The 55,124-nt window shown below is 43.2% G+C and overlaps 3 protein-coding genes across 5 annotated transcripts; 1 reads left to right on the top strand and 2 right to left on the bottom strand.

Annotated features, from left to right (window-relative positions):
• Positions 1–4,649: 4,649 nt before the first annotated feature.
• On the bottom strand, positions 4,650–18,022 carry DERL2 (derlin 2). 3 transcript variants are annotated; one of them, XM_003416862.4, is made up of 7 exons: positions 17,880–18,012; positions 16,946–17,011; positions 14,344–14,417; positions 12,803–12,896; positions 11,874–12,069; positions 11,522–11,612; positions 4,650–5,165 (listed from the first exon to the last, which is right to left on the bottom strand). In XM_003416862.4, exons 1-7 carry the CDS (start codon positions 17,970–17,972, stop codon positions 5,060–5,062), a joined length of 720 nt encoding a protein of 239 aa, XP_003416910.1. In that variant the 5' UTR covers positions 17,973–18,012; the 3' UTR covers positions 4,650–5,059. The 3 variants fall into 3 exon arrangements, with proteins under 3 accessions (XP_003416910.1, XP_023412099.1, XP_023412100.1); XM_023556331.2 differs by having other exon boundaries at positions 16,946–17,008; positions 17,880–18,000; XM_023556332.2 differs by lacking the exons at positions 4,650–5,165; positions 11,874–12,069; positions 12,803–12,896; positions 14,344–14,417 and having other exon boundaries at positions 17,880–18,022.
• A 247-nt stretch (positions 18,023–18,269) lies between these two features.
• Positions 18,270–28,401, top strand: MIS12 (MIS12 kinetochore complex component). The gene is made up of 2 exons (XM_010596524.3): positions 18,270–18,432; positions 23,487–28,401. Exon 2 carries the CDS (start codon positions 23,519–23,521, stop codon positions 24,137–24,139), a length of 621 nt encoding a protein of 206 aa, XP_010594826.1. The 5' UTR covers positions 18,270–18,432; positions 23,487–23,518; the 3' UTR covers positions 24,140–28,401.
• Positions 28,402–35,371: 6,970 nt separating this feature from the next.
• On the bottom strand, positions 35,372–35,737 carry LOC100676251 (uncharacterized). The gene has a single exon (XM_003416861.1). The coding sequence runs from the start codon at positions 35,735–35,737 to the stop codon at positions 35,372–35,374; it is 366 nt and encodes a 121-aa protein (XP_003416909.1).
• Between the last annotated feature and the right edge of the window lie 19,387 nt (positions 35,738–55,124).

Genomic DNA, 55,124 nt, shown 5'->3' with positions numbered 1-55,124 from the left:
TTGTTCTTGAATGTCAAGTAGCTAAAGCAAAAGGAAGAAATGATGAAGTAAAATAGCTGAAAAGAAGATTTCATTAAGGGCAGCTCGAGAAGAAAAGTAAAGTATTATGATGATGTGTACAAAGACCTGGAGACAGAAAAAAGGGAAGAACATCCTCAGCGTTTCTCAAGGTGAACAAACAGAAGAAAAAATTCAAGCCTCGAGTTACAATACTGACGGATTCTACGGGGAAAACGTTAAATGACGCAGGAAACGTCAAAGGAAGGTGGAAGGAATACACAGTCACTATACTAAAAAGAATTCGTCGACGTTCAACTATATCAGGAGGTAACATATGACCAGGAACTGATGGTATACCGAAGGAAGAAATCCAAGCTGCACTGAAGGCACTGGTGAAAAACAAGGCTCCGGGAACTGATGGAACACCAACTGAGATGTTTCAACAAACAGATGCAGCACTGGAAGTACTCACCTGTCTATGCCAAGAAGTTTGGAAGACAGTGACCTGGCCAACCAAATGGAAGAGATCCATATTTATGCCTATTCCAAAGAAAGGTGATTCAACTGAATGCAGAAATTATTGAACATCATTAATATTACATGCAAGCAAAATATTGCTGAAGATCATTCAAAAGTGCCTGCAGTAGTGTATTGACAGGGAACTGCCAGAAATTCAAGCCAGATTTAGAAGAGGACTTGGAACCAGGGATATCACTGATGTCAGATGGATCCTGGCTGAAAGCAGAGAATACCAGAAAGACATTCACCTGTTTTATTGACTATGTCAAGGCATTCCACTCTGTGGATCATAACAAATTATGGATAGCATTGCAGACAATGGGAATCCGGAACTCTTAATTGTGCTCATGAGAAATCTGTACAGGGATCAAAAGGCAGTCATTCAAACAGAACAAAGGGATACTGCATGGTTTAAAGTCAGGAAGGGTGTCAGGGTTGTATTCTTTCATCATCTGTAAGTTACGCCTCTGTAATCTTTGGCCTAATGACCCAGCTATTTTGCAAACTCAAAGCTAAGTGGTCCAAAGAGTTGAAAAATAAAGTCCTACGTAGGCATCAAGCATGTTGCCCACATTTCCCCCAAACTGGTAGTCAGAAAATCTTCCGTCCATCCAAAAGAATAGGTTCCTGAGGTTAAGTGGCATCCTATACAAATGCTGACAAATTATTCAAATAATATCCGGGCTATTCCTCCAAAAGGTGAATTGTCAGACACATTTCATTTTTCTCTTGTCTGGGATGGTCTTAACTAGCTGACCATGACTTCCAGCTGGTAGTCCCTGTCGTTGGCTGGCTTCTTGGGCCTCTAAACCGCTGCGCTTGAACATGTTATTTCGCTCTGTCCCACTTCCAGAGACCAATCACAAGCCTCAGCAACTAGGCACAAGCTTGCATGCATACACACTAAAACTCATTGCCGTTGATTCCAATTCATAGCTACCCTAAAGGACAGAGTAGAACTGCCCCACCATTTCCAAGGAGTGCCTGGTGGATTCAAACTGCTGACCTTTTGGTTAGCAGCTGTAGTACTCAACCACTATGCTACCAGGGTTTCTGCATACACGCTAATCCCCCTATAATTAAAAATACCAGATAGTAGTTTGCTGATCAATAAACGAAGTATTTATTCAGCACCGATGTGCCAAGCACTGTGCTAGGCACTGTGGTGGATACAAAAAGTTAAAACATGGCCCCTGCCCATAAGAGCTTACAATCTCATGAGACAAGACTAAAACACAAGAACCAGCTAGGAACAGTACAAGACAGTACGTTATTTGGTGTAAGAATATGTCATACAAACTTGAGGCTTTATGGGGATTCAAAGAGCAACAATGAAATGGGTCTTGAGATTTGAGCTGTCAAGATTTGAGGAGCCAGGAACCGGACTGTGCCTTGAAGGATTGACCAAACCCAAACCCACTGCCATCCAGTCAACTGTGACTCATAGCAATCCTATAGCACAGAGTAGAACTGCCCCATAGGGCATCCAAGGCTGTAAATGTTTTCAAGAGCAGACTGCTACATCTCTCCCATGGAGTGGCTGGTGGGTTCGAACTGTTGACTTTTCAGTTTGCAATTGAGCACTTTTAACCACTGCGCCACCAGTGCTCCATTTGAAGGACTGAAGAGATGTAAATGGGTCCCTCTTAGGTAGAAGTAGGAATAAGGTTCAGAGGAAGACAGAAGTTATGTATTTGATACGGGAGCTTACTAAGTCACTGTGGATAAGCAACTTGATCAAAGTTCAACAGTTTCGATGCAAACTCATAAAATCTGCAAGTAGTTTAGAGGGCATCCCGCAGAGCACTGAAAATAATGGCAGGATTGTGACTAACAACACAGATGGCACTCACCAAAGGAAAACAGCCACAATGTAAAATGCTGGCAGGAGAGGTGACAATTCTAGGAAGCCCCTTAGCCAACATGGCAACAGCTTCAGTATTTCCTAATTCTGGAAGCCCCTCCAGAGGTCTGTACAAGCGTCCACAGCAGAGTGAGCGTTGCATTCCCGAGATCCAGGACTTGGGGTGCTCTCTGCTTAGACTACACAGGAGGTATGAAAAATATGATGACATACAAGAGTGACACAGAAAAAGAACACATGGCAGAGAGAAACAAATAGAAATCCATAATGGGGAAAAAAAACACACACACACACACCAAAATGTATATAAAAGGTACCTCCTAGGGAGATGCAGTTTACACATCCATTTTTTATTTTAAATAAACATATACTGTATTTCTGTAACAAAAAAATTACGCCTTAGCCGGGTGTGCTTTTCAGCATTACCGAAGAATCCAACAATCCCTCAAATTGTATGGATGTCTGGTAAGTTGATAGCAAAGTAAAATTCCACATATCAAATCTCCTTTTTCAGCTGACTTGCATTACAAAAAGGAAGTGTGTTCTGGAAGGATCAAGATCGAGAGGTAAGTTGGGAAAGAACTGAGGACTTTTCCTTATGTCCAGGTAAGCACAGGTGTCCTGTCAAGTAACACAGGGCTAGGGATGGTGGTCGTGGGACTGGCCAAACTGCAAGAGGGCAGTGATTGGCGCTACCACGGTCTAGGGACACAGAGTGGCAGCACACCCTGACTTGCTGCCACTAGGAATTTTCACCCTATAAACTCAGGCAAATCAAAATCCCATAACTGCCTGCCCCTGCGTTATAAATTCAAATTTTGCTTCCTGTTTTATCCAGTCATTAATGTGTACAGGTAATACTCCTTAACTAAATGAACAGTTAGTAAGAAATTAGGATTAAAATTTTACCAAAAAATTCCATAAATCGGGTAACTCAAAGTTAACTCAGGGAATACAAATAAAACTAAAGAAACCTCTAACCTAGCCCTACAACAAACAATAATAGTAACAAAAACTTGTAATAAAAGTCACTGATTAAACTTTCTTGAACAAAGATATGACAAAGCCTAAGAATCCCCTAAGGATTACACATCCAAGGTTGGCATTTAAAGTATTAATAAGACTGTGGAACTGTTCAGGAAAACAGCATTCCCATTAGCCAAAGTTCCATAAAACTGCAATAATCATAGTCAAGGTCATGTACTAGAAACATTTAAAATACTAATGTTAAATCGATTACTTATGAATATTCCAATTAGATTTAGAGACAGTTATTTTTCACCTCAAAATCAATCGGAGAATTCCCATTTAGGATGTTTATGACGTTCAAGCTTCATGTCCATCTTTCTGAGGAAAATCTCACTATCGAAAGCTACCTACCACACAATCAAGCTGGAAATACCACTGACAATCAGGTTTGGGGAAGTGGTCCTGGGGCTACATGATGTTTATAAAAACCATCTGAAATCATCTCGTTTCTGGAGGTACCAGTCTTACTATTCTGGGTTCTCTGAATTACTTAAGCAGTGTGAAGGCAATCCTGCTGAGACCTGGGAAGAGCTCATATTTGGGACAAGAATTTATTGAACCACAGGCGTTAACTGCATACTTCCTTGGACCTTGTTTGAGTTCTACCTCACTGGGAAAATAAACCAAGTGCTTGGCTCTGAAAAGCGTCTCAGACTAACCTAACATGAAACAAATGATCAATGTTAACTAGCCAGAGACCTGGAGGAACTTGTGCCCGCCTAACTTGTACCTGTTCACCTGGCTCCAAGTCTATATTTTAACTGACTTTCCAGGTCAGAAGATCTTTCTGTAGTTTTCCTAACATGTAGCCATGACCCGTCTTTCCTTGGATATTTCTTAATATAGAAATGTAAGCAGAGTAAATAAGGCTCCACATTAGCTTTCTGCCTACAGCCAAATCCTGCTGCTACAAGAGCCACACCCCACCCCTCCTTTCCACATTGTCTGGCATCTGAGGCTTTGCAAAACCCAGACTGAGAACAAACTATCTGGACAACAGAAATAAATCCTCTTCCTGCTGAAACTAGCATCCTTAATTAGTAAGGTATGTATTCCACAGCAATAACAGTCCTGATTTGTGAATAGGCAGCGGGCCACGTACTTCCAATCTTCTTGAAATGAAGGCCAGTCGAAAGCTGAAGACACAGGTGAGCAGGCGTATCAACTGCTCTGAGCTCAGACCTAAGCAGGAGAGCTAGAATACACTGTCATAATTTAAAAGATCACACACAAAAGCTTTAATACAGTGAGAGAGAGATGGGATTCAGTTTTATTTTGTCCTCTCTGAAACTTCCATTTACACCACGGCCTCATCTATCAAAGAAGAGGAAGAAAAAACCCCGCCTTACGCCACAGAACTCAAGCATTCATGTACTTGTTAGTTAGAGGCAGCAGGGTACTTGTTTCTCCAGTTTTGTGGCTCGAAGAGATTACACTTTCTGTACGAGTGTAGTGAGGAACCACTGGCAAACCACTGGAAAGGTCTTCTGGATTAATCAGTGTACCATTTCATAAAGTGCTTCTTGAATTAAAATCTGTAAAGCTGTCAAAAGTGTCCACACTTTTGCAACACAGAGAGTAAAACAATCCCAGTGGGGTTTTCACTCGAGTCTTTCCCAGATGGGTCTCATTGCTGGCACTGCCGCCTTAGCCGCCAAGGCGCTGGCCCTCGCCCCAGGCAAAGCCTCCTGGCCGATCTTCAGGTAGTGGGTTGTAATTTGGATCTTCATCTGGTGTGTCAAAAATAGCCTTCCTAAAAGACAGGTTACAGATATGATTTAGTTGCAGTCATCTCGGGTCCCAAATATCGCAAGGTTAGTTTGGATGGCACGGGGTCTCCGCCAACGGACAAACGTTACATCTGCTTGTCAATCAGGCAGCTGTCCTATTTTGAAGGCATACATAACTAACATTTGCATCAACTTTTACCTCTTTTACTACAAAAGCAATACATTAATTGTAAAGATAGGAAATACATATAAACAAAACATCCCAAATCCCCAGAGACAGTCATTGTTGTTTTCTTTACTCTTTCAGAACTTTCATATACATAATTTTACAAAAGTTAGATCACACTACTTCTGCTTTGTAACCTGATTTTCATTTAATATATCATGACAATCTTGCCATAACCAATACCTTTTTTAATTTAAAAAATTAACAGGGTATACTATAGAGTATAAAACCAAAAACCAAACGAAACCCACTGCTGTCAAGTCGATTCCAACTCATAGTGACCCTACAGGACACAGCAGAACTGTCTCATAGGGTTTCCAAAGCTGTGAATCTTTACAAAAGCAGGCTGCCACACCTTTCTCCCACACAGCAGCTGGTGAGTTTGAACCGCCGATCTTTTGGTTAGCAGCCAAGTGCTTTAACCACTGTGCCACCAGGGCTCCTATAGAGTATAAAAAGGGATAGCAAATATCCAAATGACTTTTAAAATACTATTACATAGTAATTCAAAATTTCACTGAAGAAGCACAGCATCCTCTATCTGCCCTCAAAATAAAATACATCCATAGAAAAATGGGCAAAGGGCATTAGAGGCAATTTAAAAACCCAAAAAGCCAATATACGAACCATCCCCGAAGACAAATCATCAGGCATGAAAAGAACTGGTCAGTGAGGGGGAGAGAGATCCTGATGAAGAGTGAGCTAATTAAATCAGGTGGACACTGGAGAGTGTGTAAGCAACTCTTGACTGGAGGGGGGATGGGAAGATAGAGAGAGAGGGAAGATGGCAAAATTGGCACGAAACGAGAGACTGAAAGGGCTGACTCAATAGGGGGAGAGCAAGTGGGAGAAGGGAGTAAGATGTATGTAAACCTACATGTGACAGACTGATTGGAATGGTAAATGATCACTTGAAGCTTAATAAAAATTAATTAAAAAAAAAAAGCCAATATACATGAAAATGTTCGTTTTCATAATCAAAGGAAAGCATGTGTTATGGATTAAATCCTAACCCCTATGAAAAAAAAAACCCTATACCTGAGGTGTAATCTGACCTAATTAATTAATCACCTCCCAAAATGCAATCAATCCGTTGGGGTCCTACCCGTGTAGAGTGGATCCTAAACGTAACCACTTTTGAGCCCTATAAAGAGAGACACACAAGCACATTCAGGGGAAGACAGATGCCATTAAGTATCACCAAGGAACCAAGGAACACCCAAGGCTACCAACAAGGAAGGGATTAACACTGCTGAGACCCTAATTTGGACTTTAGCCTCCAGAGCTGTGAGAAAACAAATTTCTATTCTTTAAAGCCACCCACTGGTCGTATATCTGTTAAAGAAGCACCAGGAAACTAAGACGGCATATAAAACCCAAGACCCCTTCTGAAACACTTCACTTGTGAAGTCATTAGGTGGGGCAGTGTGCGTGCAGGGGAGGGAGGCAGAGGTGGCCCTGAGCAGAATGCCAGAGCCTGAGAAGGAAGGGACAGGGGGCCAGCCTGGCACAGGGAGTCAGAGTCCAATCGGGGCATCCATACGTGGAGGTGGCCTGGCCAGGGATGTGGTGTCAGAGCCGGAGGAAGGTGAGGAGAACCCCCAGAGAAGGGCAGCAGCTGAGGCTGAGCCAGGTGAGCAAGGCCTTCACATGGCGGAGGATTGGCAGAGATGGGACACTGGTTACATAAGGGGGGGGGGGGGGGTGGATAATTAAATAAATAAATATATTAAAGATAATAGGAGCCAGATTTCTTACTGTCAGTGAGAACACAGAAATATGGGAAAAGATACGTCAATATTCACACAATGCAATATTACTCAGTAATAAAAAGGAACAAACGGTGGATACATGCAACAATGTGGATGAATTTCGCAAACATTACACCGAGTGACAGAAACCTTTACAAGAGTACATACTGTATGACTCCACGCATGAAGTTATGGAACACGCAAAACACACCTACGGGGGAACAAAACTAGAATAGTGATTGCTTGTTGGGGCAAGGACTGACAGGGAAAGGAAATCTGGCAACTTTCTTGGGTGATGGTAATTTTATCTTGATAGGCATTCAGGTTACATAAAAAAAACTCGGAAAAAACAAAAAACACTGCTTTCAGTTCCGACTAATAGCAACACTATAGGACACAGTAGAACTACCCCATGTGGTTTCCAAGGAGCACCTGGTAGATTTGAACTGCTGACCTTCTGTTTAGCAGCCGTAGCTTTTACTAGCTTTTACTACCACGCTATCAGGGTCCCCTTGGGTTACACAGGTATATATGCATTTACTAAGACTCATTAAATCGCATGCCTCAGATTTGTGCATTTTGTTGTACATAAACACTGAATTATAGTTGATTATAAGCATGCTGAAATGTTTAATAGAGAATTAAATGTACTGCAATGGGAAGATGGAGAAACAGCCAATACCAAGACACAGTAAAAATGTTAGAATCTACATGGTAGGTAAACATGTTCATTGTACAATTTCTTCCACTTTTCTTGTAAGTGTGACATTTTTCATTAATCGCATACTGGAGGAAAAAATATAGAAAGAAAGAAAGAAAAAAAACTAGACTAAGTCATGGTGGGGTTGTCCTAGACCTGGGAGGATGTGTCTAGATTTGTGTTTTTAGGATATATAGATCTAAAATATGGACACACATTCACATAATTCCCGTTCTCTTTACTGAGAGAACCTGGGAACAGTGCAAGAGCAACCAGCAAATCTAGTACACAGATCTCGACTTCTAAATGTCACTCTCCACTAAAAGGAACCAGGTTTCCTCGGACAAATAGTGACTGGATCAAGGAAAACGCAAGACAAGCCTGAAACATATTATGTCAGAAAAGTAAGGAAACGCTCAAAAAAACAAACAAAAAAAACGACAGGGACATGTTGAAAAGGACTAGAGGACAGTTTGAAGGGGATTACAATCCATGAATAAATACGAAACCCTGAATCACTACAGATAAAAATGAGTTGAAATTTTATACAGAAAGGGGTACTTCCAAGTCTCAAAATACCTTCCCATGAAATTTAATTACGAAGGAAAAAGAGTAACTTTACAATGGAGAGCCCCAACAAACACCTCAGCCAAGCAATCCAAGTGATTCTCTCCACTCTGACAAATACGACAAATCAAAGTCCTGTGTCAATAGGGCTGTAATTAGAAGAACACAGCATCGCTTCTGTGACATTCTCATAGTGAAGACACAAGAAATATACCCAAATTGAGAGGCAAGTCTACAAATTGGGCCTATAATCTTAAAAAATCACAATGTCAGAAAAGCCAAGGAAAGGCCGTTCCAATGTAGGCTAAGGAGACATTATAGCCAAACGAAAAGCCTGGATATGAGCTAGATTCTTCAGCTGTAAAGAACATCAGGACGATGGCTAATACTGGAAGCCAGTCCGAGGACGAACGCTGATTTCCTGATTTTGATTACGGTCATGTAGAAGAATGTCCTTGTTTGTAGAAAATGTAAAGGGCATGATGGGGCATCAGGTTGAGAATTTACTTTCAAACAAATAAAGAAAACAAGTCTTTTGTGCTATACTTGCCATCTTTTGTAAGCCTGAAACTGTTCCCTCCCCCAAAAAAAAAAAAAAAAAAATTTTTTTTTTTTAATTTCACTGTGCTTTAGGTGGAAGTTTAAAGGCAAATTAGTTTCTCATTCAAAAATTTATACACAAATTGTTTTGTGGCCTTGGCTGCAATCCCTGCAATGCGTCAGCACTCTCCCCTTTTCCCCTTCCACCCCAGGTTCCCATGTCCATTTGCCCAGTTTTCCTGTCTCTTCCTGCCTTCTCACCTTTGCCCATTTGGTCTCGTATACTTGACTGAACACAGAAGCACGTTCCTCATGTGTGCTGCTGTTTGTTTTATAGGCCTGGCTAATTTTTGGCTGAAAGGTGGATTTCGGGACTGGCTTTAGTTCTGAGTTAGCAGGGTATCCAGGGGCCATAGTCTCAGGGGTTCCTCCAGTCTCTGTCAGACCAGTAAGTCTGCTCTATTTTTACGAATTTGAATTTTGTTCTAAATTTCTCTCCAGCTCTGTCTGGGACCCTCTATTGTGATCCCCGCGAGAACTTTTGGTGGTGGTAGCTGGGCACCATCTAGCTCTTCTGGGCTCAGACTGGTGGAGGTCTATTAGTCCTTTGGACAAATATTTTCCTTGTCTTTGGTTTTCTTCGTTCTCCTTTGCTTTGGACAGGACGGGGACTGATAGGTGTACTTTAGATGGCTGCTCAGAAGCTTTTAAGACCCCAGATGCTACTCACCAAAGTAGGATACAGAACATTTTCTTTATGAACTATGGTATGCCAGTTGACCTAGATGTCCCCTGAGACCATAGTCCCCACCCTCAGCCCCAGTAACTGAGTCCCTCAAAGTCTTTGGATGTGTCTAGGAAGCGTCTATGACTTTTCCTTGGTCAGGTTGTGCCGACTTCACCTGTATTTTGTGTTGTCTTTCTCTTCATCAAAGTTAACACTTGCTTACTGTCTAGTTAATGATTTCTCTTCCCCATACCTCTCCCCGCTCATAACCATTAAAGACTGTGTGTGTGTGTAAACCTTTTCATAAAAAACAATGAGATACCATCTAACAACTACTAAACTGGCAAAGGTTAAATAAAACACCTCCCCGATCTGATGAGGATGTGGGGAAATGGACACTTACACGTTGCTGAAGGAGATGTAAACTTGCATATTTGTGCAATCTCGCAATAAACAAAGTAACAACTCCACTTCTTAGAACTGATCCCTTGAAAATAATCATGGATGTGTGTATAGATTTAGCTACAAGGATGTTTGCCACTCCCATTATACAAGGGAAAAGCAGAAACTAACGTCAATGTCCACCAATAGGGGGTTAATAAAATTATGCTACATTCATACCACGGAATATCATGAGCTGGTACAATTCTATAGGAAATTTATGATGGAAAAATTACAACATATTAAGTTAAAAACGTTATGAAATAAGATTTTTTAAAAGTACATGGATAGTAAAAGACTGAACAATACATTTCAAAACTTTAACAATGATAACCGGTGTTAATATCTAAGAGGTGGGGTTGTGGATGATTTTATTTGTCTTTTTTTTTTTTTTTTAACTAACTTGTTATTTGTTGTTGTTAGGTGCTGTCAGGTCCGTTCCGATTCATAGCGACCTATGTACAACAGAACGAAACACTGCCCGGTCCTGGGCCATCCTCACAATCATTGCCATGTTTGAGGCCCCTGTTACAGAGGGGCTCATCTTCCTGCACTGTATCAGACGACGTCCCACTGCTATTCATAAGGTTTTCACTGGCCAATTTTTTTTTAGAAGTAGACCGCCAGGTCTTTCTTCCTAGTCTGTGTTAGTCTTGAAGGTCCGCTGAAACCTGTCCACCATGGGTGACCCTGCTGGTATCTGAAATACCGGTGGCATAGCTTCCAGCATCTCAGCAACATGCAAGCTGCCACTGTAGGACAAACTGACAGATGAGTGCTGGTAACTATTCTACAACATTTTATAATTACAAGCTCATTTTTTATTCATTAAATGAGCCCTTTTTGATGTATTATTTCCTAAGGACACAAAATTTCAGAGTAGAAAGAAGTCTGAGAAAGCAAAGCCCTACCTCACAAAACTGAGGTGCAATAAAGGAGAAGGGACTTGCTCAAAATCCCTTGGCTGGTGAGCGGAGGAGTTACACTTGGTTTCTAGTCCAAAGCTATTTCCACTCTACTTCATTGCTTATCTCTACCACTTGGTCGGAAGGCCAGAAATTCCACCATTAGGAATGTTCCGTTCATCACAGTTTTGCCATCTCACCTCTCTAAACTTGGACAGCAGCTCTCACAAAAGCATCGAGCTCCTCCTTGGGACAGAAGGTTCTAGTGGTCATCTGGGACAACAACTACCAGGTCACCCCTATAACATCCTAAGCCTGTTATCCCTCGCTTCTGCTACAACCCTCACACTGTCTGCTTTTCCCCAGACCAAGGGCTCCACAACTGCAGCCCATTGCTCAGTTCGCAAATACTCACTAAACTGGTTTCCATGTGCCAGGAGCTACGGGACTCCCAAGAAAACAGGCCACGGATGCTGTCCTGGTTTATTTGCAAGAACATGTAACCTAGTATTAAATACTCACAGAACAGATGGTGTTTTCAGAATTCTTATTCCACCAGGCTGATTGGGAAATACATCTTCCAAGAAAAAATATATGTGTCCAACTGCAATACCTAGAGTCAACCAGAAATAAAGGACAAGAGAGAAGGTTGAAATTTATATTAAGGGTGGACCTGCCAACCCAAGTTGCTTATATTTAAGATGAGTATCAGAATAATGACTAAGAGCTTAAAGTACTAATATCGTAGTCTTTCAGCACACGGCTGTCAAATAGTCCTACAGCAGTTATACATGAAGGTCAAACAGAATGAACATGAAAAATTGCTACCAAATAAATGTAAAAATAATAGAAAAAGTAGTGATAAGGCTCTTACCCAAGAGGTCCACGATGATGGAGTTCCCTAATAACAAGGAAAAGCCCATGAGCACCCAGGGCAGAAAGGGGGCCTGGAAGTTGAGCAGGCCGAAGAAGTTCATGCGGACGTAGGGGTTCCTTCGGCTCCACACGTAGACAAGCATTATTGTAAAGGCCTGACCCAGGAAAACTAAACTCACAAACAATCCAAAAAGCTAGCAGGTGGCATTAAGGAAAATATCAACATTACAAGTTTAACAGGGAATACTGGGAAAGAGAATTCGGGATTTTGTTCTACCGGAAGTTTAAACTGGCAAAGTTAAGCAGTAGTTACATCTTTAGAATCAAAGGCATAAAAATAACTACCTAGAGCCATCAGGCATAAACCTGCTCAGCCAAATCATCTGGACTGTAGCTATCTCAGACTAACCCTCCGCTCTGGCTGTGAAGCTCTGGCCTCTTTGCAGAATGTGTTCATTCTCTGGCCAAGGGTTACATCACAGCTCGCTTACCACCAGTACTTTATCAGAGGTGAGTAAAGCCAGCTGCGGCAAAGCCATCCTGTCAGGCAGGACTATGTCCAAGTCTATCACACAAATCAATTTTTTAAAAAACGATTTATTAGTTTCGATGGTGACCAAATAAATGTTTTACCAACTTAGTTTGAAAGTACATCCATCAACAATGCTATAACTAAGATGTTTAATGATAATCCATCTGAATTAAAGGTTCCTACGACTTGTTCACAGTGGAAAGACATTCTGTCCAACCTCTAGGCTTGGAAGAAGTTGTCACATAAAGTATGATGCAAAACTAACAGTAGTACCCTGAGGCTAACATCTGTGTTTGTTCAGAATATTTAGTGAATTGCAGGAGACAGATGAAAAACCTTAGGGAGAGGGTGTTCTTTAACATTTTCCTGTATTTGTTCTATTTGTTGAAGGATACAGTCATTAAGAATCCACCAAAAAGGAACATAAATACAAAGTCTGCTGTCCGACCTCGGAAAGAGCCTTCTTCTAGCATTCGACAGTAACGGTATCTTCGTTTCCAAGTTAAGAAAATGTTAAACACACAAATATGAAGAAAGTAAAACTTAATGCATCACTTAGGTACACTCGGACTCAACGTTAGAAGAAGTCGAACCTTCACTTCCATACGCATGTGTGAGTGGTGGTCTGATTACCCTTCTTTACCAGGCATTTGAGGCAAGGGCAAGAGCAGTACCATATTTTCCAAAACCGGTCCCAGATGCTGCATAAGCATGCTTCTGGTCACCTATCAAAGCTTTCCAAACTTGTATCCTCTTCCCCATGCTCAGCCACACCCTAATCCTCACCATCCTTGCTTTCTCCATAATCTAATTTCGAAGAAATCCCCATTAAGAAGCCTTGTGTGATAAGCTACTTCTCCAGGACAGGTAGGTTAAGCATTTCTACACCTTACTCAATAAAAATGCATTATGATTAAAAAAAAAACTTATTAGAAACATACCAGAATGAGATACCATATAGGAAACAAGAGAATCCATCCCAGGGCGGGAATCCCATCAGGCCTCCAGGGCTCTCTGTCCACTGCAGATGAGTTAAGCTGTAAGTCCCCAGCTCTCTGAACCCGGGGGGCGGGGGGGGGGGGGAGGGGGTGAAGAAGTGCCCTGCTCACTGGCCCCAATTCCCATGTGACCAGAGCTCTCCCTTTCGGCAAATCCAAACATGGTCAGCCCAGCAGATGATATGGTGGTACTGTCTTTTCAGCCAAGAGAACCAGCAACCAAGATCCAAGGAGACCCAAGTTCCCCATCCCTCAGGGACCCTCTCCCAGCCCCATGCCAGAGCCCTGCTAACTGAATTATCATGGTACAGGAAGTCCCCAGGTTACGAACATCCAACCCACTTCTGATTTATGGACAACTCACACTTGCCCTTTAATGTTATGTAAATTTGCCCTCACACTGAAACGACTGAACCCCTACTGCAACCAATTCTTCATCGCAACGACCTTCACTTGCAGCTTTTAAATCACTGAAAAGCCTTCAAGCTAAAAGGCTAAATAAGAACCATATGTACCTGTTCTGACTTACCTACAAATTCGACTTAAAAACACACTTAGGAGCTAACTAATCTCGTTCTAACCCAGGGACCGCCTGTAATCAGATTGTGTTTCATCGCTTTGTATCCACTGGTGTTATTTTGTTATTAAATAGCTTCTCCCTTCCCCTGACCAGATTTATAAGCTACCTAAGCGCAGAAATGATACCATTCTTTTTTTTTTTTTTTTCATTAAATACCTTTCATTTGAACAGTGACCTACAAATACCCTCAAAACATTCCCATCTGACCAACTAATCTGTATACTATTATGCAGGAGACATTACAGCTAAGATAGTAGCAAGATAAGTTAACAGGATTAATAGTTTTACCTTAATATTGTATTTCCCAAGTAAACCTAAAGTTTTAACACTGACTTCACTTAGTAAAAAAAAAGGATACAGAAAAATCATGTTAAATAAAAAATTGAATCCAACTGGCCCGAAAAATAAGAAATTGGTGATTAATCGCCATATCTGTTAAAAAAAAAAAAAAGAGAGATTAAATAAAATATGTTACCAGGAAACTTTCATATTAAGACAGAAGAGACATACTATGATTGCTCAAAAGCTATAAATATGGTAATACCATATTTTAAACTACTAGGAATTGAATTGTGTCCTCCAAAACGCTGGAAGTTCTAAACTCTATAAGCCTGTGAATGTAACCCCATGTAGGAATAGTGTTTTCCATGTTATGTTAATGAGGTCATCAGTGTAGGGTGTGTCTTAAACCATACTTCCGAGATATAAAAAGAGCAGATCAGGCACAGAGGCAAGGAAGACAGATGCTATATGAAGATCGCCAAGGAACGGAAGCTGAAGAGAGACAAGAAAGCCTTCCCCTACAGCCAGTGCCCTGAATTCAGACTTCTAGCCCCCTAAACTGACAAAATAAACTCTTGTTTGTTAAAGCCTTTCACTTCTGGCATTTTTGTTAGAGCCAAAAAAAAAAAAAAAAAAAAACAACCCCGTTGCAGTCGAGTTGATTCCAACTCATACTGACCCTGAAGAGCAATACTAAGAAACTAAGACATCAACCAAAAACTAAGACATACAATGAAAGATATAATTTGGACCTTGAAAGTAATAAGGAAAATGGGACAGATAATTTGAAATTGTGATGTGTCTTTAAAAAACAATATTTGATGAGAAACTAGTTTACTCTGTAAACCTTCATTTAAAGTACAATAAAGAAAAAATAAAAAATTCAAGACTAAAAAACAACAAAACAATAAAACCATATCGTATAGTCAGCCAAAACATGGAAAAAATCTGCTGGGAAGACCAGGTTTAATTTGCAGAATAGAAAACAATCCTTTTATATGGGTAGTATCGCAATCTAACGAGTAGCCTTGAAATACCAGAGAAAAACCCCAGGGATCTAATGTAAACTGCCACGAAATGTTTCTACTAGGCAGTCAGAAATGTCCAGAGAAAAGGGTAATTTTAAGGCAAATACTGAAGTTCTGGTCTGAACAAACAGCAAACTTCCTAAAACACTAATGCTCTAATAATGGGATACTCATTTTCATATAAACCCTGGTGGCACAGCAGTGAAGTGATTTGGCTGCTAACCAGAAGGTCAGCAGTTCAAATTCACCAGCTGTTCCTTGGAAACCCTATAGGGCAGTTCTACTCTTTCCTCTAGGGCCTGCTACAGGTCCCAACAGGATGGAAATCCTAACACACCTTCCCCACCCAACTCACCCACACCAGCGATAATAAAAAGTAAAACACTAAATATTTTTAAATGTTTTAACAGAGTCTACGATCTCATCTGATAATCTTAAGGATTCTGTGAGACAAACAGGCCAGTACTACCATTCCGATTTTACTGATGAGGAAACTCAGAGACTTGGGTAACTTTAAAAGAGCTTGTAGGTGCCAGACTCTGAACTCAAACCCAGAACTTCCAACCCCAAATACAGATACAAGGTGGGATCAAGGGTTTAACCCCAGGCAAAGCCAACCTAAGCAAGCTGTGAGGAAGCAATGTTTGGATGGAGTTACAGCTCCCAGAAAAAGCCTATGTGAGTATGGAAGGAAGAAGGTGGGTGACATGAGACCACATGACTGCTTCACACGTTAAGTCCTTGAGAATTATTAACTATCAGAGTTGGCACAGTTCAGTTCTACACAGTGACTGCAGCCAGGATTTGAGAGCCCTCATCACGGGGAGGAGATAAGCATATAAATAAGTGCAAGTAGAGGGTGAGAGCTGCTCTAAAAGGATTTAGACACCCTAGGGACACAGAGGAGGACGAATCAGAGACGGCTACACAGAAGCTGAGCCTTGAAATGCAAGTAAAAGGGGTCAAAAGTGAGTAACACACATCTGAAACAGGTGGAGCAGCTGTAAAGGCAGAAGCACTCCCTTTTTGGTCCTGTCCCTCCCTGCTGCACCGATAGCCTGTATAATCGCCCTAGAACAGGAAGATACTCTCCTCCACTGTAATCTGATAAACCGGGCGTGCTCTTTTAGAAGTTAGTCTTTTGGAGTTTCACTAGCATGATCCAATCCCTAAAAGATGGATTAATTCGAAAGCACTAACAGAACCGAATTCCTGAACTGGATGTGGTGATAACACCAAGGCGGTGAGTGTGCCTAGGTTACGTCGACAATCTGTGAGACCTCGTCTGGGTGGGTGGTCAGTCTCCTTTCAAACTACAACACTAACTCCAAATCAGTGATTCCCCAAAAAAGGAAACGGACACATCAAAACCGCACAGATTCTTAATTCCCACCCTTGGTGATTCTGATTTGTACACGATAAGGAGTTTAAGAATCTCTGAAAAGATCCCTAAGTGATTCCAAAGTCCAGTGAAGCTGCAGACTATTGTGTCATACCACCCCCCGCCCCAGACACACAATAAGATTTCTAATTCAAAGGTTCCCACTGGACTGTTTTTTGAGACAGTATATGGCAGGACTTGCTACTAAAAAGTAAGAAAAACAAATTAGGAAACTAAAACAATAATCATGATTGTGATGGACCACTTACTTGAAAATGCTTAAAGATTAATTCAGGATTGAAGTACAACTGAAAAGGTGTGATCAATTCCAACTGCTGAAATAGAAAAGGGGCTTCTTAAAGCAAGTCAGTAAAAAAGCAAAATCTTATCATTTACAAGGAAAGATCAGCAAGCCCAGCAATTTCCAACTCTCAGTCACTTAGACCGAATTCCTTTAAAATCTTCTTCTTAGGCTGGAGACAGAAACTGATAAAGAACCCTCTAGAATTGGTGCAATTCTTTCTATTCCCAATACCTAACACAAAATAAATGTTTTACGTTGCAATAGTTGAGGCTGACATAAAGGCATGGCAGGCAGGTGGTGACAAGCTTTGGTAGAGCTCAAGTTAGAGCAGCTGCAACGAATGTGCCTATCACATGAGTATCACCAGAAACAGCTGTGTAAAACAATATACCTCACTCTTATACGATGGCAGAACCGAGACTCAAGACCCCGCCGCCGTCATTGCTGGATGCCCCCAGCCAGCCCGTATATCCGCGGACCCTCCTATCTCAGGATCTTTCACTCTCGACAATCCCCAGCTTTCTATTGTCAATCTCTAAGCTGCTTCACAAAGTGGACCTTCTCCTCCCAATTACCATGGTACCGCCTGGCCATCGCCCAGCGCTCTCGGACGAATTTCCCGGGTGGGCGGCCCCAGCAGCCCGGGTCCGCTATCTATCTGGCCTCACCTCTCAGAAACTGGCGTGCAGTCCCGGCCCCACCCGTCAAGGAGTCACGCTCCCCACTCTACAATCACCACTCTCCAGACCACCCCCAAACACCAGAGACAGCCCTGTACGCTCCCACCCACCCCTGAGACCCAGCCCCTCTGGGCCTCCCCGAGGCCCAAACCCCAGCTTCCTCGGGACCCAGTCACACCCAGCTGGAAGTCACGAGAAGCTAGCGTTGCAACTGCTCACCACAGCGGCGGTGGTGAGGACGCAGGCGGTGGTGTAAGCGCGGCTGACCGGTGGGATCTGCAGGTACTCCAGCCGTAGACTCTGGTACGCCATCTTCCCCACCGCCGCCTGCCCCCACTTCCCCTTCCGCCAGTCTGCCCAAGCGGTGGGGCGGGATCAAAGCGGGGCGGGGGGAGACTATATTCTGTCCAATCCGCGCTGCGCAGCCCGCCAGCCACCAATCGCTAGATGCCTAAGGACATCAGACCTACCAATCACGAGCTGCATCTCCCCTGGCCCCAGCTTTGCTTCTCCACCCATCAACGTCCGGCTCCTTTCGCCAATCCCCGCCGGCCACAGCTAACTTTCCCGCCCGGCCCCTTTTCATCACAGCGTAGGGGCAGCCAATCAGGAGCGCGGTAGAATCCCGCCTTTGCTTTCGTTCGCTGAGGCAAATATCAGTCGGAGTTTTGTGGCGCCCGCGGCGCCACCTATCTTCGGCAGCTAACAGTGATTTGAAGGAGGTGGCGGGAAGCCGCTGTTTGGTGGAATTCATCGCTGCATGATCGCTTTGGTAAGGCCTCTTCTCTGAGGAGGAGCGGGAAAGGCTGGAGCTGGATTAGGCATCATGGCGGGGGCGATGGAGGGGACTATTGGACGAGCCTCGGCTGCCTCACGGAGGGACCTGAAGGTCCCGGCATGCAGCGGGGCCGCAGTGCCGGTCGGGAGCTTGCGGGTCTGCCGGAAATAACGCTTATTTGCGGTTTCTGATCTTGCCAAGTGTTTTCTGGTGCGTCTAGGGTCCCTGGTAACGCAGTGGTTAAGAGCTTCGGCTGTTAACCAGGAGGTCGGAGTCGGAATTACCAGCCGTTCCTTGGAAACCGTCTGGGGCACTTCTACTCTGCCCTCTAGGGTTGCTATGAGCCGGAATCGACTCGACGGCAATGAGTTTTTTTGCTTTAAACTCCCTGAGCTTTCCCGGAGTTCTCCCGCGTTTAATGCGCAGAAATCGGACTCATCCTGCCCTCAGGAACGCTAAACGTAGCAAGGAAGATAAGGCAGACCCGCGAATAGTAATAATATTCTAAACTAGTACTTGGTCTCTCAGTGCCCTAAGAGAGGTCCTGATGGTAATTCAGAGGAGGGACTGGGCATCAGGAGGTGTATTTAAACTTGCCCTTAGAGGATATTTGTCCAAGGCATCCCTCGAGGAAAGATACCACAGGAAAAGAAAATAGTTCTGTGTCTTTGTTTGATAGTGCTCCTGTAACAAATACCACAAGAGAGCGGCTTTAAGGAGCAGAAGTTGTCTTACAGTTTAGGAGGCTAGAGGTCTGAATTCGGGACACCGGCTTTAGGGGAAGGCTCGCACTCTATCCACTCTGGAGAAAAATCTATTTCAGCTGCTCTAGCTCAGGAATTCTGGTTCCTTGGCTAACCTCACACGTGCTGCTTTTCCTCAGTTTGTGCTTGCTTATCTCTGTATCCATGCTGCCCTTAATATCTGAAGCAATTAGTTTTAGGACACACCTACACTGATAGGGCGTTCTTAACATAACAAAACCCTATTTCCAAATGCATTACATGTGTGTTTTACATCTGTGAATGTAATTCATAGGTATAAAACATTTTAAAAAAAAAGAAACCATTGCCCTTGAGTCCATTGCAACTCATAGTGATGCTATAGGACAGAGCAGAACTGCCCCATAGCGTTTCCAACGCCATAAATCTTTACAGAAGGAGACTGCCACATATTTCCGTGGCTAGAGGGTTCCAACCGCCAACCTTTTGTTTAGCAGCTGAGTGCTTTTACCACTGTGCCACCAGGGCTCATTGTCCACAGGTATAGGTGTTAGGATTTCAGCATAAATTTGGGGGAAGGGGACAAAATTCAATCCATAACACTCTTTGATTGGAACAGAGTAGCCAGGTCATGGCCGGCAAGGTTAAGAACATCATACTTTAATTGGTAGATTGTAAGGATGCCATAACTAAAGAATTTTTTTGAACAGGGGACTGAGGTCAAGTCTGGTAGTATATAAGGAAGGAACCAAGTAAAAGGCTGGAAGAGTGGTTTAAAAAGTTACATAAATGGGTAATTCACAGAAATGGAAACAAAAGAGCTAATATATATATGAAGTGGTGCTCTACTGGTAATCAGAGAAGATGCATGTGAAAATGTCTCTGCCTGCTCCCCGCATATCACCTCACAACCTGTTGCTGAAAACACTGAGTTTATTGCTTACTGGTAAGGAGAGAACACCACCTTGACAGAGCTTTGGCAGTGTGTCAGAGGGGAGAAAGGCAAGATGGGAATTTACTATAAGGATTGGAATTTGGGCTTATGGCGGGTCTTTCAACTCAAGGTGTTGATTAGGATTGGGTGGGGAGGTCTTGGGTGATGCAAATGTTAAAGCACTCAACTGCTAATGGAAAGGTTGAAAGTTGGAGTCCATTCAGGTGCCTCAGAAGAAAGGCCTGGTGATCTAAAAATCAGCCATTGAAAACCCTATGGAGCACAGTTCTACTCTGACACCCATGGTCTTGAGTCAGCTTGATGGCAGCTGGTTTTAGAGGTCACATATAACAGTTCCGGATTGGTAGGAACAGTGAGGGGAGGATTTTTGAGTCGGGTTTCAGAGAATCCTACGGTGCAAATTGTTGATCCTTTTTATTGAAGAGTTGATCGTTCTTTGGGGAGTTCTCAATGAACAGTTAAGCCATTTGTCTGGTCAAAAGTTTCCTTGGATAGAGAAGTCATGCTAACGAAGATAATGCAATAGTTAAAGTCATGTTATTATAAATATAAGTTGTATATATGTTGGAGGGAGCGCAGGTAGTTTCAGTCATTGGTGTCCCAGCCACGTGGGGCTAGATGGTTTCGATTTTCGAGAAACAACAGTGGAAAACAGTTGGCAACCTTCCAGGTTGGCAGAAATTAATACCAAGTATTGGCTAAAATATAAGAAAGAAATTCTAATGTACTGCAAGTGGGAGTGTAAACCAGCCTAGACTTCTGGAGAGCATTTTGCAATGTTTAGTGGAATTATGAGTAAACTATGACCCAGCAGTTACTTGCCTGTGTAAATACCCTGCAGATCCATAAGGAAGCATAGAGTATTCACTGCAGCGTTATTTCTAGTAGCAGGGTGCTGGAAGCAATTCCGGTGTCTGTCTTAAGGAGAATGAATACGTTAACCGTAGTATATGCATGTGAACAAATTGATGGAATGCTTCAGGTACAGCCAATGACGGTGGCGTAACTAGGGTATTGCACTGGCCCTGGACGTATGGGGCCACTGAGCAGTTTCTATTAACCCGGTCTGCCTTCTTCAAGCCATGGCAGCGTGTTGATTAAATGATTAATAAACTTGTGTTTTTGAGCCGATATTATGGTGAAGTTATCTAGAAAAGGAGTGTCAGATGTTTGGACAGGGGTGCAATTTCCGTGCTTGCTATAGGTGCCATTTTCCGTAGATACACGGCTGGCCGTACTGGATTAATAGAAGCTGCTCAGTGGCAGGTCCGGGGCAAGCGCCACACCTGCCATACCCTAGTTAAACAACAACAACAAGAAGAAACCAAACCCTTTGCTGTCAAGTCTATTCTGACTCATAGCAACCCTATACGGCAGAGTAGAACTGCCCCATTGGGTTTCCAGGGAGCGGATGGTGGATTCCAACTGCTGGCCTTTTTTGGTTCACAGCTGTAGGTCTTAACCACTGTGCCACCAGGGCTCCATACCCAGTTATGCCTCTGTGAAGCAGACTTAAGCGTAATTACATGAAATGACCATGAACATAATATAAAGGAAAATATAAACATATGTATACAAAAATGTTTTTCAAGAATACATATGTAAAGATGAATTGAAAAGGCATACTTCAAAACTAGATTCCTATTGGAACGGTAGACGAAAGGTGGAATAAAATAGAAGGAATAGAGTGCCATGAAATAGGAAGTATCAGCAACTCAATATGAGGTCCTTAAAGAGGAGGGCAGGATGTGGTTAGTAAGGACCAGATCATGAGGGCCCTTGGAAGTCACATTGAAAGAATTTGAACTTGATCCTGAGGGCATTGGGGATTGCTGGGGAAATAAAAATCCTGCCAACCCGGGGAATCCTCTCCATAAAACGTGGAAAAGAAAGCAGTTTTATTATTGAATAAGCATGTTGTTGTGTGCCGTTGAGTCAGTTCTGACTCCTAGTGAACCTATTTGACAGTAGAACTGCCTGTAGGGTTTCCTAGGCTGTAATCTTTACAGGGAGCAGATCACCAGGTCTTTTCTCCCATGGAGCTGCTGGTGGATTTGAACTACAGACCTTTCTGTTAGCAGCTGAGCGCTTAACCATTATGCTACCGGGGCTTACTTGAATAAGTTTATCCAGTTAAAATGCATTGTGGGTAATCTGGATGAGCTTATAAAAGCAGGAAGAAATTCTACCTTGTTTATACAACCAAGTACTACAGCCTCTCTATACCATTCCATACATAATTTCTCAAAGCCAATGGCATTCCTTTTCCCATAAGAAGATTTGACTGTACCATTTCTACAAATCCTTATATAAAATTCCTCCTAAATTCACCTGGTAATTGAGGTAGATATTTGTTTTAGCTAATTGCCATTCGAAAGAATAACAAAGCTTCTCTTATTTCTATGACAGCTCAGAGAAAGATGCCTAGGTTAAATTCTACAAGGAGATAGTGCTGTTTTCCTAAATGTTTACATTTGAAAGTGACACGCCCAGACCCTTGAAAAAACATGTTGTGGTTGTAAAGCTGACAAGAGGCTTAAATCCAAACCAAACTTGTTGCCATCAAGTGACAGCGACTCTATAGAACAAAGTGGAACTGCCCATAGGGTTTCCAAGGAGTACCTGGTGCATTCAAACTGCCAACCTTATGGTTAGCAGCTGAGCTCTTAACTGCTGCGCCACCAGCTCTTAACCACTCTAACAAGGGGCTTACTCACCTTCTAATTGGGATTTTTTTCTAGATGGTTGGATTGGAAAGGCAAGGGAGTAGTTGAAGTGTGATGGATTGTGGGAGCTAAAATGGATAGGGAAGGAAGTGGGAGAGACTGAGATCAAGAAATAGAGGGTCAGAGGGCTGGAATGCTTGAAGATTAAGTAAAATGTGAGTATATGAATGAGAGTTGGAAGAATAGCATAGGAATTTGTCAGAAAAGTTAGAGGAGCATTTGGGGAGGGAAGTTAACAAATATCAAGAGCCCAATGGATAAGAAAGTAGAGATGAAGGTCATTGAAACTCAAGAAACTGAAAGACTCTAGGGCATTGGTTAGATCATCTGCTTAGACATCAAAGTTGTCTAGGATGATGACAGATTTCGGAGGACTGAGCCATGTGTCAGAGTCCTCAATGAATGAGATAAAAGGAAAATGAACAATAAGAAGAGAGAGAGGAAGATAAAGACAGATGAAATGCTTCAGAGAGCCAAGGGTTTGTATTATTGTGGATAAGTAAGGCTGGAAGTGGGTATCAAGAACCACAAACTCCTTATTTTTTATTTCCTTGCTTGTTTTTTTGCTATGTGTAATGTTGTGGTTTGTTTCTTTCCTCAGTTGATTTTTTAGTCTGACAATTATTTTTCTTTTCACATTTGCAGATTTTTCATGACCTTCTAGTAAAGAAGCCAAGATGTCTGTCGATCCAATGACATATGAGGCCCAGTTCTTTGGCTTCACACCACAAACTTGCATGCTTAGGATCTACATTGCATTTCAAGACTACCTATTTGAAGTGATGCAGGCTGTTGAACAGGTTATTCTGAAGAAGCTGGATGGCATCTCAGACTCTGACATTACCCCAGTCCAGATTCGTAAATGCACAGAGAAATTTCTCAGCTTCATGAAGGGACGTTTTGATAACCTCTTTGGCAGAATGGAGCAGCTGTTTTTGCAACTGATCTTGCGTATTCCTCCAAACATTTTGCTTCCTGAAGATAAATCCCAGGAGATGCATTCTTACAGTGAGGAAGAATTTCAGCTTCTTCAAAAAGAAATCGAAGAGTTACAGAAAAAATACAAGACTGAATTATGTGCTAAGCAGGCCCTTCTTGCAGAATTAGAAGAGCAAAAAATTGTTCAGGCCAAACTCAAACAGACATTGACTTTGTTTGATGAGCTTACAAATGTTGGCAGAGATCATGGGATTAGTGATTTTAGGGAGAGTTTGGTATCCCTGGTCCAGAACTCCAGGAAACTGCAAAACATTAGAGTTGTTATAGAAAAGGAAGGTGAGAGACTGAAAACATCCTAATTTCTAATGGTAAAAGAGAACCTGTCAGAAAGTAGAATGGTGAGGGGCTTACACCAATGAACATCCTTATCCTAGTGAACCATATATTTTATCAGATTTTCTTTGTTCTGTCTTGCCTGTGTTCTACATCTTCCTGTTTCTTGGTCCACTGTCCTGAAGCATCTATGTGCTACCCTAAACTAGTCCTTGAAGAATCTATTCCTTAGAGCCTTTAATAGGTGGGAAGAGATTCTTGATTTGATAATGGCTCATTTGGGAGTGTGATTAAAGAAATTATTCCGTGGCCAGCCTGAGATAATTTGTAGAATAGTGCCTTGATCATGAGTCCTTTGTGACCTTGATCTTTCTGGCTTATTGTTTGAATGAGACCGAATGAGAAAATGGTCTAGTGGGTGACTCCTTTATTAGCCAGCCATTACACTGTGGGACAGCCAATATAGTTAGAGTGCTCGCTCTTGTCCAGTAACTTTTCTTCCATGAGGAAGTTGTTACCTGTTGAAAAAAGCAAGTAGCAGAAGAGGCAACGTTGATCTTTGGTAAAGAAGAAAGAAGTTTTTGTTTCCAAAATGGGCCTTGGTGAGGTTAAGCAGTTTGCTATCTTGGACCCCAGGCATAAACTTTAGACAATAAAGAAGCAGATCCCACTGGAGGAGAAGAAGAAAAGCATGGAATATACCTAATAGCACAGTTTATACGACTGTTAGGTGTTTATACCAATTTTTTTTTTAATTCAGTTCATTTTAGAATTGCCTTGTAGCTAACATTTGACTAACTTATTTATTCAAATTCTAATCTTATTCACACTCTTATTCCCTGTCAGTGGGAAGTTTTAGCTGAGTCTTGTGCTTAAATTTCATTTTGTGATTATAATCCATGTAAAATGTTAGATCACCCCAAAAAGGGGGGAGGGGTGGAAGTGGCAATAGTTGCTCTTAAGCTATTGCTTGCCCTTCATGTCTCCCTTAAGGAACAGGATTTGGAATTTCTCCGTATGTAGAGAAAGGGGTAACTCAGGGTATTCATGTTTGTAAGTAAATACACTTAGAAAGCCTGTGTTTACCTGGATATGTATGTTATCAAGCAGTGTTTTTCCCAATCCTGTCCATTAAATACATGTATCTGAAAAGCTGTGGTTTTTGCTTTTCTTCCATCTGTAATGTCATGGTACATTTCTTTCCTTGGTGTGACTTTTTACCCAAATTAAATTTTTCTATTGTTTTTACACTTGTAGCTTATTCAAAATCTCCTAGCGTAGTGAATTGAATGATGTTGTTCTTGGGTGCCATGGAGTCACTTCTGACTCATAGCGACCCAGTGTGACAGGGTACAACTGTCCAATAGGGTTTTCTTGGCTGTAATCTTTATGGAAGCAGATTGCCAGGTCTTTCTTCCAGCCTTTTGGTTAGCAGCCAAGCACTTAGCCATTGCACCACCAGGGCTTATCGGTTGACTGGTGGTTCCCAAAAAGATACGTCCATGCCCTATTTCTCAGAACCTTTTAATGTTACCATATTTGGAAAAAGAGTCTGCAGATGTAAGTTAAGGACCTTGAGATAAGGAGATCATCCTGGATATCTGGGTGGGCCCTAAATCCAAAGACAAGTGTCTTTGTAAGAGAGATTTGAGAGAGAAGAGGCAGAGGCATGTGACCATGGAGGCAGAGGTGGGAGTGATACAGCCACAAGGCCAAAGAATGCGAACCACCACCAGAAGCTGAAGAGACAGAATGGATTCCTCCCTAGGGCTTCCAGAGGGAGTGTAGCCGTGCCAACACCTTGATTTCAGACGTTGGCCTCCAGAACGGTCAGAGCATACATTTATGCTGTTTTAAGCCACCTTGTTTGTGGTAGCAATAAGAAACTAATATACCTAGTGACATCAGCATATTAAATATCCTTAAGCATGTAGGCTGTTTATTGAGGAAACAGTTGGGGCCTGGCTGGCCTTATTATACATGCAGTAATACTTTTGTCCAAATACAGTTAAAATATGAACATGAACCTGGGTAAAACAAAAACCCATTGCAACCAAATCAATCCCGACTCTTAGCACAACACTATTGGACAGAGCAGAGGTGCCCCATAGGGTTTCCAAGGCTGTAATCTTTACTGAAGCAGACTGCCACATCCTTCTCCCCCAGAGCAAGTGGTGGGTTCAAACTACTGACTTTTCAGTTAGCAGATGAGCACTTAACTACTGTGTCACCACGGCTCCTTTGCCTCTGGATAGGAAATCCACAGTGTTTAGAACTCAGAGATCCTTCCATATAAGTGTTCAAAATAACTGTTGGATGTTAATATTACTGTTTGTCATGGTGGTGTCTGCAGCAACAAATTAATCTACTTAGCTCCATTGCCCTCTAATAAATTCGCAACTAAAAAATTCAGAAATAAAGATAATAACTGGTTATGTACTCTGCTTCCTTGCCCCATCTCCCATCCAGCATCTATATCGCCCAATTTCTTACTCCTAACTTCTCTACATTTGATTCTATTATTTTGTAATACCAACCTTCATCTTCCCCAGATGTCTGCCCCTAAACCTGCCCCAGTATTTATCTATTTCCTTTTGCCCTGTGCCTCTTCTCCACTCTACCCTCAGACTATTTTCCTGTTATCCTGCCGCTGCAGTGACAGCCAATCGGGGAGGCGGTTTGGTATGGTCTTAATAAAGATGAGGCATTACCAACCTTAGAAAAATAAGAATTAGAAGGAAATGTGATGAACAAATGTATACCCACAAATTAGATAACTTACATGAGATGGACAAATTCCTAGAAAAATACAAATTACTGTAACTGACTCAAGAAAAAATTGAAAAGGGCTATAACAAATAAGGAAACCCTGGTGGCGTAGTGGTTATACCCTGGTGGCGTAGTGGTTAATAAGAGTTATGGCTGCTAACCAAAAGGTCAGCAGTTTGAATCCACTAGCCGCTCCTTGGAAACCCTATGGGGCAGTTCCCACTCTGTCCCGTAGGATCCCTATGAGTCAGAATCGACTCGACGGTAGTGGGTTTTTGGTATAACAAATAAGGAGCCTTGGTGGTGCAGTGGTTAAGAGCTCAGCTGCTAATCAAAATGTCAGCAGTTCGAATCTACCAGCTGCTCCTTGGAAACCCCATGGGGCAGTTCTACTCTGTCCTACAGGGTCGTCATGAGTCAGAATTGACTCAACAGCAACAGGTTTGGTTTTGGGTTATAACAAGTAAGGGAGCCCTGGTGGTGCAGTGGGTAAGTGCTCAGCTGCTAACTGAAAGGTCGGCAGTTTGAGCCTACCAGCCACTCCACAGGAGAAAGATGCGGCAGTCTGCTTCCGTAAAGATTTATAGCCTTAGAAATCTATGGGGCAGCTCTACTCTGTTTTATGGGGTCGCTATGAGTTGGAATCAACTCGGCAATGGGTTTTTGGGTTTTAGAACAAAGAGATTGAATTAGTAATTTAAAAACAAAAAACTTCCACAAAGAAAAGCCTAGAACCAAATGGCATCACTGTCGAAGCCTACCTAGCATTTAAAAAAGAATTAATAATGCCAGTTCTTCACAAACACTTCCAGCCATTAGTTGAAAAGATTATTCATTCCACATTGTATTGTCCTGGTACCCTTGTTGCACATTTACTGTGAATATGAGAGTTTATTTCTGAACTCTGAATTCCATTGATTTATGTGTCAGTCCTTATGTCAGTACTACACTGTCTTGATTACTGTAGCTTTGTTGTAAGTTTTGAAACTGGGTAGAGGAGGGAACACTTACCAACTTGTTCTGTGAGACCAGTGTTACACTGATACCAGAACCAAACAAAGACATCACAGGAGAAGAGAACTACAGACCAATATCTCCTATGCATATAGGTGCAAATCGAATCTAGCAATATATAGAAAGGATTATACACCAGGAATGCAAGGTTTAACCTCTGAAAATCAATGTAACATACCATATCAATAGAATAAAGGAAAAAACCCCACAGGATGATCTTGATAGATGCAGAAAAAGCATTTGACAAAATCCAACACCTCTTCCTGATAAAGACATTTAATAAACTAGTAATAGAAGGGAACTTCCTCAATCTGATAAAGGTATCTGCAAAAAAACCACAGCTGTCATACATGGTGAAAGACTGGCTTTTCTCCCCTTGCCAAGATCAGGAATAAGACAAGGATGTCTGATCTTGTCACTTCTGTTCAACATTTTCCTGGAGGATCTAACCTGGGCAGTTTGGAAAGAAAATGAAATAAAAGGCCTCCAGATTGGTTAAGATTCACGAAGTCCATGGTTTTTTGTTTTGTTTTTTTTTTTTCCACCCTTGGTTAGATAGGATAGGAAGAAATAAAACTATCTTTGCATATATACTATGGTATATAGAAAATCCTAAGGAATCCATTAAAAAACTAGTAGAATTAACTAAGGAGTTCAGCAAATTCACAGGATACACAATATACAAAAATTCAACTATGTGTCTATGCACTAATAACACACAAATAAAAGATGAAAACAACTCCACTTATGAAAATGTGAAAAAGAACAAAATGCTTAGGCGTAATTTAAACAAAGTGAAAAACTTGTACTCTGAAAACTACAAAATATTGTTGGAAGAAATTAAAAACACCCTAATGGAAAGACATCTCATATTCATGGATTGGGAACACTTAATAACATCAAGGTGGTGTCTTGGTTATCTAGTGCTGGTATAACAGAAATACCACAAGTGGATGGTTTTAACAAAGAGAAATTTGTTCTCTCACAGACTACTAGTTTAGAAGTCCAAATTCAGGATGCCAGCTCCAGGGAAAGGCTTTCTCTGTCAGCTCAACAGGAAAGTCCTTGTCATCAATCTTCCCCTGGTCTAGGAGTTTCTCTGTGCAGGAACTTCAGGTCCAAAGGATGTGCTGTGGTCCCAATGCTGCTTTCTTGATTGTATGAGGTCCCTATATCTCTCTGCTCGCTTTTCTCTTTTTTATCTCAAAAAAGATTGGCTTAAAAAACAATCTAATCTTGTAGACCTCATCAACATAACTGCCAGGAATCCATCTCATTAACATCATAGTAACAGGATTTACAACACATAGGAAAATCACATCAGATGACAAAATGGTGGACAATCACACAATACTGGGAATCATGGACTAGCCAAATCAATACACATATTTTTGGGGGACCCAATTCAATCCATTACAGGTGGCAATAATCCCCAAATTGATCTATAGATTCAATGCAATCCCTTCAGAATTACAGCTGGCTTCTTTGCAGAAATTGACATATTGATCCTAAAATAAATATAGAAATTGAAGTGACCCAAAACAATTGTAAAAAAGACCAAAGTTGGAGGATTTATACTTTGTGATTTCAGAACTTACTACAAAGCTACGATCATTAAGACAGCACGGTACTGGCATAAAGATAGACATACAGATCAATGGAATAGAATTCAGAGTCCAGAAATAAACCTTCACATTCACAGTCAGTTGATGTCCAACAAGGGTGTCACGACAATTCAATATAGAAAGAATAGTCTTTTTCAAGAAATGATGCTGGGACAACTGTATATCCACATGCGAAAGAATGAAGTTGGACCCCTGTCTTAGTTATCCAGTGCTGCTGTAGCAGAAATACTACAGTTGGGTGGCTGTAACAAACCAAAAGTTTGGAAGTTCCAATCTACCAGGCATTCCTCGAAAACCCTATAGGGCAGTTCTGCTATGTCCTTTGGGGTTGCTATGAGTTGGAACTGACAGCAATGGGTTTGGTTTTGGGTTTTGGTAACAAACAGAAACTTGTTTTCTCTCAGTTTAGGAGGCTAGAAGTCTGCATTCAGGGTGCCAGCTCTAAGGTAAGGCTCTCTCCCTGTTGGCTCTGAGGGAAGTTTCTTGTCTCTTCAGCCTCTGGACCTTGGCAGTCAAGGTCATCTTCATGTGGTATGGCATCTATCTTCCCCCTCTCTGCTTGCTTGCTCCCTTGCTTGCTCAATCTGTTGTCTTTATATCTCAGAAGAGATTGATTTAAGACAAACCCTACATTAATCCTGCCTCATTAACATAACAGAAAACCCATTCTCAAATGGAATTATAACCACAGGTCTGGGGGTTAGGATTTATAACACATTTTGGGGGGACACAATTCAATCTATAACAACTCTAACTGAAATTGGAAGAAAGACTTAAATGTACGAACTAAAACTATAAAACTCTTAGAAGAAAACATAGACTTAAATCTTCATGACCTTGGATTAGGCAATAGTTTCTTTGATTATAACACCAAAAGTACAAGCAATAAAAGGAAAAATAGGTAAACTGTACACCATGGAAATTAAAAACCCTTGTGCCTCAAATGACACCATCATGAAAATGAAAAGACAACCCACAGGATGGGAGAACATTTTTGCAAATCATATCTCTGATCTAGGGTATTTAAAAAGAACTTCTGCAAGTCAATAAAAAGACAAGCCAATTAAAAATGGGCAAAGATTCTGAACAGACATTTTTCTGAATAGACATTATTCCAAATGACAATAAGCACATGAAAAGATGCTCAACTGGGCCATCAGGGTTACAAATCAAAACTACAATGAGATCCCACCTCACATTCACTAAAATGGCTATAATAATATAGATGTAATAGCAAGTCTTGGCAGGGAAGCTTGCCTCATGATAAACTCCATTATTAACAAAGTGAGCTCCAGGAAGGCAAGGATTATTTGATTTGCTGATCACTGTCTCCAGTGCTTGGTACCTAATAAGCAATAAAATATTTAAAGAAATTAATCCATTCTCCCAATTTCAGCTTCCACTGTTCCAAATAGCTAAATTCCAACCATCTCCTCAAACTTAAACCTCCTACTGTTCCATGATATTCAGAAGCCACTGTTTGCGTCTCTGTCTACAAATATCTGCCCACCCAAACCGAAAAACCCACTGCGCTCGATTTGATTCCAACTCACAGCAACCCTACAGGACAGAGTAGAACTGCCCCATAGAGTTTCCAAGGCTGCAAATCTTTATGGAAGCAGACTGCCATGTCTTTCTCCCACGGATCGGCTGGGGGTTTGAACCACCAACTTTTTTGGTTAGCCGAGCGCTTTAACCACTGTGCTATCAGGGCTCCTCTACCCACCACTGACCAGCAAATATGTAATAGGGCAATTGTCCAAAATAATTGGCTCTCATCATTTGTGATCCTCTCAAAGTCAGTTTAGTGGATGTCTGCTCTTTTCACTTGCCCAGCATCCATGCTTTTGATAACAGTACTTCAGTTTTCCTTTGAGAAATGATCTCTTTCCTATCACAAGCTGTTTTCATGAGGTTGCCTACTAAAGTATCTGTTTGGCCTTCTGGCCAAAGGTGAGCATATGACCCTAGCCAGACCAATAAGACTCTAAAATTTAATTTTAAATGTTGTCTTAGTTATCTAGTGCTGCTATGACAAATACCACGAGTGGATGGCTTTATCAAACAAATTCATTCTGTCCAAGTTTAGGAGGTCCAAATTCAGGGTACCAGCTCCTGGGGAAGGCTTTCTCTGTCTATTGGTTCTGGGGGAAGATCCTTGTCATTCATCTTCCCCTGGGTCTAGGAGTTTCTGAGTGCAAGGACTCCTGGTCCAAAGGATGCATGCAGTATGCTCCCAGCTCCACTTTCTTGGTGGCAGGAGGTCCCCCCTCTCCTCTGCTCACCTCTCTTTTATATTCAATAGAGATTAACTGAAGATACAACCTAATCCTATAGATTGAGTCCTGCCTCTTTTCCATAACTGCCTCTAATCCTGCCTCATTAACATCATAGATGTAGGATTTACAACAGGTAAGAAAATCAAATCAGATCACAAAATGGTGGACAACCACGCAATACTGGAAAACATGGCTTAGTCAAGGTGATACACATTTTGGGGGGGACACACTTCAATACATAACAAACAGTATGGCAGAAAATGGGGCCCATTTGTTTTTATGGTCTAACTCTGAAAAGTCTGTCCATTAGTACTGAGCGGACGAGGAAAGAGATTTGATATTTTGGGCAAACCCATTGCTATCCTGTCAATTCTGACTCATAGCAACCATATAGGACAGAGTAGAACTTCCAAGGAGTGGCTGGTGGATTCAAACTGCCAACTTTTTGGTTAGCAGCCGAGCTCTTAATCACTATGCCATTTGGGGCAAGGGAACCCCTTATTGGAAGCATAGAAATTGGGGGACAGTTGAAAGCTCAAGATAGGGAAGCAGTAACTGTGAAATTTAGGTGGACAGTGGATGAGGGGGAAAAAATGACCAAATATCCCGGAATATTTAAGCTATATAAAAGGAAAAATGGCCAGGTCAGTCACATGAGGATGCCAAAGCTTTGGATGAGGGAGCAGTGAAAATTTAATATTGGTTTGAAAACTGGGGGTGAAAATTTAATACTGGCTTGAAAACTGGGGCCAAAGATTGAAGCTCAATGAAACCAGGAATTTCAAGAAGAGCGGGTGGCAGGCGTGGGAAAAAGTAATGGGGCGATAGGGGAGAATGTGGGAGTATGGAGGAAAGGTGCTTGGAAATGGGGTATGGGTGAGCCTAATACTAAGGATGGCATCGCTCGGGTGAATGTTAGGGAAGATGGACACAATATTGGGGTGATAATAAGAATCTAAGTATTTAGGGAACAATACAATGACTTCTGAAATAAGGGGATATTTAGGGGAATATTGAGCCAATGTTAGGATCAGAGAGGCAGTAAGGTCGAATAATGGTATAGTTGTGGGAATTAGGTATTGGAATTTGGAGTAGAAAATGGAGGCCCAGATTTGACGGTACAGAAAGGGTCATGATATTGCAGAACAACATATCAAATTGAGAAAAAAGGAAATTTGGTTTTGGGACTAGAAGGAAGAGTCTACTATGAGGGGATTTGCTGAGGGAAGGATATTGGGGGATCCCAGTTATTGAAGGACTGTATTATAAGGGATAACGGGTATGTGTGAATTGGAAACAATGGAACCAAATATTTGGGGAGGCCCAGATCATATGTTGGGATTCAGTGGGTAGTTAATATTAAGGGACAGTAAAAAAAAAAAAAAAAACAAACCTGTTGCCGTCGGGTTGATTCCGAATCACAGCGACCGCACAGGGCAGAGTAGAACTGTCCCATAGAGTTTCCAGGGAGCACCTGGCAGATTCAACTGCTGACTTTTGGTTAGCAGCCGTAGCTCTTAACGACTATGCCACCAGGGACAGTAGAAGAGCCAATATCCACGAGTGAAAGCTGGAAAAATGGTGAGGGATATAGATTGTTGTACCTCGGAGACTTAATTTTGGAGAACAGTGTCACTGATTTTTTAGGGATTGTTGTAAACTGTGGCTTAAAATTATGAGCTGAACTGGGACATCATACTGCGTCACTGAAAGTAAAGAGGGCAAGATATTAAGGCACAGCAGTGATAAGGGATTATGGAAGTTGGAACAGGAAAACGACAGTGACTGATAGTGGAAAACACTGAGCTTAACCTCAAATTGTATTGTTTAGCAGGGAACGGTACCAAACCCAAATCAAACCCATTTCAAGTAGAATCAATTCCAACTCTTAGTGACACTATAGGACAGAGTAGAACTGCCCCCATAGAGTTTCCAAGACTGTAGTCTTAGAAGCAGACTGCCACATCTTTCTCCCATGGAGCAGAACTGCCGACCTTTCAGTTAGTAGCAGAGCACCTAGCCACTGCACCACAAAGACTCCTTGGCTTGGAGGACTGTACTGGGCCAGAAATATCCTGATAATAGAGGCATATGGGAACCATACACCGAGAGGCAACAGGATGGTGGCTGACTTGCTGTCAGGAGGGCAGTAGGGCAGGATACTGGCATGTTGAGGGGACCTGATATGGAGAAAGATGCCATTGAGGGGCCTGTACGCTATTTAGCGGAGATGCTGCGTCCTGGAATGCTGAATAATGGAATGAAGTCTGTTTTGGAGGGACCACAGGACTGTTGTGAAGATAATGAGGTGAAGCTTGGAACAAACATATTAGGAAGTTTTGGCAGGGCCCAATGCATGGTTGGAAATTAATGGAGAGTTGAAAAAAGAGGAGACTGAAACAAAGAATGATTTATTCCACCAACGGTACAATTACAGACATTCTGAATAAAGTATATGCAATGTTAGCGCATTGCGTGTTTACATTCAACATACGAGAGTAAACGCAAATGGCAAGTGGGTGAATAGCCTGCCAAGGTGGGTTCCGGTATTAGGTTTTTTGGGTCTGAGATGACAAACCCCTAGGGTCGGGTAGTTGCCCAACACGAACTCTTCAATGTCAGACCCAACTCGCTTGTCTTGGGACCCACCAGCTCCGGAAATGCTCCAGGCCAGGATGAAGCCGCAGCTGCAGCCCCCAAAGACGGCCCTCCCGCCGACCCCAGCCAGTGCCCCAGTCTCATTCCGCAAAGCGCGCACATTCTGGGCCTGCGTCCCGGGAGGTCTGCGGCCGCAGTTCCCACGTCGTCTAGGACACGTCCAGAGAGTGGTATCCTGGCAGGACAGTTCCCCTGGCTGTGGGTCTCGGCTCGGCTCCACAGAGACTGCAAAGCCTAAGGCATGAAAAACGCACAGTGTGGGTCAGCGGAAGCCCCTGAGGGTGCGGCGCGCGTTCCCGGCAAACGCCACTCACCGCGTGGGGCGCTCCAGCTGCGGTCGGTGCGCGCTGAGAACCGCCAGCTCCGCGCGCTTCGACTTGGGGCGGCGCCAGCTCCCACGCAGAGCAGGCTCTCCCAGGGGCAATGCAGCATCACAGGGCTCCGGCCCAACCCGGGCCAGGGCGCCGACCCACCCCGAGGGGCTTTCGGTAGAAGGCCGTGGGCCTGGGTCTGGCTCATCTCTTAAAGAAGGCTGGGGTCGCTGTGCGCGCCCCAGACTCACAATGATTATAGGCTCCCTGCGCGTGTCCCACCTCACAACGTGGTAGGAACCAGGGATATTATCCTAATCACAAACGAGGTTCAATCGCACCCCAAGATTCTAAGCATTAGGAATGACCGTGACCCCAGAAATATCCAGGTGCCAACAGCACTCTTACTTACTTCACGACCAACAGCTGCTTTGGACTTTCCTACAGATAGACACAGATGGTGACAGCAGAGAAGAAAAGAGGCAAACATCGAAAGCTGGATGAAGGAGGGAGTGCAGCAAGTCCCCAAAACAAAATGCGGAGCCCTTTTTCCCGTTCCCCTCCCCCTCGGCTCTGTGCCCAGCCCATCCCTCCCGGGCCACTTAGGCAAGCTGTAAATGGATATAGGTAAAGATGCAGGAGGTGATGGAGAAGGCGATGGCCGCGTAGATGAAGATGGAGAGGTGCGGAAAGTGGTCGAGATAGCAGCCCTCGTCCTGCAGAGGCCCCTCTTCCTTGGGCGGGGGGCGGGCAGCAGCCCTCGGGGGCTGCCCGGCGCGGCACCCTTGCGCCTTCCCGCCCACGCGCCGACCAGCCTTCTTGCCCCCGGAGGACGCGGGCTTGGGCGCGTGGGCTGCGGGCAGCTCCTCCGGGGGCGGCTTGTCAAACAGGCCTTCGGAGTCAGGGTCGTGGTCCAGGCTAATCTGCTCCGGGCCCCAGGGTTTGCGCTGAAAGGGTCCGTCAGCCATTGGCGGGGATCGCGGGGAGGTATGTCAGGTGGCCCCGGGTGTTGGCGTGCTGGCCGGGTGGGAGCACAGTGGGCGGCGGTCCGAGCTGCTGTGGTATTTCTACCAGCCGGAGCGAGCGACGGGGGCGGAGCCGGCGGGGCTCCGGGCCTCCGCAGGGTCCTCTGGGCCTCTTAGTTGCTGCGCCGCTTTTCCCCCGGCTCCTCCTTCCAACCCCAGCCTGTTGCAGAGGTTGGCTCGCCCTGTTCCAGCCCCGGGGCGGACGGCTCGGGATGTCTCTGCGCGTCCTGGTTCGTTTCCATGGTAGCCGGGTGAGGGGCGCACAGGGGAGGGAACACGAGCCGGAAGCCTTGAACCCAGAGGCGCAAAGGGGGGATTGGCTCGCCAGATGCTGGGAGCAAGGAGGCGCCTCCACTAGAGGCTGAAATACAGATGGCCAGGATCCCAGTTACGTACGGAGCATCCCCAGGGTTTTCCTTCTCCTTTTAAAATAAATTTTTGTGTGGAGTGATGTTTCTTAATTTAAAATTTAATACATGAAAAATATTTAATACACAATCTTTATAGAAAGCAGTTCAAACAAAAGCAGTAGCAAAATAAAGCCTCCCAGAATCCCAGTGAAGAGATACACGGTTAAGGTGTTGGTGCAGTTCTCCCTGTCCCCCTCCCCCCAACCCCCGGGCCCTCTTCCTCTCTCTGCCTACTCCTATAGGATCTCCTGGGTTTAGCGAGGTTTACTCTTCTTGCCCCTCACCCGTAAATTCAGGACCCCAGCCTTTAGGTCATCTCACCTATGATTAAGAACAAGTCTTTTCAAAGACCAGCCTGGCCTGAGCCCATTTCTTTCACCCAGGCTACACGGTCCCTTCTTTACATCCACCAGGCTTCTTCTCCAGCTTCCACTGGTATGCCGGAATGCTGGGTACTACCATCTCCTGGCATCTCTGTTGCATGTGAGGTTCCAGGACTGGTTGGTGTTCCCTCATGGAATGGGGGAGAAAAAGCGCTTGGACTTGTTTGGGTCCCCAGTGGGTTGGAGGGATCCATGGCCTGCCAGTTGAAGCCTACCCAACTTAAACTGCCGTCAGGAGATTCACCACCTGCTGCAACTGGAAACTCCAGGGGGTATCAGGGATCAGGAGGCAGCATCCTTCCGTCTTAGAGTGCTGTCAGAGCACAGCCTCTCTCTGTTTTGCAGTGTTAGTTACCAGAGCAGCGTCTTTCTCTATCTTAGAATGCTACCACTGTGTCATCTCTTTCCATCTTGCAGTGTTGCCAGGGCACCCATTTCTCTCCATTTTTTTCAGTATTTCCCGGGTGCTGTCTCTCTCCTCTCAACTGTGTTTGCATGGTGCTGTCTCTCTTTTTACACTGTTGCCAAGGTGCTATCTCTCTCCATCTTTTGGCTCTGGGTCCCTCTAAGTTGGTTGTATCCTCATAGAAGTTGAACCTCTTGGTGGAAATATAGACCCCCGCCCTCTCCTTCCCTTCTCTTTGCTTCCTTTTTCCTCAAAACATTACCCTATGTAATTATGATGGAATATTATGAACAACAGTAAGGGAACAAACTGGATAACTTAGATGAAATGGGCAAATTCTTAGAAGCACACAACTTAGCCAAATTGACTGAAGAGGAAATAGAAAGTCCCAACAGACTTGTAATAAGTGAAGAGATCTAATCAGTGATCAAAAACCTCCCCCCCCACACACACAAAAAAGTCCTGTATCCAATGGCTTCAGTGGGGAATTATACCAAACATTTAGAGAATTGACACCAATATTGGTTAAACTCTCCCAAAGGAGATAGAAGGAATACTTCCTAATTCTTTCTATGAAGCAAACATAACCGTGATACCAAAATCAGACTAAGACACAGCAAGAAAACTATAGGCCAATATCTTATGGATGTTGTTGTTGTTAGGTGCTGTCGAGTCAGTTCTGACTCATAGCGACCCTATATACAACAGAACAAAGCACTGCCTGATCCTGTGCCATCTTCACAATCATTGTTATGCTTGAGCCCATTGTTGCAGCCACTGTGTCAACTCATCTCCTTGAGGGTCTTCCTTTACCAAGTTTGATGTCCTTTTCCCAGGGACTGATCCTTCCTGATAAAATGTCCAAAGTAAAGTGGGATGAAGTCTCACCATCCTTGCTTCTAAGGAGCATTCTGGTTGTACTTCTTCCAGACAGATTTGTTCATTCTTTTGGCAGTCTATAGCATACTCAATATCCTTCGGCAACACCACAGTTCAAAGGCATCAATTCTTTGGTCTTCCTTATTCATTGTCCAGCTTTCTCATGCATATGAGGCGATTGAAAATACCAAGGCTCGGGTCAGGCACACCTTAGTCCTCAAGGTGACATCTTTGCTTTTCAACACTTTAAAGAAGTCTTTTGCAGCAGATTTGCCCAATGCAAAGTGTCTTTTGATTTCTTGACTGCTGCTTCCATGGCTGTTGATTGCACGTCCACATAAAATGAAATCCTTGACAACTTCAATCTTTTCTCCATTTATCATGATGTTGCTTATTGGTCTAGTTGTGAGGATTTTTGTTTTCATTAGGTTGAGGTGTAATCCATCTGAAGGTTGTGGTCTTTGATATTCATCAGTAAGTGCTTCAAGTTCTCTTCACTTTCAGCAAGAAGGTTATGTCATCTGCATATCGCAGATTGTTAATGAGTCTTTCTCCAATCCTGATTCCCCTTTCTTCTTCATATAGTCCACTTTCTTGGATTATTTACTCAGCACACAGATTGAATAAGTATGGTGAAAGGACACAACCCTGATGCACACCTTTCTTGACTTTAAACCATGCAGTATTCCCTTGTTCTGTTTGAATGACTGCCTCTTGATCTAGGTACAGGTTCCTCATGAGCACAATTAAGTCTGTCAGTTTGTCCTACTGTGGGGGCTTGTGTGTTGCTGCGATGCTGGAAGCTATGCCACCTATATTCAAATACCAGCAGGGTCACCCATGGTGGACAGGTTTCAGCTGAGCTTCCAGACTAAGACAGACTAGGAAGAAAGACCTGGTGATCTACTTCTGAAAAGAATTAGCCAGGGAAAACCTATTAATATAGATGCAAATATCCTCAGCAAAATATGAGTGAGCAAATGCTGACAGCATATTAAGAGTCATATGCCATGACCAAGTGGAATTTATTCCAGGAATAGAAATGGCTCAACATTAGAAGATCAGTGCAAGACACCACATCAATAGAACAAAGGAAAAGAACCACATGGTTATCTCTATGGATGCAGAAAAAACATTTGATGAAATCCAACAACTTTTCTTGATGGAAACCCTAAAGAAGATTGGAATAGAAGAGAAATTCCTCATTCTGATTTAGGACATAGATGAAAAGTCAACAGCCAACATTATACTTGCCGGAGAAAGGCTGACAGCTTTCCCCTTAAAATCAGGGACAAGACAAGAGTGTCTACTCTCACCAATTCTATTCAAAGCTGTATTAGAAGTCCTAGCCAGAGCAATAAGACAAGAAAAAGAAATAGAAGGTATCCAGATTGAAAAAGAGGAAGTAAAATTATCTCTATGTGGGGGTGATATGACCTTATATATAGAAAATCTCAGAGTCCATAATGAAACTTCTACAACTAATAGAGGAAGTTAGCACAGTTGCAGGGTACAAGGTCAACAAACAAAAATCAGTTGGGTTTCTATACACCAGCCGTGAGAAATTTGGAAAGAAAATTAGGAAAACAATTCCATTTACAACAGCATCTAAGAGAATAAAATAATAAAAAGAATAAAATACCTAGTAATAAATCTAACCAGGGAGGTGAAGGACTTATACAATGAAAACTATAAACACTGCTGAAAGATGTTCCATGTTTGTGGATTGGAAGATTTAATATTGCTGAGATGTCAATATTACCCAAAGTGATCTGTAGATTCAACGCAATCTCAGTAAAAACCCAATAGCCTCCTTTACAGAAATAGAAAAACCAATACTTAATGGCAAGAGGCTTTGAATAAAGCATGTTGAAAGAGAAGGACAAAGTAGGAGGACTCACAGTTCTTGATTAGAAACAACTTATACAACTACCGTAATCAAAGCAGCCTAGTACTCATATAATAAGAACCACATAGACCGACAGAATAGAACTGAGAGTCCAGAAATAAACCCACAAGTGTATGGTCAACTGATTTTTCACAAGTTGATTCAATGGGGGAAAGAAGAGTCTCTTCAACAAATGTTGCTGAGAAAATTAGATTTCCACATGTAGAAAAATGAAACGGAATCCGTGCCTCACACCATACACAGAAAAAATTCAAAATGGGTTAAGGACCTAAAGGTGCAAACTGAAACCACGAAATCCTTCGAAGAACAAGAACAGGCAACGCTGTCAGCTCTAGCTTTCAACAACGAATTATCTAAAATATTAAAAGCACAATCAGCAAAAGGCAAAATAAATAAATGGGATCTCATACAAATTAAAAACTTTTGTTCATCGAAAGACTACCAAAAAAAGTGAAAAGACAAGCTACCGACCAGCAGAATATCTTTGGAAACCATATATCCAACAAGAATCTAATAACTAATATATATACAAGACATGTAAAACTTTGACAACAAGAGAAAGACAAGTAATCATAAAATGGACAAAGAACTTGAATAAACATTTCACCAAAGACCACATTTGAATGGCCATGAAAAGCATGAAAAGATGCTCAACATCATTAGCCATCAGAAAGAAGCAAATTAAAACCACAATGAGATACAATTTCACTCCCACTAGGGTGGCTAAAGACCTCTTTTAAGTATTGAAAAGCAAAGATGTCACCTTGAGGACTAAGGTGTGCCTGACCCAAACCATGATATTTTCTCTTGCCTCATATGCACGGGAAAGCTGGTCAATGAATAAGGAAGACCAGAGAAGAATTAATGTCTTTGAATTATGGTGTTGGCAAAGAATATTGAATACACCACGGACTGCCAGAAGAATGAACAAGTCTGTCTTGGAAGATGTACAGCCAGAATACTACTTAGAAGCATGGATGGTGAGACTTTGTCTTGTTTACTTTGGGCATGTTATCAGGAGGGACCACCCCTTGGAGAAGAACATAATGCTTCGTAAGCAAAAAAGAGAGAGACCGTCGATGAGCTAGACTGACATGATGGCTGCAACAATGGGTTCAAATGTAGCAATGATTATAAGGATGGTGTAGGACCAGGCAGTGTTTTGTTCTTTTGTACAAAGCGTTGCTATGAGTCGGAAGCGACTGGACAGCATCTAACAACAACAGGTGGCTAAAAATATAAAACAAAAAAGCAAAACAAAACAAAAACCCAGAAAATAACAAATGTTGGTGAGGATGTGGGGAAATTGGAACATTTACGCACTGTTGGTGGGAATGCAAAATGGTACAATTGTTGTGGAAAACAGTGGGGCAATTCCTCAAAAAACTAAAAGAAGAACTACCATATGACCCAGCAATTTCACTCCTAGGTATACACCGAAAAGACTTGAGAGACTCAAAAAGAGACTTGTACACCCATGTTCATTGCAGCAGTATTCACAACAGACAAAAGGTGGAGACAACCTAAATGCCCAACAACACATGAATGGATAAACAAAATGTGGTACATACATACAAGGGAATACTACTCAGGCAGTGAGAGATCTTGATACAGTATGGATGGAGCTGGAAGATGTTATGCTGAGTGACATAAGTCAGTCACAAAAGGACAAACATTGTGTGACCTCGCTTACATAACAAGATAAGAAAAGGCAAATATATAGAGACCAAAGTTTACTAGTGGTTACCGGGAAGGTGAGGAAGGGGGAGATGAAGACTAATGGTGATAGAAAAATGGCATTGATTAAGGGTAGGATTGCACAGCCAATTATTGTAATTGCTGTCAGTAAGTTGTACACCTGTAAAAAGTTGAATAGGCACAAGTTGTATAGTAGATACGAACATTGGTTTGATAGTTTTCTCCACCACTAGACTCTGAGGCCAGGGACTTCTTGCAGGGCCAGAGCCTAGCATTTAGTGACAGTGCTCAGCTCAGATAATATTTGGTGAATGAGTGATTCAGTAAACGAATGGCTGTTATCAGCTCACATTCTCACAGCAACTCCTGGTATAAGAGGTTCTAGTGGGTGAGGACATGGGCAATACAGAACTCTTATACATTGTTGTTGGGAATGTCAAATGTTGCAGTCACTTTGGGAAAATAATTTGGTAGTTTCATAAAAAGTTAAACTCTCATCTGACCCAGCAATTCCACTCCTAGGTAGCTACTCAAGAGAAATAAAAACGTACACCCACAGAGACTAGTACATGAATGTTCATAAGCATCATTAGTAAGACCCTAAAACTGGAAACAATCCAAGTGCCCATCAACTCATGAATGAATTTTAAAAAATGTGGTTTATCCATACAGTGGAATATTATTCAGCAATAAGCGAACTACTGATACAATGCTGCAACATGGATGAACCTCAAAACCATCATATTGAGTGAATAAAGTCAGATGTAAAAGATCACATAGATGGTCTGATTCCACTTATATGAAATGTCCAGAGAAGTCAGCACTGCTTCTCTCAGGAAATTCCCCTTTGATGGTCTGTTAAATAATCTTGGCCAAATGGCCAGAGAACCAGGTATTTTGGCATTTTTTTTTTAATTTTTATTGTGCTTTAAGTGAAAACTTACAAATCAAGTCACTCTCTCACACAAAAATTCATATACACCTTGCAGTATACTCCCAGTTGCTCTCCCCCACGAGCATTTTGTATTTTTAAAAAATTATTTAAAGAAGTATAACAAATATAACCGGAAAGTGCAAAAATCCTAAGCATACAGTTTGATGAAATTTTACAAATTGAGCATACCCACTGTTTTAGTGTCCTGGTGTTGTCGTAATGGAAATACCACAAGTAGGTGGCTTTAAAGAACAGAAATTTGTTTTCTCACAGTTCAGGAGGGTAGAAATCCAAATTCAGGGCACTGGCTCTAAAGGAAGGCTCTCTCTCTGTTGTTGGTTCTGAGAGAAGATCCTTGTCTGTAGCCTTGGTGTTACTTGGTTCCTTGGTAGTCTTCACATGGCATCTATCTCTCCCTGCGCCCAGCCCCATTTGTGCTTGCATGTCTCTGGGTCTCTGCAGCTCCTTCTATAACTCAGAAGTGATTAGATTTAGCACACACCTACACTGATAGGGCCTCATTAACGTAAGAAAGCCCCATTCCCAGACAGGATTACATCCAAAGATATACCCTTTGCCACTGAGTTGATTCCAACTCATAGCGACCCTATAGGACAGAGTAGAACTGCTCTATAGGGTTTCCAAGGTTTTAAATCTTTAGAGAGCAGAGTGCCATATCTTTCTCCTGCGGAGTGGCTGTTAAGTTTGGACTGCTGACCTTTCAGTCAGCAACCGAGCACTTTAACCACTGTGTCACCAGGGCTCCCTTACAAAGGGTTAGGATTCCAACACATATTCTGTGGGGACAGCAATCCAACCTGTAACACCCACTAAAAGAAACATTATCACCACCTCAGCCAGTCCCTCATCCTCCCTCTTGTAACTGCATTCCTGTAAAGGGTAAGCGCTATCTTGACTTTTAAAATCATGAGTTTGTTTTGCCTGTTTTTGAACATAGTATGTACTCTTTTGTGTCTGGCTTCTTTAGCTCAATATTATTTCTGTGAGTTTCATCCATTGGGTTGCATGTCATTGCTAATCATCATTCTCATTGCTATGGAAACTTTCCTTATGTGACTATACCACATTGATCCGCTCTACTGTTGATGGGCATCTAGGTCTCTTTGTATTTAACCATGACCTTGCTCTTCAGAAAATGCTTCTATGTCAGGAGAAGGTCAGTATCTGGAACTTCTGTTTCTCCACCCAGCCTCAAGACCAAGGGTCAAGGAATTATTCAAGCTGCAGCCCAGAAGGAGAGTATGAGAGCATGGATGTGTAGAGTGGCCTGACACTGTCCCTTAAAGCCAGCCAAACCTCCACAGCATGGAAGAGCTGTGTGCAAGGCTGAAGCATAGAGAAACTACACCAACCTATGGGTGGGCTGGGGGGAGGTGTAGGCAGTGGGGAAGACTCAGGTACGAGAGGGAGTCTCCAGATGCTGGGGGCAGGGAGAGGTCTGGAGGTAAGTGAGCGTGAAGGTGTCAGATGTGCTTTAGTGAGTGCAGGAGCCCATTGCATATGAAGAAGATGAGAGGCTGAACTTGGAGCTTAGGCAACAGTGTCCCTAGGACACCTTGTTATTTCCCACCTCTTCCATCTGTACAGGAATGAATATAGTCCAAAACAGCTCTGGTCCTGACCCAGGTGATGTCTGGGGCTCTATCTGTCAGGGATTGAGGGAGCCTGGCAGAGCCCTGGGCTTGCCAAGACAGAAGCTTTGCCTGTGCCCAGCAATGACAGAACTCCATCTGCCCCAGGCCAGGTACCTCAGAGCCCCCAGGCAGCCCTGAAAATATAGATACCAGAGAGTCTCAAGACCTTTAGCATCATAGCTGCAAATTCTTCTTCTGCTCTGTTCCAGAGTATTCCAGGAAAATCCTCATGAGCCCAGGGCCAAAAGCCAGAATCCACAGGAAGACCATGAATGGACAGAGGCTGTCCTTAGCTCCTGCTTCTGGGACCTGCCCAGAGCACACACACACCCCTTCCAGAGGTGAATGAACCTACATTTTCCAAGAAGAGCTCTGCTCCCTGGCTGTGCCTGGGCAGGTCTCATTCATCCATCTCGGGAGATTTGCCCGTGAATGAAGATCACACAGTTCTAGTGAACATGATCAGGGACCTGAGGCTGCCAGGCCAAAGGCCAAACCTGGACAGTGGCCAATTCTCCCTGTTGCTGGTGCTCCCTAGAGGAATTCCAGGACACAGATAATGATAATAGTCGTAACCAATTACCTTGCACCAACTGTTTACTAGGAATTGTGCTCAACTCTTCTGCAGAGGTGGTCTCATTTAACTTTCATGACCCTGTGAGTCAAGCACTGGTATTTTTTCCAACGTACAGATGGGGAAACTGAGGCTGAGAGGTGAAGGAACTTGTCCAAGATCTGCCCTTAGTACTGATAGTGATGGGGTTCTAGCCCAGGTCCCTCTGATCCAAGGGTAAGAGCTCCATCTTCATCTCCACCATCACCACCACCATCACCCAACTCCTGCCTCCCTGCCCAACTTCAAAGTCCATGTCCTGCCAGCCATCTCCAGACCACATTCCAGACCTCGCCCTGTGGCTGAAAGGGCTTGTTCCCTTTAGAATCTGTACACTGAGTGAGGGAGGCTGGGTGCTCCAGGGCCCAGGGGAGTAGGCAACCAAGAGCCAGCCCTGAGGACTTGGGAAGGCAGTGGGAGGCAGGGCCACAATAAGCTGAGACTCAAGCCCCTGTGCTGGCTCCATGGTTCCATCAGACTTCAAAACACAAACTCAAAGATAAAATTATTCAGAATTTCAAGACAGTGACTGTTACCACAAATCGTGAATTTGAGCCGCCTGCCGCAAAGCCAATACTGAGACAGGAGGAAGTAAGCAGCAAGAGGGCTTTACTGAACAGCGGGTTCAAGAGACAGAGGGGGCTAGATTTCCCCCAAATTCTGTCTGCCCCAAAAAGGCTTACTGGAGGGTTTTAGAGGGAGAGGGTCAGGGTTCAGAGATTTCCAGGAATGTTGATTCTTCTTTGAGGTGGACGTAATGACGGAGTGACCTATTGCTGATGTCTTCCAGGCCTTTTCACACCATCCTGGTTTCGGTCACAAGATTGGTCCGGGTTTTGCTCAATTATCCCGGGTCCTGATGGTATCGCTCATTGTTTTTGCCCCCTGGGAGAGAAACATGGTTTAATCAACAACAACAACAACAAAATCTTGATTACCTTATTTTTCTACAACGGAATTTGTTTTTCTACAAAGGAACAATCGTGAGACAGGTTCCAGAGCAAGTAATGGACATTTTCAAAGACTGAAGATTTAATCGCAGCTGGTAAAAAATAAATAAATAAAATAAAAAATAATAAAATTTTATTTTTTTTGTACAGCTAAGCTAGAAAATATACTCTCTCTTATTTTAATACTAAAACACTACAGAAAATGTATTTTCTCTGCTTCATGACCACACAGCATTAAGTCCCCAGTGCTAGGCCCTTCTGAGCATGGGTCCTTAGGCAACTGCCCTGGCCTGTACCCCCTTGACACTGGCCCTGCTTACACCTTAGCCCAGGCCTAATTTAGTACCTGGGCTCTGACTGGTTCTTCGCCCTCATCAGCTGATGTCCTACCTTGAGTTACCAATGTTCCATGCTGGGCTTCTCCCATTGGGTAGACCTTAGAGCTTTCAGCATCTCAGCTTCACAACAGGGCATAGCAGATCTCCCTACTCTGGGGATTCTCACCCTGAGGGTGGGGGTCCTTCATCTCCCTCCCCACCTTCAGCACACACAGACCTCTGCTCTCTACACATGGTCTTCCTTGGTTGAAATATGTTTGTTCACTTCTGTTCTGTTCTCTTCTCCCTGTGCAGCCCACAGAGAACAAGGATCACCAAGCAACCACTTCAATAAGATCATTTTCCTTCCCCTTCCCTCCCACTACCCACCACTCTAGAAGTTCACCTAAACCGAATGGCTAAGAATAATAATGGTAGTATTTCATTCTCCCCAAAACTGTTAAGTGTCCTGGAATCAAGCCCTTCTGATACAAACAACAAACAATGACCAAAGAATCCTGAAACTCCTTTGGATTCGCAAGAACTGCCTTACATAGATATGAGTGCCTTTCCCTTCCTAGTCCCCATGGGCTTCATTGAAGGGTGAGCCATGAGGGTAGATGGTGAAACAGGTGTGACCACCAGGTTTGCTCAAATGTATTAAGGGGGCATTAAGTAATCAAATTTCTTGGCATGGAAATTTGGAAGACAGCTACTTGGCCGACCAAAAGGAAGAGATCCACATTTATGCCTATTCCAAAGAAAGGTGATCCAACAGAATGTGGAAATTATGGAACAATGTCATTAATGTCACACACAAGTAAAATTTTGCTGATGATCATTTAAAAGCGGTTGCACTAGAATGATTCCAGAGGTCATGGCGCCCAGACCTTCTGTTAGCCCAAGACAGGGAACATTCCCAAAGCCAACTCTTCAGACAGAGATTGGACTGGACTATGGGATAGAAAATGATACTGGTGAGGGGTGCGCTTCTTGGATCAAGTAGACACATGAGACTATGTGAGCAGGTCCTGTCTGGAGGGGAGATGAGGGGCAGAGGGGGTTAGAAGCTGGCTGAATGGACACGAAAATAAAGGGTTGTTGAAAAGGAATGTGATGTCTCATTAGGGAGAGAGTGACTAGGAGTATATAGCAAGGTGTATATAAATTTTTGTATGAGAGACTGACTTGATTTGTAAACTTTCACTTAAAGCACAATTAAAAAAAAGAAAGAAAGAAAAAAAAAGCAGTTGCAGCCATACATCAACAAGGAACTGCCAGAAATTAAAGCCAGATTCAGAAAGGGACATGGAACAAGGGATACCGTTGCTGATGTCAGATGGATCCTGTGTTTTATTGACTGTGCAAAGGCATTTAACTGTGTGGATCATAACAAATTATGGATACCATTGCAAAGAGTGGGAATTCCAGAACACTTAATTGTGCTCATGAGGAAACTGTACACAGATCAAAAGGCAGTCATTCAAACAGAACAAGGGGATACTTTAAAGTCAGGAAGAATGTGTGTCAGGGTTGCATCTTTTCACCATACTTATTTAAACTGTATGCTGAGCAAGTCATCTGAGAAGCTGGACTATATGAAGAAGAACGAACGGGGCATCAGGATTGCAGGAAGACTCAATGACAATCTGCACAATGCAGATGACACAACCTTGCTTGCTGAAAGTGAAGAGGACTTGAAGCACTTACTGATGAAGATCAAAGACCACAACCTTCAGATGGATTACACCTCAACCTAAAGAAAACAAAAATCCTCACAACTGGACCAAGAAGCAACATCATGATAAATGGAGAAAAGATTGAAGTTGTCAAGGATTTCATTTTATGTGGACCTACAACCAACAGCCATGGAAGCAGCAGTCAAGAAATCAAAAGACACATTGCATTGGGCAAATCTGCTGCAAAAGACTTCTTTAAAGTGTTGAAAAGCAAAGATGTCACCTTGAGGACTAAGGTGTGCCTGACCCAAGCCATGGTGTTTTCAATCTCCTCCCATGGATATGAAATCTGGGCAATGAGTAAGGAGGACCAAAGAAGAATTGACGCCTTTGAATTATGGTGTTGGAGAAGAATATTGACTATACCATGGACTGCCAAAGGAACGAACAAATCTGTCTTGGATAAAGTACAACCAGAATGCTCCTTAGAAGCAAGGATGGCGAGACTTTGTCTTATATACATAGGGTTGCTATGAGTCGGAACAGACATGACGGCACCTAACAACAACAAAAGTAACCAAACTGTGTGCTCTAAAGGCTCCTGGCGCCTCTTCTCAGGACTTGTACTCTCAGTAGCTCACCAGATGATCCAACCAGCAGGGATGGCAGGATCTGAAGGGAAAGTGTGAACCCGCAGGCCCCTTGGCAATGGCAGAAGGAATGACCCTAGGAAAACATGAGGCATGGCCTGGGAAGAAAGGATGGAGCTAACGGGATCACTGATCAGGGCACTTCTCTAACTCCATGTCATCGCTCCATTCATTGCCGGTCTTTCCCATTAGACTACACGAGCTGCATCACCTTAGGGACTATGTTGTTCCTGTTCACTGCTACATTCACATGCCTGCCATATCATAGTACTCAGTGAACTTTATTTAACAAAGAGATGTGGGGCCCTGGCCTCAGACCCTGCCCCAGAAACATTTCTATTATATGATGGCTTGTTCTGAATATTTCTGAGACCAGCTAAAGGCAGATCCAGGTAGGAGGGCCTAGAGTTTGTGCCTTTAATAACTTACTTGCCCAGCTACCCCCAAGAATTCTCTCCTTCAGATCAGGGCTTTCCAAGTATCTTTCCAATCTACAGTAGGTTGTCAACACAAACATAGTCTGAAATGTTCGGGTGAGAAAGGAATGGTGCTATATAGCCCTTGGATTGGTCAGTAGGAGCTGGTAGATGAATTAGGAGATGCACAGAACCTTCCTGAATCCTGTCAAATTCAGGGACAGATTATTTGTGTTGATGTCCTAGAGTAAGGTCAGTCCAGAGACTTAGAACTAGGGTTGTTGCTGGCAGTGTGATGTTCGGCCAATACCTTCTTTTCAAAGGGTCTCAGTTCCCCATCTAACAAGTGAAGTAATTATATACAGCACTGTAACAGGTGAGGTGAGATTAGTTGAGTTCAACGTTGCTCGGTGCTGAGAAAACTGGTCCCATCTTTGGGGGAAACAACTTAGCAAGACGTGGAAAGTCATAAGAATATTCACATCCTTTGATACAATCATCCCACCCTTAGTACTGATTTCAAGACAAAGGATAAAGTAAAGCTTTCTGCAGAAAGATGTGTCTTGCAGTACTGTATACCATGGCAAAAAAAAAAAAAACACAAAAAACCCAAGAAGGAAACTCAGTGTCAGAACAATAGAAAAGTTTATTAAATTGCGGTGCAGCCCCTGCCTGGAACCATGTGCAGTCATCGGAGAGGATTATTCTGAAAAAATCTCTTAAGCAGCTTGAGGGGTGCTAGTGATAATTTAAATCAAAAGCGAAAAGGCGAGATTTAAAATTACTACGTGTGCTAGAATGACAGCAAGATGAAAACTTGCTCCTGCAGCGGAAGCCCAGAATGGAAAAGGTACAAATGGTGATTTTTGCATTGTTTGGATGGTGAGATCATGGGGTGATTTCTTTCTCCTCTCTCCATACCTTGTGTGCCATTGTTATATTATTTTTTGTCTGCAACAAAAGCATTTAATAGATGAGAAAATCTAAGTAATGGAGCCTGTGGCTGCCTTCAGGATTAACAATACCCTGTGATGTTCTCATCAGCGCCCACGCAGACTAAGGACCTTACTCAACTGTCTGGATGGTCCCGCATTGCTTAGCAACCACCTTCTCAACAACAGTTGCTAGGCAACCAGGGACAGAGCCAGGACTCCTGACTAATAGCCTAGCATTCACACTACTGCCAGTGTCTTGCCCTCAAGTTCTCCCCTGCAGTGTCATGCTCCAGCCTAGCCATTCTTCTTCTGCTCTCCTCCTTCAGGTCCCCTTCCTATTGGGGGCTAACCTGCCAACAGCACTCAATGGGCCCCCATAGTTGCAGAGTCCATCAAGGCACAGGTAATCACAGGTTCCATAGGACCCTCTTCCTTACCCTGCTCCAGGACATGGAAGGCTTACGTCTTAAGGCTGTAGTCTTCCCCCCCTTGAAACGAATGCTGGCCACAGCCTATATGGCCCTAACCAAAAAAACCCTGTTGCCGTCAGGTTGATTTCAACTCATAGCAACCCTTTAGGACAAAGTAGAACTGTCCCACGGGGTTTCCAAAGCTGTAATCTTTGTGGAAGCAGACTGCCACATCTTTCTCCCACGGAGTTGAAACCCTAGCTAAAAGCTGTTGAGAGGCATCCCAAGATAAGCCAGAGTTGCTGTGCAAGGTTCCTTAACTCCCCTTTCTTCCTGACTAACCACTGACATGCTCTAGGCAACATTTTCTTAGTAACATTTTTCAGGCCAGGAGGCTGCACCTTGAGAACCTGCTCCAACCGCCTACCCACACCTGCGCAGAACCTGGCCTTGGAACCTCCCTCCTCTAGAGGGGAGCACATTTACCAGCCCACGGTTGTACCCGGAGCCCATTCTGGAGTGAGATGTCCATCCACCAGTACATTCAGTCCAAGATGACTCGGCAACTGGACTCCTGAACTTGGACAGGGGAGGGGAATTCCAAGAAAGGGCGGGCTAAAGGGGACTGAGGTGTAAGACCGATAACCAGTGTCCCCATAAAAGATTCCTAAGTCCCCAGCTCAGGAAGCTCAAGGTCTTCTGGTCACTAGACCCTGTGTTGCTCCTTATCTGCGCAGATAACAAACTTGCTCCTTTCTGTTTCCCTTGCAACTGGTGTCCCTCTTATTTCAATCGGTTAATAGGACAGGACAAGAACCCTGGAGGCGTTTGGTTACAGAGCAACTGATGGGTTCAAAATGCCAACCTTTCGGAGAGCAGCTGAGCACTTTAGACACTGCACCACCAGGGCTCCTCTATAGGGCCCTCGCCCCTGGCAGACCCTTTTCCCTCAGGGGAATGATCCTGCAGGAAAGGGCTCCCAGCATCCCAGCAGAGTGCCTGGCACAGTACCCAGTGGCGTCAAGTCAATTCCGACTCATAGTGACCCTGTAGGACAGAGGAGAACTGCCCCATAGAGTTTCCAAGGAGCGCCTGGTGGATTCGAACTGCTGACCCTTTAGTTAGCAGCAGCCTGGCACAGTAGATATATTAAATCCATGATCCTTGGATCCATTCTTTGACAAGGGGTCACTTGGACATCTTCTTGTTCTAAGCAGCCCTCTTTAAAGAGAAAGAAAAATCCATCTAGGGTGGAGTCATCCAAACACAATGATCCTAGAAATTCCCCAGTTTTTCACCACTGCTAAGAATGATCCATATTGCTCCGCACTTTATTCCCATCACCTCCATCCTGGGAATTCAGCTTCCACCTCTACCTGATCCCTAATGCCTGCTCCATTCGGAAGGTGGCACAGAGCCAGAAAGGCAGGTGAGGTGGGTTAACAGTAAACATGCAATGCAGCCAGAGAGCACCCTGGATGGGTTCTCAATTGGAAGCAGCGGTAAGTGGGAACCTTTATGTGGGTGAATGAACCTGTCCTGTGCTCAGCCAGAGGTCCTCCTGGGATGTGTCCCCAGTTCCACCACTTGTGCCTGGGTTATCTTTTACTGGCCTATATATATAGTGAGTGCTCTAACGAATAAAATATGGTGGAAGTGATGCTTTGTGACTTCCAAGGCTAGCTCATAAAAGGATACTGCCTCTGCCTGACTCTCTCTTGGGATTCCTCTCACCCTTGGAACCCGATTGCCATGTTGTGAGAAAACCCATGTAAGTGTTCCAGCCAGCAGCCCCAGTTCAGGTCTCAGCCAATAGCCAACATCCACCACCAGACATGTGAGTGAGCAAACCTTTAGATGACTCCACCCCTTTGCTTTTGAGCCACCCCAAATGATGTTGGGTAGAGCAGAAACAAGCCCTTCCTAATTTGTAGTCTTGAGAAAATAAATGCTGTCACTATTTAAATCACTAAGGTTTAGGATGCTTTGTTATATAGCCATGATAGCTGGAACAGACCATGGTTACATGAGAAATTAGTTACAATGGGAAGGCTACCCCTGAGCCCTGGGCTGTTCAGCAGAATGGTTATCCCCACTGCAGGACACAGGCCTCCAGCACAGCTGGGGCTCTTCTGTCCCTGGTAGACCAACATCTGACTTCCAGAAAATTCTGTCTATTGATACTGGGTCTGGCTTCTGAGAAAGCTTGTTAGTCACCGTATTCAGTATTAACTCTACATGATCTACCGGGCATTGCTGAGCTGGCATAAAGGTATCATTGTACACCTTGTTCAAAAACACCCACACAAAAAGAGCACAGGTCTCCATTTTCAGCAGGATGTTGTCACCATCAAAGTTGGCCAAGGATGGGATGAATGAGCTACCTCACAGGTAGTGAGTTTCTTATCAGTGGAAAAGTTCCAAGATGGGACGATCACCTGTCTGTGGTGGTCTTCGTTCCTTCCTTTTCAGCTTTCCAGAAGTATGGTTGACATACAATAAACTACACATAACTAATGTGTATAATTTGATAAGTTTTGACATTTGTATACACCTATGAAACCATCACCACAATCAAGATAATGAAGACACCCATCACACCCCTCCCAGTGTTCTCATGCTCCTTTATAATCTTTATAATCTCTCTTTCCTATCCCTCCTCATTCCCCCTCACCCTATCCTCAGACAACCACTAACCTGATTTCTGTCACTATACTTTAGTCTTCATTTTCTAGAATTTTATATAAATGGAATCACACAGTAGCTATATCTTTTTGTCTGGCTTCTTTCACTCAGCACAATTATTTTGAGATTCTTCTACGTCGTGTAAATTTGTCCCTTTTTATTGTGACAAAGTATTCCATTGTACAGATATACTACCATTTGGTTAATCTTTCACCTGTTGATGGGCATTTGGGTTGCTTCCAGTTCTTGGCTAATACAAAAAAAACTTCACCGAACATTTGTGTACAAATCTTTGTATGGGCAGGAGTCTCTGGGTGGTGCACATGATTAAGCTCTTGGCTACTAACCGAAAGGTTGGTGGTTCAAATCCACCCACAGGTGCCTTAGGAGAAAAGCCTGGTGACCTACTTCCAAAAAACCAGCTGTTGAAAACCCCATGGAGCACTCTGGGACACATTGGGTTGCCATGAGTTGGAATTGACTGGAAGGCAACTGGCTTGATCTTTGGTTTCTTTGTATGGGCATGTGTTTTTTATTTCTCTTGGGCACATGCCTAGGAGTAGAACGGGTAGCATTATCATCCTGGCTGCCAGCAATTCGGGGAAGGGTTCCATTGTGTGAGTGTGTGTGTCTGTCTCACTGGCAAGGATGTGGCACCTTTATTTAGCCCCCTCATTCTTTACAACATGCTTTCTTACTCTGCCCTCTCAGTTGTGGCTGGTATTCTTGAACCTGGGGTCTGTCTGGCTCAGCCTCTGTGGAGACTGAACATTCAGCCTTCTCCTGGGGTGAAAGAGCAGCAGTGGCCTGTCTCTGTGGGCTGGCGGGGGTGGCTCCCAATAGAGACTTTCAACAAATCCTGCTGCTTTCAGCTTTCCTGTACCCCACTTGAAAGGGACTCAGTACCTGCAGTTTCTGACCCTTTCCTGCGTTCTGCAGTGCAAACAGGCTTCTCTTAAAACTCAGCAGGCTTTCTTTTCAGCTTTCCTGCTTTGCTAAAACAGCTTTTGTATTCATCCGCTTTTCATTTAACAAAATTTTGTTGACATCTCTCATTTGTTATTGTATTTTCTCCAGTTCTAATTGTTCTTCTGGGATTGCACCTTTCTTTTGTTCCTTTATGGTTGTTTTAGTGGAATTTCAGGACAGAGTGGAGAAAACCGCATATATAGAACCCATGCATGTTTAACTGGAAGCCTCTGGTGATTCCATAGTGTAAATCATATCTATGCATTCATTCATCCAACAATTTGAGTGTATCATGTGCCAGGCATTCTTCCAGGTGTTTGAGATACGTTAGTGATCTAGGCATAAAAAATAGGAAAACTGAAAAAATTTAGGTACTGATTAGAGGGGATGGGGAGTATGGCAGTAGAGTATATTGCAATGTTAAATAGGGTGGTTGGAGTAGGCCTGTTATAGATTGGATCATGTCCCCCAAAAATATGTGTTGTAAATCCTAGCTTCTGTGTTTTCGGTTATAATCCCATTTAGGAATGGGTTGTCCTTGTTAAGTTAATGAGGCAGGAATAGCGTAGGTGTATCTTGAGTCAATTTCTTTTGAGATAGGAAAGAGATTAAACAATCAACAAAGCAGAGATGAGGGAAGAGATGCCAAAGCCCATGAAGATCACCCAGGAGTAGAAAATCAAAGAGAAAGGGGCCTTCTTCTAAAACTGACAGAGAAAGAAAGCCTTCCACTAGAGCTGGTACCCTGAATTCAGATTTCTAGCCTCCTAAACTGTGAGAAAATAAATTTCTGTTTGTTAAATCCACCTGCTTGTGGTATTTCTGTTATAGCAGCACTACATAACTAAGATGGAATTTGGTTCTGGGAGTGGGGTGCTGTTCTAACAAATATCTACAATGTGGAAGTGGTTTTCGAATTGGGTAATGTGTGAAGGCTGAAGAGTTTTAAGGTGCCTAGCGGGTAATGGTAAAAGCTTAGGTTGTCTTGAAGAGTTTGTCGGTAGAATTATGAACATCACAGGCAATTCTGGTGAGGACTCAGAAGGAAGTAAGGAGAGCTATAGAGGAAGCCACTACCGTCTTAGAGAATACATACGGTGCCAGCAATGGACTACTGCTAGACATGTGGCTGTTAAAGGTGATTCTGATGAGGTTTTAAAGGAAAATGATGAACATGTGACTGAACAATGGAGGAAACATGATTTTTTTTTATGCAGTGGCAAAGAACTTGCCCGAATTATGTTACAATGTTTGGTGGAAGGCAGAACTTGTAAGAGATAAACTTGGATATCTGGCTGTGGGAATTCCTAAGCAAGGTCTTAAAGGGGCCACGTGGTTTCTCCTTGCCACTTATAGTGAAATTTGAGAGGAAAGAGATAGACTTAAAAATGAACTGTAAGGAATCCTCCAGAAAACTACTGAAACTAATAGA

Source organism: Loxodonta africana, chromosome 18 (genome assembly GCF_030014295.1).
Source record: "Loxodonta africana isolate mLoxAfr1 chromosome 18, mLoxAfr1.hap2, whole genome shotgun sequence".
NCBI lineage: Eukaryota > Metazoa > Chordata > Mammalia > Proboscidea > Elephantidae > Loxodonta > Loxodonta africana.
The sequence above is the reverse complement of the archived record's forward strand: the minus strand, read 5'-3'. Positions and strand labels throughout refer to the sequence as shown.

Bases quoted from the DNA above. Each gene is read 5' to 3' on its own strand.
- LOC100676251 (XM_003416861.1), bottom strand. From the start codon at position 35,737: ATGGCTGACGGACCCTTTCAGCGCAAACCCTGGGGCCCGGAGCAGATT.
- DERL2 (XM_003416862.4), bottom strand. From the start codon at position 17,972: ATGGCGTACCAGAGTCTACGGCTGGAGTACCTGCAGATCCCACCGGTC. The intron at 12,070-12,802 runs GTATCCTTCAAC...GCCACCTGCTAG, and splicing joins TTGGTGGATTCTTAATGACT to CTTTTTGGATTGTTTGTGAG. The intron at 11,613-11,873 runs GTAAGAGCCTTA...GGTTGACTCTAG, and splicing joins CATCATCGTGGACCTCTTGG to GTATTGCAGTTGGACACATA.
- MIS12 (XM_010596524.3), top strand. From the start codon at position 23,519: ATGTCTGTCGATCCAATGACATATGAGGCCCAGTTCTTTGGCTTCACA.